The 72,089-nt window shown below is 31.1% G+C and overlaps 2 protein-coding genes and 1 long non-coding RNA gene across 6 annotated transcripts; all 3 read left to right on the top strand.

Moving 5' to 3' along the window:
- Positions 1-6,982: 6,982 nt before the first annotated feature.
- Positions 6,983-9,989, top strand: LOC150032145 (uncharacterized). The gene is made up of 2 exons (XR_016525147.1): positions 6,983-7,082; positions 9,745-9,989. It is a non-coding gene; the product is annotated as an uncharacterized LOC150032145 (long non-coding RNA).
- Positions 9,990-44,813: 34,824 nt separating this feature from the next.
- On the top strand, positions 44,814-52,353 carry LOC120092824 (uncharacterized). Of its 4 annotated transcripts, none has more exons than XM_090308702.1 (7): positions 44,814-44,936; positions 45,193-45,265; positions 49,498-49,566; positions 49,658-49,705; positions 51,175-51,231; positions 51,984-52,046; positions 52,137-52,353. In XM_090308702.1, exons 2-7 carry the CDS (start codon positions 45,203-45,205, stop codon positions 52,155-52,157), a joined length of 321 nt encoding a protein of 106 aa, XP_090164828.1. In that variant the 5' UTR covers positions 44,814-44,936; positions 45,193-45,202; the 3' UTR covers positions 52,158-52,353. The 4 variants fall into 4 exon arrangements, with proteins under 4 accessions (XP_090164828.1, XP_038906959.1, XP_038906957.1 ...); XM_039051031.2 differs by having other exon boundaries at positions 44,817-44,936; positions 45,180-45,265; XM_039051029.2 differs by having other exon boundaries at positions 44,820-44,936; positions 45,180-45,265; positions 51,172-51,231.
- Positions 52,354-65,009: 12,656 nt separating this feature from the next.
- LOC120092583 (uncharacterized) lies at positions 65,010-69,923 on the top strand. Its single transcript, XM_039050708.2, has 4 exons — positions 65,010-65,235; positions 66,324-66,427; positions 67,823-68,048; positions 69,631-69,923. Exons 1-4 carry the CDS (start codon positions 65,100-65,102, stop codon positions 69,747-69,749), a joined length of 585 nt encoding a protein of 194 aa, XP_038906636.2. The 5' UTR covers positions 65,010-65,099; the 3' UTR covers positions 69,750-69,923.
- The last annotated feature ends 2,166 nt before the right edge of the window (positions 69,924-72,089 follow it).

Below are 72,089 nucleotides of genomic sequence, written 5' to 3'. Positions count from 1 at the left end.
CGGTTGCCATTTTAAAAGTTGCTGAAAACAAGAACAAACTTAATAAGTCTATTTACATTACCTTTTTTTAACACCAATTTTAGGTTTTAGCAAAATAGTTCTAAAGTACCCTAAGTGAAAGACATCTACTTTGCAATGATGCCCTAGCGAGGCAGGGCAAAAGTCACTATTGGGGTGATCAAGTACCCCTTCATTGGGATGAGACATTTTCAACCATTAGACAGAAACAACTCTTGTAACTAACCCTAACAATCACCATTTTTTGGTCCACAATTTATTAACAACCTTAACAATTCCGCTTAAGTATAACCCCTCATTTTAGGCCTTAGAGTCTCGCCTCAATGCACCCACCGTAGGAAAAATGCAGATTAGAACAAGAGACTAAAGCAACCTTATCCTTTCCAAGAGACCAAACAAAGAGTTGTGCAATTACTGCCATCCTTTAGGGGGACACTCCTAGGGTGCCTCAACGCGATGTGTAAAACGTTATCCAACCTAATGAGAGAGACCGTGGGATATGTTGTCACACGTCTCGTTCCCACTTACTATGAACATTCTCTCCATTCACCTTGGTATTGACCTACCCAAACACCAACTTTTAGGGGGACACTTCTAGGGTGCCACGAGGCCGATGATAGATCTCACAGTGTGAACTTTTAGGGAGAAACGTGTAGAAGTTTAAGTGAAGTATCATATACCCCAAGTATCTCCCACTGAATGTTCTACCTAGGGTTTCATTAACTTAGAAAATCTATCTACTGATTTTATCTAAGTGCGAATTCAATTTGCTAAAAAACAACTCTTGCTTTTGATAATTAAATGAGTTGAAGCAAGTCTTATTAAACACTTTAATAGATTATCATCAAATTTGCATGCATACAACAAATCTATCTAATTCACCTTTCCAGGTAGGTTTCCAAGTAGGGGTGTTCCGTTTTCGTCAGCTTAAATTCCCTAGCCTAGAAAGAACCCGTCTAAGACAAAAGGTCCCTCATAGATAGACTTGGTATATATTTAATCTTTTATTAGTCAATTTAACCCTACTAAACCGGTTAAAAGGGTAAATTTAGGTTTCTAATCTCATTAGAACCACGATCTTTTAAAACATGATTAAAACTTAAGTGTGCATGCATGTCTTTCTTATTGATTTTAGTTCTAATTTCATTAATTATAACAATTATAAAAAGAAACAACTAAAACCAACAACGTTGCTAAACTAGACTAGATATTTATAACTTTTATAAATTAACCTAAGTGTCATGCTTCATGCAATGTTCATTCATTACTATATATAACTCTTATATAATTTGTAATGAACCAAGCATACTTGCTTTCATACATCCTTATACTTTAACACTTATAATATAAAGATGATGCATGAATATGCTTAATGCATGCATATATTATAACTCTTATATTATATGATGCATGAGCATGCTTTAAGGTAATTTAATCATCCAAACTACTATATTATAACTCTGATAATATAAAGATGATACATGAATAAATGCATAACCTATGGTGGGTTTTAAAACTATATGACATATAATTAAACATACATCACATATACATTTTAAAAAAATTAATGGACTGAGATGATTAGCCTAAAAAACTGGAATTAAAACTAACTATTACATAAGCCATTGAGTCAACTGGTTCAAACAGGCGATCCAAGTCTTGAACCGCTCAGGTGAAACCTCGCTCCTTGGTTATATAGCAGCTTCTAGTGATCGTCGAGTAATGCTGAACGAGTATAAACGATTGTGTAGCATGGATCGAGTGCCTTTGACTATGTGATGAAGCATGAAGGTCATGCGATCGAGCAATGCTCATCATGTAACGCATGTCTAAATGATTGAGTAGAAGACAACTATGCGATGAAGCATGATCGTCGAGCAAGTGTCAAGTATCGCATACCGAGGATCGAGTAGCCAGTGACTATGCAATGAACATGCTGGCCTACTCGATCGTTTAGTGCACACGTCTACCATGCATCGAGTATCATATACCCAACGATCGTTCACCTTGGCATGTAGGCGATCGAGTAACCAACACTACACAACCGAGTAAACTCTTTACTCAATCGCTTAACATCAGCCATGCGATCATTTAGTAAATAGTACACGATTAAGGAGAACTTTTCTACATGATCGAGTAGCCAAATCTAAACGATCGTTTAGCTTGGACTACACGATGCGACCAACCCTTGGGCTTCTTCCTCGATGAGAACGACATCTCCATGCGTTGAAGCTTCATCACGAACAACTCTTGTAGACTCAAACACTTGGAATACAGACTCGATAGCAAAGTAATTATGCCCAAAAACACAGGAGCCTTTACAAATTAGCTTGAAATGTAAAGAAAGCTTTAACAAATTAAGGCAATCATCCCGAAACATCTATCAATTCATATCCACAATTACATCTAACACTTAAATGCTTTGTAGAAACAGAAAACCCACCAAGACTGCAAATGTAATTCAATACATCAATAGAATTTGAAATATCAGAATGACCTAGCGCTGATACCAATTGAAGGATCTCTTAAACAAGAGAACCGTTGAGCGGAAGCAGATCGTTCCAAACCCATTATGAAACAACAACACATTTACAGTAAAACAAAAACAGTTATGCATCATCAAGTAAATTACAACATGTTATTAAGTTAAATACAAAGGAAATTGAGTAACAATATCTTTTGAAGAACTATTCTTCGAGTATTCCCTCGATCCAACAGTCAAGCATCTAAACAAACTCGATCACATGCACGAACACAACGAACAACCAGTGAATAACATGAACTGTCAGATCCTCAAACACAATCGAGTAAAACTTGATCCTCGACCCTCGAACAGCAAACTCGACACCACCAAGAGGCTACCTTGGTATTCTCGGTGTGAGAATCCAGGAGGTGTGGGCTCTGTATGGATTTAATAAAGGGAAGAAGGAACTATACAATCGAGTAAGTAGGAGAATGAGAAAGTCTATCGTATAGACTTGGATACTCGATCGTTGAGTAACAAGGAGTTATCGTCTAGCAAACTCGACGTTTGATCGTTCACTCTCTCAAAGGCTATCGTGTAGCTATTTTCTTTTACCTGGTCGAATGTGTTGCATTTTTGAAAATTTGAAACGATTTTTTCTTTTATCCATCAGTTATTAAAACTGATTAAAACCTCCCACTCAATCAGTTAATAGAGAAAAATAACCAATCACAATTATCTTATAATTGTTTTTGTTATAAATGAATATAATAACTAATTTATCATGTTATATTTATAACCTATTGTTTTAATATCACATCATATATAATATTTAAACCATAGTTCCTTTTCTCCTTTATGACATTTAATATAAATCATATTTATATTAATTCCTCCAATCAAATAATGTATCAAATACATCAAATCAATTATATCATATATAATTGAACTAGTATAATTATATCATATATAATCAAATTCCCTCTTGTTAATTTAAACATTTCAAACTAACCCAAAAACTGATTCTCAACATGAATCCATTAAGCTACCAAGGGGACCTTATGGACCTGTAGCTTGAAGCTCCAACGGTATGTGAATAACTGATTAAACTCTTTAATCACGATATCCACCATCTGTTAATTGTCGGACACTTTACTAAAGACCGACAGCTGCACTATTTGCACTACAGATGTATTTTTGTGTCTTTTAGATATAACCAATCAACAGTACGATGACCCTTCACAAATCGCTTATAAGTATAGTTGGGCCAATTTACCGTTTTTCCCCTGTAGTTACATCTAACTCCTTAAGTACCACTGATTCCTCTAATGAACAATACATCATAGTCCCACTATGAGTGAACTCTTCTCGGGCCATGAGAAGGTGTGATACCACATTGTTCAAACCTCGGAATCAGCCCTTAAGGGAGCAATTTATCTACTTACCCCTGCTTCAAGGAAGGAGTGAATTTCATCTTGTGTAGTTGAGTTCTCAACTCCTCAATCAAACGAATCCTCAAAGTGGTAGGTTTGAGTCGGTGATCTGGCCACTCGCACTCATGCAAATCAAAAGACCGCCCTCATAGGTAGGATTTCTCAACTCACTCAGGATTAAGGTCATGTTACCTATGGTCATCCTAGTGAAATGAAAGTCTCTGTCATGAACGATGTTATATAACGAGATTAAACATTTTGTGGTTCGGTCTTATACAAACTCCTTTGTATAGAGTATCTCTACTAGCATGTCTAATATATGAAAATGGTCAGGATCAGACTATTTGTAGTACTTTACAATACTTGTAACACCTACAAAGTGGGCCATACTCGTAGCGTCACTAGGATAAGATTTCTCTTCTTTATCCATATACTACTGACCATTTAGGTTATCACTTAAAGCAAGATCCACTTATATGTTTCTACATACATGTTTAAGTTACAAAGATAACCATGGATCTTAGTTTATTGGTTTGTGGTTAATGCAACTAAAATATCTCATATTTCATAGACAGTAGTGAATAAAATATCTCATATTATTACATAAAAAATGTTTGTTCATACTTGTGTTTACAAACTACAGAACCCTATGAGATTTAGGGCATCAACCCCGACAAGAGATGACTGGGAGAAAGAGATGTGTGTGTGAGTTGTGTGTTGCAATATCCTATTTCTTTTTTTTTTTTTTTTTTTGCTTCTTTGACTCATGAGAAAATAAGTAAGAACGATAAGGTTACCTAGTTAGCAATGACATCGAAGTCCATGGAGTTGAGTCCCTTGAATGATAGATGATCTCAGACTTTGAAAAAGCTCGAATGGAAAAATAAAGAAGAACAATGACAGGAGAAAAATTTACTTAAAACATTACAAACGGGAAAGAAATGAGAGATGAAGGAGAATAAGGGAAGATGAGGGAGAAGGTCGAGGGAGAGATAAAGGGTGACAGTGGATTGAAAAAGAAGATTTTTATTGGGTCTATTGATAAACTTGTGACCGCGCGCCCAAAAAAATTTCAATTCCTACCTTTTCTTTTCTTTTTTTAATAGCATTTTAAGTGTAAAGCTATGCTTAGATGTTATTAAAAGGCCCCATTTTTTGTAGTGACGACATGCATTATGGACATACAAGATTTAAATTAATTATAACATACATCAAATACATAAATAATTAAACATACACTGATATGGACCTGCTTTGGCATCGTAATCAAACAAACAAGCTAATTATTAGAAGAATAATAAAAAAAGTCTTGAACCGACGCTGGACTTCCAGAACTGACCCGAACCAACTCCAAACCACTCAAATCGGACCCCCAATGCACCAAATGAGGCTGAGCCGGACCTAAATAAGTCAAACCGGTCGAACCAAAACCACCCAAACCGGAATCAACTCGCGCACATGCATTTTGGGCTCGATGAAGAACAACGTGCATCGGTCTATTAGCAATGTTGTGACTCTGCGAGGACAGAAGCCAAAAACTGGTTTTCTACTACTGAGCTTGCTTCAAATCGTCTTCAATTACAATCTAATTGCAACTCTATTGACTCTAATAAATTTACAAACTCTTAATCACACATTAAGACCCATAAACAAAGAGTCAATTACAATAATTACAACATAATTAAATAGAAATCTAATGCCAAAACTGTACTATGTCCATATCAGTACCCATTTCATACAACTTATGAAAAACACTCACCAAGCTAAAATTAATGTAAATTAAGTGCTTAAATCATGTTTTGATACCAACTGATGGAGCTGACTATCAACAAGCGGAAGCAATTAAGATTTTAAATACTCTAACTACATGAATTTTAGATAATAAGCATGCATGTTCATAAGAAAAATAATAGGGTTTCAGAAAACTATACCTTTGAATAACCTCCAATTAGCTCCAAATCCATTTGAATTATCATCTCCAAATCTAGCGGAATTGGATAGGTGTTAAATGGGAATTGTGGGATAATCCCACTATCCCACTTTATTCTTAAAATTTGATTTAAAAAATCAAATTTAAAAGAATTTAATTTCAAATAATTAAATTTATTTAAAAAATCTAAAAATCAATTTCGTATAATTAAATAATTTAATTAATTAATTAGTTTAATTTCAAATATTAAATTAAAATAACACCTTATTCCAAACACAAATCTCTATTCATGTAATTAATATCTAAATTATATTTAAATATTTTTCAACTTTCTAATTTTGTTTAATTCGATAATTGAATGTTTATTTATATCACATATAATTAACAATTCCCAATTCGAATTTGAACGTTTCAAATTCTCTCATCACATTATTCTAAGGTTTAGTCTGTTTATGAGCTAATAGGGGGACCTAATGGACCTACAGATCACGAGCTCCAACAATTCGATATTAATTGGCTAAACTCTTTTAATTGAATTAATCAACATTTGTGAACTACCGAGTCACCCCACTAAAGCCCAATAGCTACACTCTTCTCACTTAGATATATTTCTGTCCATTTGATTAACCATGATCGGTAAGTCAATCCTTCACATGTTGTTCATGTTTACAGCTGGGTTAAAAATATCGTTTTACCACTGTAATACATCTTGCTCCTTAAGTCTCCACTGATCCACTAATGAACAATTGGTTTATGGTCCTACCAATAAACCGAGTCTCTCTCAGTCATAGAGAAGACGAGCCCTTTGTTCAGGACTAGGAGTCAGTACTTAAGGGAACAACTTATCTACTAACCATGAAACGGGTAGAAGTGAATTCCATCTTACAGGACTATGTCATAAGCTATTTACCTGGTCTTATCCCTAAAATGGGAGGCTTATTGCGCGACGATGTTGAACTAGTCTCACCATGGAAAATTAAATAATAATCTTGAATAAATAGAAGTTCATGGTTAGCTTAGGATTGAGATCAAGTTACCTTAGGTCATTGAGTTGAAATAGTCAGTTTTAACATTAAAAGGTGTTATAAAGAAAAATGACTATTTTGTGGTTCAGTCTTATGCAAACATCTTTTTCATCAGATGCCCCCACTCACATGTCTCTACATGAATGATTTTGGGATCACATCGTTTGTATCAAATACAAAGGAGACCGCATCCATAATGTCCCCAGGATAAGGTACCCAACCCTATCCTTATATTTATAGATTTTTTGGCTATATACTCAAACTTGATCCTCTTTTATGTCTCCACATAAAGTTTAAGTATTCATGCTATAGTCAGGGGTTCTTAGTTTATTGGATTTAGGCTTTTCAAATACAATTTACATGTTCAATAATTACTTTATTGAATAAAGCTTAAAAACAACTTTATAGCAAATAGAATATGTTTAAAGATTACAAACTGCGAGTTTTAGGACATATAACCCAACGTTCACTATAAAACAAATTTGTTTGAAGGATAACCTGACCGACTTATATATAAAGGCATTACCTATCGCAACTTTTGAAAAATTAGTACACAAAATTGGAATGTGGTGTTTCAGAGGTTTCAAGCAATGTATCCATGAGAGGGAAAAAAATATATTGTATTCTTTTAAGATTATTAAATTATATGAAATATATGCTATTTTTCCTTCAATAGGATTTTCTTTCCCATTGGGTTTTGTTCCTAGTACGTTCTTAGCGAGACATATTTTATATATAATGGTCATCTAAGGAGGAGTATTATAAATATATTACAAAAATAGATGCCCAATGCTTAGAGTTCTAAAAGTCATTTATCATTCCTCATGTGTCACTCTTCATGTTGTCTAAGTGTCTTAAAATTATTCATGCTTAGTGTCCATGTAAGACTACATACTAGTTACCAAATGGTCTATAAATAGTGACATTTAGTGGAATTTAAAGTACACACTGTTGAATGAGAAATTTCGTCAAATCATGAGTTGCCATGTAACATCCCATACCTTTTTATTTATTTATTAATAATGCAAAACTTTTCCCTTTTCAGTAATTGTCCTTAGTTGAAGGGCATGTTTGAAATTTTGAATTTAAAGTATAAATGCGAGGATTAAGTGTTGTCGTGGAAATTATTAAAAAATTATTCAATTTTCAAATTCAATTTGGAAAGTTATGGCAGGAATTAATTATTTTTTTGAAAAAGGAAAGGAATTAAATAGTATAAAGTGGGTTAAGGAAAGGATCTAATTAGAGTTATACTATTTTCCTTTTATTATTATTATTATTGTCATTTTTATTATTATCATCATCATCATCATGATTAGTATTTTTTTAAAAAATAAAAAGGACACTCACGCGAGCCCCCCCACCCTCCGTTTCTGCTTCCTCGCCGCCGTTCGTGGGTTCCGGCTAGCCAGATCCTGCCGGTCAGACACGCTCTCAGTCCGCCCAGATTCGACCGCCGCTCTCAGTCCGCCCAAATCGGACGCTGAACGTCCACTGCCAGCCACGAATCCCAGCCGCTTGCATCTCTTTCTCTCTCGGCAACCCTCGCCCTTCGCTCCCGTCTCGCCAACCGGTCAAGCCATGCCACCTCCGATCGACATCTCAGACTTAGCTGCGCGCGTGCCGCCCGTTCTCGTGCACCGCTGCGTCTTCCAAAGTCGTCCGTGTCGGATCTAGGGATTTGACCGCACTGCTTCCCTCGCCCTTCGCTCACGACGGTTCTTGGCAACAAGTCAAGTCATGCCACCTCCGATCGACGTCTCGGATCCAACTCCCCCGCATCCGCCACCCTAGCCGCTTCGTTACCGGCTATCGTCGCCTTGCCACGTCGGGTCCGTTTTGGTCTTCGTCAGATCTATTGGGGTAAGGCTGTGTCGGTTCGTTTCGTTATCTTGGCCATTAATATTGTGTTTCAGTGTTATGACTCGTCTTTATTGAATTTTGTTTCAAGCTTAAGTTGTCAGGGAGTTTGGAAGTCAAAGGAGGCACCGTCGTGGAAGGTGGAAGTGTTTTTCTTTCTTTGAATAAGTTCTTGATAGTTTGGACTTGGACCTGAAGTCTTACAATTATGGCTTCAACTGAAATTTGAGAGTTGTTTTGTTGTTAGGACCGCTACTTTGGATTGCCGTCATAGTTTGGTGGTCTAGAATTTTTTATCTGTAGAGTATCGACTCGAAGTAAGTAATCTTATCACTGGAACTGCCCACAGGCCAGGCTCTAGTTGTATGCTAGCATGATAAGTGTATGTTATGGTAAATGTTAGCATGTTGATTGACAGTATGACTTGAATCAAAGTATGTTCTGGCACAAATTCTGATTTATTTACATACACATCTAAGTGCTTGATCGTTAATATGTGATAGTATGTGTTTTCATATGTCGATGTCTGATCTACTGGCGTTGAGGCATACTTGTATATTGTGGATTTATGCTATAAGTTATACATGGATGATGTATAATATGTTGTTAAGAATTATGGGTATGTGATGCAGCCATGGTATTAAGGATTTTTATATATGCTTTATAACCGTACAATGTTGAATCTTAGCACGTTAAGACTGTGTGATTATCCTCATTGATTAGTTAGATGCTCACCAGTTTATGTTTTCTTCGGGATTCACCAGTTTGTGTTTCCTTCGGGATTCACCAGTTTTGTGTTCCCTTCAGGATTCACAAGTTTTGTGTTCCCTTCGGGATTCACCAGTTTTGTGGGCATACTTAACTACAATAGGATAGGACTTAGTCTCTTATATGTTACATGTATTTATGTGCCATTTGTAGATATCTAGAGGACATAGATGCCTAGCCTAACCCCAGTGGTGGGGTTACTTACTGAGTATTTTATACTCATTCTTTCTTATGTCGATGTTTCAGGTAAGGGTAGGGATGCACCGGCGATGGCGCAGTAGAATTCATGATCGAGCCATTGGGACTAGTTTTTTTTTACGCTTCCGCATCATGAGATTTAGAGTTCTTTTCATGTTTCCCTTAATGTTTAGTTTTGATGTTTGAAACTTATTATTAAGAATTGTTTTTCATATGTACTTATTAACCTTTATGATTTATGGGTACCCTATTATTGTTTTTAACAATAGCATTTAATAAACGTGTTTTGAACTTCTCTTGTTTTTAATTAGCATTTACTTCAAATGACTGAGCGTCGTTTTAAATTCTTTGCATGCATTTATTTTAGTAACGGCCTTACCTAGGTCCTAGGGGGTCGGGTCGTTACATACCACATCATCAATGATAGTCCGAGCCTATTGAAAAAATTATAAGTTGGATTGGCCGAGTAATTAAAGTCGCTCGGGCTTAACCCAATTCAAACCCATGGTGAAATTTTGGGTTAAATTAAACATTAAACTCAAGCCTAGAATTTCGGCCCAACAACAAATGGGCCCAAGCCCAACTTTAGCCCAAACCCATTTTGGACCCAATAAAGTAGTTAAACCCAACCCATGTAAGCCCCATGAGAAACCTCTATAAATAGAAGCCTTGTCTCTTCATTTGGGTGGGGGGAGGTTGGAAGAATTAAAGGCCAAAACTCTCTGAAGTTCTGAAGCTCTGAGGATCTGAAGAACACAACTTCTTAAAAGCTTTAAAGATCAGAAGACATACTGAGCTCTGAAGATCAGAAGATATATCAAAATTGTGAAGATCAGAAGACATACTAAAGGTCTGAAGATCAGAAGGCATATTAAAGCTCTGAAGATTTAAGCTCCCAAGATCCAAGTACTGAAGCTCCTAATTCTTGAAAACCAATGCTCTCAAGTGCTGAAGACTGAAGCTTTTCAAAGTTTCAAAGACTAAAACACTCAAATTCTAAAGAACTGAAGATCTAAACTATTTGAAGGTTTGAAGATTAGAAGACTTCAACAAAATGACGGTATCTTCAGAACCTACAAGCTAAAGATTCAATCTCCTCAAACTCAAGGAAAAGCTCACAGGTTGATCTAAAATGATCAACAAGCCCAAAGACTACTCCAAGCGGGTCAGAAATTCTACATTTTAGAGGGCCTAGAGAGAATTCTTCCAACAACTAGAAGACTCTCTGACTCGTGAAAATGACCACACCTAAAGATTGAAGTCATTTGGAGATACAATCATTCTTCCAAAACTTCAACTCTAAGATCATCACGCGCTTCGCTTCCTCAAACCAAGCGTACACATTCGACAAAGAGAGAATTAGAGGATCAAGTACTAAAGATCGAACCACATCGCATCAAATCAACATCAACATCAACACCAACTCAAGTTCAACTTCACGAAACAAGTTTCTCCGAAATCCTCGTGCGAACACTAATCCTCCAAGAAGATCAACAAGCCCAAAAACTGATCATCCAAGAAGATCAGCAAGCTCAAAGGCCGATCATCCAAGAAGATCAACAAGTCCAAAGGCCGATCTTCCAAAAAGATCAACAAGCCCAAAGGTTGATCATCTAAGAAGATCAACCAGCTTAAAGATTATAGTTTATTTTGAAAGCATCAAAATATTATGTATTAGAGATTGTACTCACTTTCCACAAAATTAATACAAATACAAAATTCAAGTTCCACGAAATAAATTTCTTTGGAAACCTTGTGCGAACACACACATTAATGAGAAATTTCCATAAATTTCATATTTTTCTTTTATAATTTTTATAATTATTTATTTTAATATTATATTTTCTCCATATCCATATATTCATTGTGCATTGTTTTGCTCTTCATTTTCACCACATTTTTTTTTAGTATTATATATTTTAATTTTTTTTATTAAAATACTAAGAGACTATATATATCTTTTTGAGAGACAATAATATCAATACACTTCGTTGGCTGAATTAAACGATATTAGTATTATTTTTGTAGACATTAATATTATTTTTGTAGACATCGTTTCTTCAAGAGACGACATGCAAGTCCTTGTTGTGTGGAATAAAAAGTGTGATATTTCAATCATGGGTTTCAAAATCATTAAAACATACGCCCTGAACCAAGATGTTAGGCATCGGTATACTCCAACCTAATATTGTACTCTAAAAAATCTATTATGGGCATATTTTACTCAAGGAATAAGAGTTAGATAGTGGACTTCCTCTTACTAAGAAATCATGCGCTCCACGACTAGAAATATTAAGTCCATAGTTTATTAACCTCTCTTGAATTGTGGATTTTTTAGCTAAATAATTAGGAGTCGTTTGGCCCACAAACTTGTTAAGTTGTTATAAACAATCCAACTTCAATAGTGTACTTGCACATTTATGAGTAATTCAATCTTCTCATTTTTTTTTTTAAATATTTTCCACATTTACCATAGAACTTCATATTCCTTTTATCTCTACTTTTTACATTTACTAAGTAATTCCATCTTATTTTCTCAATGTGCTTTTCACAATCATCAAGAAACTAGTACAACTCTACATTCCAACACTAACTTACTAACTCCAATATATTAACTCCAAATTTATTAATTCCACTTAGTGGGCCAAATGTCCCCTAGAGTTCTTTTTTTTTTTTTTTTTTTTTTTTTTAATATTGCAAATTTTAAAATTTATTATAAGTATAAATATTTCTCAATAGGTTTTGAAACTTATATATTTATAAGTTTTAAAACTTGTAATATTAAAGAAAAATCCCTAAACAACTCCTCTTCTTGTTTCTTGTGTCAAATATACCAATTTTTGCTTTATTAATATTTGGGTGTATTGTTGTGAAATTGAGGAACACAACGGGAATACGAATATGGAGAAAATATAATATAATAATATTAAATATATAAAATATAATATAAAATAAAATAACTAAAAATTATAAAATTGGATAATATGTAAATAGTGAAATTTTGAAGTGGAATTCTTACCAATGTATGTGTAATTTTAAGATCCACCAAATGCCACAAATTTATAGGAAAAGTGGCAAGTAGGATGTGGACTAACATGGACACCAAGCACGAATAATTACAAGGCACATGGACAACATGAATGGTGATACATGGCTTTGGGATACTAAGCAATGAGTATCTATTTATTATTATAATATTCATAATACTCCCACTTTGATGCCCATATATATATATATATATATATATATATATATATATATATTAGATGTGCCCCCTTAAAACCTTACAAGGAAAAACCCAATGGGAAATAAACACTAGTGAAGGAAAAAGAGTACATATTTCATATAATACATACTCCTAAAAGAATACAATATATTTACTCCTCCTCACAAAAACATCACTTAATATCTCTGAGTTGCCGCATTCCAATGTTGTGCACTAATTTTTCAAAAGTTGTGGTTGGTAATGCCTTTGTAAATAAGTCTGCCAGGTTATCCTTCAAACAAATTTGTTATATAGTGATGTCGCCATTTTCTTCAAGATCTTGAGTGTAGAAAAGCTTTAGTGAAATATGCTTTGTTCTATCTTCTTTAGTATATCCTCCTTTGATTTGAGCTATGCAAGCTGTGTTGTCTTCGTATAATATTGTTGGAAATTTTTCATTAGAAGACAAGCCACACGTTTCACAAATGTGCTCAATCATTGACCTTAGCCATACACATTTTCAACTGGTCTCGTGAATTGCAAGAATTTCAACATGATTTAAGGAAGTGACCGTTATAGTTTGTTTCACTGATCGCCATGATATAACAGTTCATCCACATGTGAACAGATAACTTGTTTGAGATCTAGCTTTGTGTAGATCAAATAAATATCCAAAATCTACATAACTAACTAGATTAAAATTTGATTTATTTAAATAAAACAAACCGATATCGATTGTGTTGGGCTTTATGTCCTAAAACTCGTGGTTTGTAAACAATAAACTCATTCTGTAAATCGATAAAATTTTTATCGAATATATGAATTGCTTATTTTGTTTTAGAAATAAATCCAATAAACCAAAAGATCCATGATTATTATATGAGTACTTGAATTTTATGTGGAGATATAAAAGTGGATCAAGTTCGAGTAAATAGCCAAAATAATCTATAGTATACGAATAAGGTTGGGGGCCTTATTTTGGTAACACTATCGGATACAGTCCACTTTGTACTTGTTACAAGGAGTTGTAAAGTGCTACAAACGAAATGATCCTGATTCGTTCATGTGGTGACATGAGGAGTAGGGCATCCTGTGCAATGTGTTTACATAAAATTGGACCAAGAAATAAGTCACTCTTACTTTATAACGATGTTTACGGTTTAAGACTGACTATTTCATAGCAATGACCTAGGTAACTTAACCTTAATCTTGAGTTAACTATAAACTCCTGTTTATTTGGGATTATCCTTAGATTTCCATAGGTAAGGGCTAGCTCAACAACGCTGGCTCAATTAGCCTCCCATTTCAGGAGTAAGACTGGGTAGATAGCTGGAGACATAGGGTGCAAGACGAAATTCACTCCTACTCGCTTTTAAAAATAGTAGACAGGTTGTTTCCTTAAGTACTGAATTCGAGTCACAAACAAGGGGTCCTACCCTCTCCTTGGCTCGATAGGGACTCGATTTGATGAACGGATCACAAACCAATTGTTCATTAGAGGATCAGTGGGACTTAAGGAACAAAAGGTAAGCTCGAGGGTAAAACAACCTTTTGACTTAACCGTTATTACGAACAACCTGTGAAGTGTTAACTTACTGATTATGGTTATATCGAGTGGACACAATATAACTACAGTGAGAGGAGTGCAACTACTTGGCTTTAGTGGAGTGACCCAGTAGTTAACGAATGAGGCTAATTCGGTGTAAAGAGTGTAGTCAATTAATCCTGGATCGTTGGAGCCTATGATCTATAGGTCCATTAGGTCCCCCTGCTAGCTCACAAGCGGAATTAGCTTTAGAATAGCATGATAAGTTGATTTGAAATTCGAATTAAGGGAATTAGCAATTATATGTGATATAATTACACGTTTAATTTTGGAATTAAAAGTAATTGGAGAATCGGTTCACATATAAATATGATTTAAATATTAATTTCATGAATAGAGATTCATGATAATGGAATTGGTGACAAATTAATTTAATATTTGGTATTAAATTAATATAATTAATTAAATTGTTTAATTAATTATTAATTATTAACTTTATTAGAAAAATTGATTATTGAATTAATTTTTGTAGAATTAATAAAATTTCAATTTTAATTAAAGAATTAAAATTGGAAAAAGTTTTTATTTTGAAAATAAAATTTCAAAATCAAAAAGGGAAATTGAAAATGGAGAAAAATCCCAATATATGGGATTTTCCCACTTTCAAGCAAGAATGTTAGTCACCTTCTTACACATAATTCCACCACCAAATTCAAGGAGTAGCTGGAATCACTTCAAGTGATCAGTTTGCATGAGAGTCATGTAAAAGCCATTCTTGATTGAGTGGAAAAGTAGATGCAATTGCTGAATTGCTGAGTTTTTAAAGGCTAAAGAAGTTGTTCTTCAACAAGCTGAAAAACCAGAAAACCTCTCCTCCAATTCCCTAAGTTCAAGCTTGTTTTGAGTCCCATAACTCAATCTAAGACTCCTAGAGAATAGTAGGAAAGCTCTAGCGGTGGTCCACAACAAGAATTGGAGAAGATTCCAGCTGAATTTCGAGTTTGAAGAGAATCCTCAGTGGTATGTAATGAAACCCTCTTGATACCCCCATGAACATGCTTAATTTGATGTCAAAATTAAGGAATTAAAATGCTTAATGATCCTGTTTTCTTCTGTTGTGTGTTTCTATAAACCAACATTTGGTATCGAAGCATCATTTATGCATTCTATTCGAGTTAATTTTGGCTTGTGGATATTTTTCATAAGTTATATGAAAATGGTGAACTGATATAGTTTTTCTGAGTTTTGGCATTGAATTCTCTTCAATTATGCTATAATTCTTGTAATTGGCTCTTGATTGATGGGTCATAATATGTGATTAAGTGTATAATTCAATTGAAGTTATTTGAGTTGAAATTAGATTGTAATTGAAGAAAGAAGTGAAAAAGGTCGAGCAACAGAAACTAGTTTTTTTCAGCCAATGCCGAACAGTCGATGCACGATGCAATATTCAATGCTTGATGGGAAACTCGATGCTCGACTTGATGGAATACTCGATGCTACTCGATGCTCGATGACATACTCGATGCTCGATGTCATACTCGATGCTCGATGGCATGCTCGATGCTCGATGGCATGCCGATGCTTGATGGCATGATCGATGGTACTCGATGGTTTTTTGCCCAATTCAGCCATTTTTTTAGCACTAGAGGTCTGGTTCAAGAGGTTCAGGATCGATTCAGGGCGGTTCGAGTGGTCTAGAAGTGTTTTGGAGCCAGTTTTTGGTTATTATTGAAGGATCTCTGACAGAAGAGTTCCATGAGCACGTTCGGATCGCTTCGATCTCACAGTGACTGAAATACAACAATGTACATTCAAACGCACAGTTATGCAAAAAAATCTTAATTAATGACATGCTTTGAACAAGAAATAAATGAGAGAGAGTGTGTCATACTAGTTGAAGACAATCTTCAATCTTCTAAACTCAACGAAGCGGAACCCTCCACCCGATCAACCAACGCCCAACAACAATGTTGACTACAACAGAACGAACAACCGCACGAACACGAACGCCACGGGGACAATACCACCAGAAAAGAGCCCTGGGTATTCTCGGAGTGAGAACCCAAAGCGTGGTCTTTAGTGAATTTGGTAGAGGAAGGAGGAAACACGGATAGTGTAGGTGATAACTAAGTGGGAGGAAAAGGGCGCTATCGCCTAGCACGATGCTTATCATTTAGAAGACACTACACGATCGTGTAGGTTTTACTGAATGATCGTTTAGAAAATGGTATACGATCGTTTAGCATAATCGACACACATACGATCGTTTAAAGAAGCTATGCGATCGTGTAGGAACTAGTGTGTGATTGTTTAGGCGCGAGTTAGACGATCGTCTAGATGAAGAGCGACTAATGCATAGGCTCTCGATTTACTTAAGCGATCGTCTTGGATTCATCAACGCGCTATCTTCTATATCTTTTTGGACGAAGATTCCATGAAAACTATTTTCATTTTAATTCATCGGTTACAATAACCGACGCGGCCTCATTAACCCACGTCCGAACGTGAAAAAATTTGTTTAATTATCATATAATTAATCAATTAATTAATAATAAATATAATCATATTATATTTTTAACTTATAGTTTGATATCACATATCTACTATAGTATTTTCCCCTCTTCTTGATATAAATCATATTTATATCTAATTTCCTCCAAAATAATGTATCTCATACATTTAGCCAATTATATCATATATAATTAACCAGTCCAATTATATCATATATAATCGAACTTCCTCTTGTCAATTTGAACATTTCAAATTAACCCAAACACTGGTTCTCGACTTTATCCAAGCAACCCAGGGGACCTAATGGACCTGTGGCTCGAAGCTCCAATGGTCAATGAATAGCTAACTAAACTCTTTAGCCACAAGATCCACCATCCGTTAACTGTTAGGTATTCCACTAAAGACCAAAAGTTGAACTCTTCTTACCACAGATATATTTGTATGTCCGATGGATATAACCAATCATGAGTATGATGACCCTTCACAGATGGTCATAAGTACAACTAGGCCAAATTACCGTTTTGCCCTTGTAGTTACATCTCATTCTTTAAGTACAACCGATTCCTCTAATGAATAATACAACATAGCCCAACTATGTGTGAACACCTCTTGGGCCAAGAGAAGGTGTGTGGCGCCACATCGTTTAAGCCCCGAAATCAGCCCTTAAGGGAGCTATCTATCTACTTACCCTTGCCTCGGGGAAGGAGTGAATTCCATCTTGTGTTGCTGAGTTCCCAGCTCCCAAATCAGATGAATCCCCAAAATGGTAGGTTTGAATCGACGACCTGGCCACTCGCACCCATACAAATCAAAGGACTGCCCTCAATGGTAGGAGTTCCCAACTCACTCAGGATTGAGGTTATGTTACCTATGGTCGTCCTAGTGAAGTGAAGTCTTTGTCATAAATGGTGTTATACAACGAGACGTTAACACTTCGTGGTCAGGTCTTATACAAACTCTTTGTATCGGACGCTTCTGCTCGCATGTCTCCAACACGAATGATCAGGATCAGACCATTTGTAACAAGTCACAACACTTGTGACCATTCCACAAAGCGGGCCGCATCCGTAGCATTTCCAGGATAAGGTTTCTCTCCTATATCCATATACTACAGTCCATTTTGGTTATCACTCAAGACATGATCCACTTGTATGTCACCACATACATGCTTGAGTTACATACAGATAACTAAGGATTTTATGTTTATTGGTTTGTGGTAAAGCAAATAAAACAAGCAAATGAGCAAAAATACAAGATGTGAAGTAAATATCATATATTAACAACACAAACGTTTGTACAAACTGTTTACAAACTACAGGACACGAGACTTTAGGGCTTCAACCCCAACAATTATTATAATAATTAGACCTTTATTTGCTTGAGAATGCCAAAACTAAATCATATCAGTTTGTGTTTAATTATTTATGCATATGATGTATGTTATAATTAAATAAATCTTGTATGTGCATATAGTATGCCACATAGATTTAGAATCACACCATAGGAAGCATGTTACATGCATTGAAAGTATGTTAGGTGTTAAAATATATATTATGCATGTTTAGGGTTTTAGATATTTTAATATAAATGTTATGTTAAATAATGTATCTGATGTATGTTAAGGATGTACACTATATCTAAAGTTTTATAAGTTGTTAGAAAATGAGGTTAAACATTTAAAATCCATAACAAAGATAAGTTGCATACTCACATAGGTTAACCACTTATTTTAATAGTTAAAATAGGTCGTTATCTTATAAAACTTTGGTTACAAACTCATTCGGTATATAATCCCGTTTAAGTTTGGGGGTATTTAAGTTGACGGTCTACGAAACACCTCCTACCCTGGGATTATGGCTGAATAATTGAGCGTTGTTAACCAGTTTTATGAACAATACATGAGCGGTGTGAGGTTTTAAAACTGGTTTATCATCTATACATCGTAGGTTAAATCCAAATATAAATATTATACTTGGATAAACACCTAGACTTAGGTTGTTTAATTAGCTGGAACATTCCTAAGTAAAGATATACCCAAACAAATGTTAGGACACTTTAGTGAGAGTTTAATAGCATATATTATATGTTATTAGAACACTTCAGTGGGAATTTAATAAACGCTTCAGTCGGAGATTAATAACATATGTGATATGTTATTTTTAGCTCTCACGTCCCTAAGAGTTCACAATCGAGATTCATGTTTTACTTCGTGTCACCATGCGAGTGACCTCCATTCGGAAAGTATTTACATAAATCGAGATTATTGTGAATAGGGGAAGTTGTTCACAGTAAAATCAAAAGTGATGTTTTGATTTTGATTCTCATATTCTAAGAGGTTCACACCGTGAGATTCATACAAAACTTCATGTCACTCTAGGAGTAACCTCCATTCGAAAAGTATGTGCATCAGTTAATATCAAGGTGAATGAGGGGTAGTTGTTCAATGTATAATCAAATATATGATATATTGATTTCAACTCTCACTTCCCTAGAAAGTTCACACTGTCAGATTCATACGACGCTTCGTGTCACCCTAGGAGTGACCTCCACTTAGAAAGTGTTTGTATGGTTCAAGATCAAGGTGAATGAGGGAAGTAGTTTATAGTAAGTGGGTGAAGGATATGTGTCAATGTGTCCTGTGGTGTCTTCCGTTGGTTTGGACCGTGAGATTCCTATGTTGCTTCTGCTGGTGAGCTTTAGGCGGCCCTTGCTAGTCGTTTAACGATGGCTATCCCCTCAGAGGATTATAACATAGGATTCAGAATAACTCAAACTCCAGAAATGGATAGGATTTCTTAGGTCATTTTCAAACCTTGACATTCTAATTCAGTAGCATCGTTGGGGCTGATCTCTGAGGTCTGAAAATGGAGGGTTACACTTATGGAATTACTAAGTATTTGTAAGCTTTTTACCAAAAGTAGTAGCTAAATGACTATCGAAATATGAGTTATTCTAGAGATAGTATTTAATAAAAAATGTCTTGCTTTAATGAAGGAGTATTTGACTACCCCTCGATAGCTCTTATTCTGACTCACTATAGTATCGTTGCAAAAATAATGAATTTTAGTTACATTATTACTTTGCTAAAACATGATTGGGTTTAAAAGATTTTGTTTATATTTTCAGAATGACTAGTTCACTAGTACAATTCTTGGCTTCGAATAAATTAATTGGGGACAATTATGCTACACGGAAAATAAATTTGAATACAATACTGGTGATAGACGATTTGTGGTTCGTTTCGACAGAGGAGTGTCCTCCCATCCCTAGCTTAAATGCAAACCGACCGGTTCAGTAAGCATACGCCAGATGGACGAAGGCGAATGAGAAAGCCCGTGTCTACATTCTTGCCAGCATATCTGATGTTTTGGCTAAGAAACATGAAAGCATGTATACTGCCAAAAAGATTATGGAATCTCTACGTGGGATGTTTGGATAACTGTCCTTCTAAGAATAAGAGAATTCCTTTGAAGAAGAACAAGAAGAAAGGGAAAGAGAAAACTTCTACTAGTTGCAAAGGCAAGGCCAAAGTTGCAGACAAAGGAAAATGTTTCTACTGCACGAGAACTAGCACTGGAAGAAAAACTGCCCACAATACCTTACAGAGAAAAAAGCGGAGAAAGCAAAACAAGGAAACTAGTTCCTAAGGATTGCTTGCAATGAGATAATGCTCCAGGTTGTGAACATGGGAGAATATCTCAGAAAGACCAGTGGGAGATTTTGGAGTTGCTGACAAAAGATGAATCCGGTTACTTTTATTAATGTTATATAAATGTTGTTTTATCTTTTGTAAAGGACATGTTGCATATAATCTTTTGTTATAAATGAAATGTTCATTAGCAAAAGTTATATTTTATATTTATTCTCCTATAAAGCAACTTCTGTTAAAACCGGTTCAAAGCCATTTCAAATATTTAGATATTTAACAACTGAAAAACAATAAGGCAAATGGTTATGTTTACCTAAGTAATAAGTTTAGAACACTTGAAAGGTTCAAGATGTATAAGACTTGTTAGGTAAAGTATACAGAGAGACTGAGATTTCTAGGGTTATTTGGTTAGAACATGAAATCAAGTGGCAACTCTCTATACCTAGTTGTCTTAATTGTTTTGAACAACATTTCAATTTTAAGGTGCTTCTGAAATTCCATATGATACATGGAGAACTCATAAAATATGTTTATGATAGGTAAAAGAGGTTTACATTGTTCAGAAATCTGGAATAGATCGGCACATGTGTTAGTGTCGAACCCTTAAGTATTGGAATGTCGTTCAGATGGCATGCCTATCTGTAGGCAACCCCAAAGTAGTATACTTTTAAATAAGAGAAAATCAAGTGTTTGTGTTGATAAATGGAAATTTTTCTCGAAAAGCATACGAGATCACCATGTATTATTTAGTTTCCATAAAAAGCAAAGTGTATATCAGTAAGAGTTATTGATTAAAGCTGACACTGTAACAAAATTTGTTTGGACAAGTCAGATGCATCTTACTGAAAAAGCTGAGGGTACCTCGATGTAGTGGGAGGAATGTGTGACAGCCTAGCCATTATTTGGGTTTAGTGGAAACTCAAGTCATCAAGTCTTGGTGACAATATCGAGAAACAAGAAGTTGTGGAAATAAGATGCATTCCCTATATTGTTTTGAATCGAAGTCCGTTGTATACTACTATGTTTACAGGATCCTCTCGACTAAAGTGTTTGAGAACCACCTAGTGAGACTAAGACTACGGGTTGTATAACTTATGGCAAGTGGGAGAAAAATCCATGGGTATATGATACCTAACGGTAAACCATGGGTATGTGATGCCCTAGTTTATTGTATTTCTTTGAAAACTCAAAAACTCAATGTATTCATATGTATGTTACCACTGAAGTTTTAAACTAAGTGGGAGTTTGTTGGGTTTTATGTCCTAAAACTCGTGGTTTGTAAACAATAAACTCATTCTGTAAATAGGTAAAGTTGTTATTGAATATATGAATTGCTTGTTTCGTTTTAGAAATAAATCCAATAAATAAAATATCCATGACTATTATATAAGTATTTAAACTTTATGTGGAGACATAAAAGTAGATCAGGTTCGAGTAAATAGTCAAAATGATCTATAGTATATGAATAATGTTGGGTGCCTTATTTTGGTAACACTATTGAAAACGGCCCACTCTGCAGTTTTTACAAGGAGAAAGTGCTATAAACGAAGTGATCCTGATTCGTTCATGTGGTGACATGAGGAGTGGGGGCGTCCCGTGCAATGAGTTTGCATAAAATCAGACCAAGAAATAAAACACTCTTACTTTATAACGATGTTTACTGTTTAAGACTGACTATTTCATAGTAATGACCTAGGTAACTTAACCTAATCCTGAGCTAACTATGAACTCCTATTTATTCGGGATTATCCATAGATTTTCATAAGTGAGGGTTAGATCAACAGCGCCGGCTCAATAAGCGTCCCATTTCAAGGGTAAGACCGAGTAGATAGCTAGAGACGTAGGGTGCAAGACGGAATTCACACCTACCCGTTTCTAGGGATAGTATAGAGGTTGTTCCCTTAAATGCTGACTCCGGGTCTTCAACAAAAGGTCCCACCTTCTCATTCGTCTAAAAGGGACTTGGTTTGATGATCAGATCACAAACCAATTTTTCATTAAAGGATTAGTAGGACTTAAGGAACGAGAGGTAATCTCGGGGGTAAAATAGCCTTTTGACCCAACCGTTATTACGAACAACCTGTGAAGAGTTAACTTACTGATTATGGTTATATCGAGTGGACACAATATATCTATAGTGAGGGGAGTGCAACTACTGGGTTGTAGTGGAGTGACCCGGTAGTTAACGAATGAGGGTTAATTCGGTGTAAAGAGTTTTGCTAATTTATCTCGGATCGTTGGAGCCCATGATCTGTAAGTCTATTAGGTCCCCATACTAGCTCACAAATGGAACTAGCCTTAAAACAGCTTGATAAGTTGATTTGAAACATTCAAATTCGAATTAAGGAAATTATAATTATATGTTTAATTTTGGAATTAAACGTAATTGGAGAATCAGTTAATATATAAATATGATTTAAATATTAGTTTCATGAATAGGGATTCTTGGTGATAAATTAATTTAATATGATATTAAATTAATAGAATTAATTAAATTTTTAATTATTATTAATTATTAATTTTATTAGAAAAAATGATTATTGAATTAATTTTTGTAAAATTAATAAAATTTCAATTTTAATTAAAGAATTAAAATTGGAAAAAGTTTTGATTTTGAAAATAAAATTTCAAAATAAAAAAGGAAATTGAAAATGGAGAAAAATCTCAATGTGGGATTTTCCCACTTTCAAGCAAGAAGGTTAGTCATCTTCTTACACATAATTCCACTACCAAATTCAAGGAGTAGCTGGAATCACTTCAAGTGATCAGTTTACATGAGAGTCATGTAATAAACTACTCTTGATTGAATGGAAAAGTAGATGCAATTGCTGAATTGCTGAGTTTTTGAAGGTTGAAGAAGTTCTTCAACAAGCTGTAAAACCAGAAAACCTCTCCTCCAATTCCCTATGTTCAAGCTTGTTTTGAGTTCCCAGCTCAATCTAAGGCTCATAGAGAATAGTAGGGAAGCTCTAATGGTGGTCCACACAAGAATTTGAGAAGATTGCAACTGAATTTTGAGTTTGAAGAGAATCTTCCAAGTTATGTAATGAAACCCTCTTGATACCCCATGAAAATGCTTAATTTAATGTCAAAATTGAGGAATTAGAATGCTTAATGATCATGTTTTCTTCCATTGTGTGTTTTTGTAAACTAACATATTGTTCCTCAGAGATAACGTAGTATACGCTTAAATCCGTTCCAATGTCTTTTTGTAGGAGAAGAATTATATCTAGCTAATAAATTTACTGAAAATGCAATATATAGTCTTGTATTATTAGCAAGATACATAAGTGCACTTATTGCACTAAGATATGATACTTCAGGTCCAAGAAGTTCTTCATTATCTTCTCGTGGTTGAAATATATCTTTCTTTATGTCCAATGAATGGACTTCAGTTGGAATATTTAATGGATGTGTTTTGTCCATATAAAATCTTTTTAAAATTTTTCCTGTATAAGTTGACTGATGAATAAATATTTCATCTGCTAAATGCTTAATTTGCAAACTAAGACAAAATTTTCTTTTTCTAAGATCTTTCATCTCATATTTTTTCTTAAGATATCCTATTGCCTTTGAAAGTTTTTCAAGGGTTCCAATTATATTCAAGTCATCAACATATATAGTTATAATCGCAAATCCTGATTGTGATTTCTTTATAAAAACATACGGATGTATTGGATTATTTTGATATCTTTCTTTCAATAAATATTCACTCAGGTGATTGTACTATATCCGTCCTAATTGTTTCAATCCATATATTGATCTCTGTAATTTTATTTAATATCATTCCTGGAAATTTGATGTATATGAGGTACCTTAAATCCTTCTAGGATTCTCATATAAATATCATTATCAAAAGATCTATATAAATATGTTGTGACTACATCCATAAGATACATATCGAGACTTTTATACACAGTCAAGCCAATTAAATATCTTAGTGTAATTGCATCCACTACTGAAGAATATGTCTCCTCATAATTAATACCAGGTTATATGAAAAATCTTGTGCAACTAGTCTTGCTTTATATCTTGTGACCTCATTGTTTTTATTTTCTTCCTCACAAATACCCATTTGTATCCCACAAGTTTAACACATTCTGGTGTTCGGACTACTAGTCTAAAAACATAACGTTTTGAAAGTGAGTTTAATTTTGCCTTTATTGCTTCTTTCCGCCTAAAGCTAATCTTTTCTACGTCGACATTCTTCAAAAGATTTTGGTTCAGGATCCTCATTTTCAGATATAATATTAAGAGCAATATTATACACAAAAATATTGTCAATAATTATATTAGTACAATTCCATCTATATTATGACGTGACATAATTTATTGAAATCTCATTATTATCTTTAGGTATTTCACATTCCTCACTAGTCATGTCAAGGATTTCTTTATGGGTATTTACATTCTCAACCAAGTATTTTTCACTATTAATTATTTTTTGTTTCCAAGGATTTTTATCTTTGGAACCCACTGGTATACCATGCTTTTGGCATGTTCCAGACTCATTAGTGACAACTTGTTGTGTTGAGATATCAATTTTCGATGGAACATTTGCAGCTGGTATATGTGACCTAGTTACTTTCTTTGCATTTATAAATGCATATGGTAATTGATTTGCTATATTTTGTAAATGAATTATTTTCTGAACTTCAAGTTGACATTGATCTGTACGGAGACCTAAATGAGACAATAACGGTGCATTCCATGTAATTTCATTTTCTAACTTCTTAATTCCTCCCCCTAATGTTGTAAAATTTGTCTCATTAAAATGACAATCAATAAATTTTGCAGTAAATACATCACGTCAGGAGTTCAAGATATTTAATAATTGATGGGGGATCATATTCAACATATATTTTTAACCTCCTTTGAGGACTCATCTTAGTGCGTTGTGGGGGAGTAATTGGAACAATACTGCACACCCAAAAAATTCTCAGATGAGAAATATTTGGCCCATGATCATAAGCTAATTGTAATGGTGAGTACTTATGATATGCTACTGGCCTAATGCGTACAAGTGATGCTGCATGGAAAATAACATGTCCCCGTATAGATGAAGGAAGCTTAGCTGTCATAACTAATGGTTTTGCAATTTATTGCAAATGTTTTATAAATGATTCTGCTAAACAATTTTGTGTATGAACATGATCTACAGGATGTTCAACACTTATCCCAATTGACATAAATAATTATCAAAAGCTTAGCATGTAAATTCACCAGCATGATCAAAACGAATGGTCTTAATTGTATAATCAGGAAATTGTGTTCTTAACTTAATTATTTGAGCAAGTAATCTTGCAAATGCAAGATTTCGATTTCATAATAAGCATACATGTGACCATCTACTGGATACACCTATTAATATCATAAAATATCTAAATGGTTCACTTGGTGGGTTAATAGTATTGGTTTGTTGGCCCTTAATCTCAAATTAATTAATCAATGTTTTGATGATAAAAACTCAATTTTTAATTACTAAAAATCTTAATGTTTTAATATGTCCATAGCGTAGAACTCAGAACAACGATTCCAACACCTCTTAAATCACTCAAATCGGAGCTAAAACGAAGACGATATGACCGAAACAAGTCTATTGAGAAAATACGGTGGTGGATGACGTGGCATAACCAGACCATTTGCATGTAAACATGTGGCAACATATTGGTTGAATGGTGGATCATTAAGAGATTAACATATGATGAACTTTTGATTTTTGGATTGATTTAAAATAAAAAAAATTGAAATTAAAAAGAAATTTAAAAAGAAAATAAATTTAATATTATTTTATGTTTGTGTCTAACGGCTAGTTTTTTACACATAGTATGTTTTTTGCTTTTGGATTGACTTTAAAAAGAATGAATTTAAAAAGAAAATGAATTAAAAGGAAAATGAATTTAATATTATTTTATGTTTGTGTCTAACGGCCAGTTTTTGACACATGATATGTTTTTTTTTTGGATTAATTTTAAAAAGAAAATTAATTTCAAAAGAAAAGGAATTTAATATTATATTTTGTTTGTATCAAATGACTAGTTTAATTTAAAATCTCCAACATTGATTTTTCTTTTCCAAAATCCAATGGTCTAAATTAATTGTGGTTTCTAAAAAATTTTCCATCTCTATATAAACCATCTTCCTCTCCAAATTTTAAACCAATAAATTTTACATTTCATAATCCTCAAAAACTCAAAAGTTCCATTGTTGCCCTCTCTAAGTTCCCAATTTTTTTCCATCTTATTCTTGAGAGAGTGTTATTATATTGTGAGAATAAACTTGTTGAGTGTTTAAACTTGTAAATCCACTATAGTGAGAGTTGTATTGTGTTCTTCAAAAATTCCAACATTTGTAACGGTTTGATCCTAAATCGTGGAAAGGATCGGGTTTGCTCTTGAACCCGTAAAAGGAGCGGTGGTGTAACGGTTGAGCTCTAATCCATAAAAAGAGTCAGAAAGATTTTATTCAAATTCCCAAGAGGCGCTTGGGGAGTGGAGTAGGTCGAGTTTGACCAAACCACTATAACAATTACGGTGTCTTTTTCTCTAACTCTTTCCTTTTTATTTTTGCAATTAATTTAAGTAATTTATTGTATGTTTTAGTTTGTTCTTATTTATTTGCTAAAATTTGATATAATTAAATTATCACATTTTTTGTCATCTTATTTGTTGCATAAATTGAATTTTTCTTATTATTTATAAAAAGTATGTTAATTAGTTTAATTGGGTTAATTTAGAAAAAAAAATTAATTAAACCCTATTCACCCACTAGTTGCCGTATCGATCCAACAATTGATATCAGAGTGGGTTGCTCTTCTTGAAATATTTATTTCTCGATAAACTTAATTGTTTTTTAGTTATGGCAACTTTAGGTTTTATCCCTTTTACTGATAGTCAATCTATTACAAAGTCTCCTTTCTTTAATAGTACTAATTATAGTTATTGGAAAAATAGAATGAGATTTTTCTTGCTTTCTATTGATTATGATTTATGGGATATTGTTGAGGAAGGTTTTAAAATTCCAACAAAAGATGTTGATGATGTTAGCACTATAAAACCTAAGGAAGAATGGTCAATAAATGAAAAGAAAATATGCTCTTTAAATGTCAAAACTATTAATTGCTTATTTTGTGCTTTGAATGAAGTTGAGTATAATAGAGTGTCTATTTGCAAAACTGCTAAAGAGATATGGGATAAATTAGAAATTACTCATGAAGGAACTAGTCAAGTAAAAGAAACAAAGATTGACATGTTAGTTCATCAATATGAAATGTTTAAAATTGATGAAAATGAAATTATTTCCGATATGTTTATTAGATTTACTAACATTGTCAATGCTTTAGGGACTTGGGAAAAAGTACTCAAATATTGAGAAGATAAAGAAGCTATTGTGGTCTTTGCCTAAACAATAGGAGCCTAAAGTCACCGCCATTCAAGAGGCAAGGGATCTCAAATCTATCTCCATTGATGAACTCATGGGCTAATTGTTGACGCATGAGATAAAGATCAAGAAAAACATGGAGAATGAGAAGAAAAAGAAAGAAAAGAGTATAACTTTAAAGACCATCTCTTTAGAGGTTGACTCCCAAGATGAAGATGACCTTGATGAAGATGATGTTGCCTATCTTTCACGTAAGTATAAGAACTTCATCAAGAGAAAGAAGCAATTCAAGAAGCATCTCTCCAACTAAAAAGAGTCAAAAGGTGAAAAGAGCAAAAAGGATGAGGTAATATGCTATGAATGCAAGAAGTCAGGTCATATTAGAATCGATTGTCCTTTTCTCAAATAATCCAAGAAATCCAAGAAGAAAGCAATGAAAGCTACTTGGGGTGATAACATGAAAGCGAAAGTGGGAGTGATAATGAAGAAGTGGCTAATTTTTGCTTCATGGCTTATAGTGACAAAGAGGATGAACAAAATGATGAGGTAACTCTAGAACCTATTTCTTATAATGAATTGTTCGAAGCTTTTGAAAATATGAAAAATGATTTAGAAAAACTTAATTCTAAGTATGTTGTGCTTAAAAAGAAATACAATGTTTTATCTAGTAAAAATAAGTTTTTACTTGAAGAAATTGCTTGCTTAAAAGAGAATGAGCATGATGCTATGCTATTGATGAAATGAATATCTCTTGTAACAAGCATGCTTTTGATTGTGATGAGAAAAATGTCTTGCTTGACAAAGTTAAATTTCTTGAGCATAATAGTTGTGAAAAAGATAATTTGATTAAATTATTCAAAGAAAAGGAATTTAATGCTTTGCAAGAACTTGATAAGGCTAAAGAATCTATTAAAAAGTTGACAATAAGTGCTTAAAGATTAGACAAGATAATTGAAATAGGCAAGCCTTTTGGTGATAAAAGAGGTTTAGGCTATATTAATGAATTTTCTACTCCTTCAAGTTTTAACACTATCTTTGTTAAAGCATCTCATAATATGCCTAAGCTTAATATGCCTAAGGTTGTGTCTAAGCATGTTAAATCTAACTTTGTGCCTATATGTCATTATTGTGGTGTTGAAGGCCATATTAGACCTAAGTGTTTTAAATTTAAATATGCTCATACTACTTCTCCAAAAAGAAAGTCTTCTCAAAGGGCAAAGTTTCACAATGCTCCAAGGAATAATTTCTCCAAAAAAAGTAGAGTGCATAAATTTGTTGTAAGAGATAAATCTTTGCATAATGTTGTTTGTTTCTCATGTGGCAAGTTTGGACATACAACTTATTCTTGTTACTTGTCTAAATCCAATGCCTTAAATGTCTATGCAAAAATGAAATGGATTCCCAAGTTGTCAATGCTAACCTTCTAGGACCCAAACAAGTGTGGGTACCAAAGAATCAAACTTGAACATTTGTGTTTGTAGGTTTGTTTGAAAGCCTCTAAAAAAAATAAGTGGTACTTGGATAGTGGTTGCTCGAGGCACATGACGGGAGACCCATCCAAGTTTGTCTCTCTCTCCAAAAAGGATGGAGATCTTGTAACCTTTGGTGACAACAAGAAATATAAAATAATTGGTAAAGGTAGTATAGGTAATGAATCTTCTATTTTAATTGAAAATGTACTTTTGGTTGATGGTTTGAAGCATGATTTACTTAGTATTAGTCAATTGTGTGATAAAGGCTTTAGAGTTGTGTTTGATAAAAAGAATTGCATCATTGAAAATGCTAGTGATAGAAAAGTTTATTTGTTGGAAATAGAGATGAAAATGGAAATATCATTAGAAATAAAGCTAGACTTGTAGCTCAAGGTTATTGTCAAGAGGAAGGAATAGATTATGAAGAAATATTTGCACCCGTTGCTAGATTAGATACTATTAGAATGTTGCTTGCTTTTGCTTCTTATAAGAATTTCATTTTGTATCAAATGGATGTGAAAAGTGTATTTTTAAATGGTTATATCATGGAGGAAGTTTATGTAGAACAACCTCCGGGGTTTAAAAGTTTTGATTTTTCAAATCATGTCTATAAGTTGAAAAAGACTCTTTATGGCTTAAAACAAGCTCCAAGAGATTGGTATGATAGATTTAGTAATTTCTTTCTTGAGAATGGATTTAAAATGGGTAAAATTGATACTACTCTTTTTATTAAGACTAAAGAAAATGATATGCTTTTAATACAAATATATGCAGATGATATTATTTTTTGTTCTAATCCATCTTTGTGTGAAGAATTTTCTAAGTGTATGCATAGTAAATTTGAGATGAGTATGATGGGACTTCTTCCTTGGACTCCAAATCAAACAACTCAAGGATGGTTTTTCATAAATCAAGAAAAATACACAAGGGATTTGCTCAAAAGGTTCAAATTTAATGAAGGTAAAATTGCAAAAACTCCTGTGAGCACATCCACTAAGCTTGACAAGGATGAAAAAGGTAAGTGTGTGGATATAAAAATTTATAGAGGTATGATTGGATCTTTACTTTATTGAATCGCTAGTAGACCCGATATTATGTTTATTGTATGTCTTTGTGCTAGATTTCAATCTTGTCCTAAGGAATTACATTTACATGTCGTTAAAAGAATTTTTAAATATTTGCTTGGTACTATTGATTTAGGCTTATGGTATCCTAGAAATGTTGAATTTAATTTGATAGGATATTCCGATGCGGATTTTGTGGGTAGTTTACTCAAAATTCGTTTGCCTTATCCACTACCGAAGCGGAATATATTGCAGTTGCTAGTTGTTGTGCTCAAATTCTTTGGATGAAACAAACTCTTTGTGATTTTGGATTAAAGTTTGATAATGTGCCAATATTTTGTGATAATAGTAGTGCTATTAATTTCATTAAAAATCCTATACATCATTCTAGGACTAAGCATATTGATATTAGGCATCACTTTATTAGAGAGCATGTGCAAAATGATAATATTACTCTTGAATTTGTAGGCTCTAATAATCAATTAGCGGATATTTTTACCAAGCCTTTGAATGAAGAAAACTTTTGTAAAAATAGGTTTGAGCTCGGTATTATTCGTTGTGATGCTTCTTGATTTTATAATTTTACTTGTTAAATCTTTTAGAAGGAATTTTGATAGGGGGAGATATGGAAAGCATGTGTTAATATTCTTAGGGGGAATTGTGCTAAATTTATGTTCATGTTTTTAAGGGAAACATTTATGTAGTTCTAAATTTTTCTTAATTATTCTTTTTGATGATTCCAAAGGGGAGAAGTTTAAGAAAAATATGCTATAAATTTGTTATGATTTTGATTGTATTAATTAGGGGGAGAATTTATTTTTTTGAGTGAATTTCAAGAATGATCTTTATGGTGATATGTTGAATTTTATTATGTGCTACATATGGTTTATATGTATTTCAAGCTATTTTTCTTGAATGGTTTGTCATCATAAAAAAGGGGAGATTGTTGACTTTTTGGCCCTTAATCTCAAATTAATTAATTTTAATTAATTAATTAATCAATATTTTGATGATAACAAACTCAATTTTTAATTATTAAAAATCTTAGCGTTTTAGTATGTTCATAGCGTAGAGCTCGGAACAACGATTCCAACACTTCTTGAATCATTCAAATCGGAGCTAAAACGCAGACGATATGACCAAAACAAGTCTATAGAGAAAATACCATGGTGGATGACGTGGCATAACCAGACTATTTGCATGTAGACATGTGGCAGCATATTGGTTGAATGGTGGATCATTAAGAGATTAACATATGATGGACTTTTGATTTTTGGATTGATTTAAAATAAAAAAAAAATTGAAATTTAAAAGAAATTTGAAAGGAAAATAAATTTAATATTATTTTATGTTTGTGTCTAATGGCTAACTTTTTACACATGGTATATTTTTTATTTTTTGATTTGACTTTAAAAAGAATGAATTTAAAAAGAAAATGAATTAAAAGGAAAATAAAATAACTAAAATTATAAAATTAGATAATATGTAAATTAGTGGAATTTTGAAGTGGAACTCTCACCAATGTATGTGTAATTTTAAGATCGCTATTTATAGGTAAAGTGGCAAGTAAGACGTGGACTCACATAGACACCAAACATGAATAATTACAAGGCGCATGGACAACATGAACGGTGATACATAGCTTTAGGATACTAAACAATAGGCATCTATTTATTAATACAATATTCATAATATGTATAAATATATTTATTTATTAGGAAAAACTTCCTTTATTATTATTCAATCATGAGTTAATTGATATAATAGTTTATCTTTTGAGCTTCAAATGGTTCTTAATATATAGAGGATGCGGTAATATTATAAATTTTGTGCTTATACTCCGGAAAATAACAACTTAAATCTATCCATGTGAAATTATTAATAGGCAAATATGCAACCACGGGAATATTGAAGAAATAATAATAATAAAAAAAAACTTGTACATTACAATATTTCAAGAACATGAAGTTTTACTTCAATGTTAAGTTGAATAGGCTTTATGGTCTTAGTCAATTTCTTATATTATAGGTATTTGTGTGTCAATTGATACTTATTGGTGTGGTTAGTGGTCTTGATCTCCGGTCCACTTCCATCTAGTCTAGTCTTGATCTCGTTCAAACTGATCTACATAAAAGATCCTTGCACGGGTGTAGTGTCGAGCCTAATTTTTTAAATAAACTATATATATTTTGATACTTGTCTTTAGTGGAAATAGTTATTTGCATATGATTTACCTTTTTTTTTTTTTTTTTTTGTCTTGAATGGATAAATTGGTCAAGTAAGAGTCATTTATATATCTATCTAAAGTACATTTTTACAGGTTTAGGCTGCAAAGAATGTTGAAAATACTTCAGTATAATTATTTTGAAATTAGTATAGTCCAAAAAAATTAAATGAATTAAATTTGTCAAAAAAAAAAAAACACTTTAGTATACGTATTTTTTAACATTTTTATATATTTAATAAATTGAGAATTATCTTTAGATCAGTGAATTTTACCAATAAAACTATTAAACAATATTTTCATTAAATGGATTTTACCGTTTAATGGTAAAGTAAATGCGTTATTAGTTTAAACAGAAGTCATAGTGATTAATGACCTAATTCCACCTAACAATCAAATAAGACGTGTTTATTTTTTTATCATGAATTTCAAAGGGGATTTTTATTCGTCAAAGTTCGGGAGTTTGGTATTTAAATTATTTTTTCTTCCAGAAAAAAGGTTTCCAATATTTCCACAAAAAAATAAAAATAGAAAAAAACAAAAACAAACACCAAGTTCGGAGGATATTGATTTTATAAGCCTTTTGCAGCCCATAGACAAGCACGGGATGGATTCCATTAATACTATTAGGTCACATTTCCTCTACGTGAAACATAATAAATCAATGATTTTTTGAAAAGTAGGTCCCATTTGATTATGTTTGATTGTTTACTTGTGTTTTGTACGGACTGTACATACACTGACATTTGGAGTCCACTTTCAAATTTGTAATAAAGAAATGCAATCCAATTGAAAAGCCGAGGGTGATCAATGTAATTGTGTTTGAAAATTAGGTTACCACTATGGTTATTGTTACTGTTTGACCCAAAGAGGTAACGGTAACAATAACAGTAACGATAATAATAAGGATGCGTTTACCCTAGGGAATGAAAAATGGTGTGATCTTGGTTGATTCCAATTGCACCCATTAATCACAATGGGCCCTGATGGCAAACCAGTATGATTGTAATTGTTGGAGTTTACTCATCTAATTTTTCAAAAGCAATATGATTGTGATTAAGCCTGTTTACTTCAAATCGTTAACTGAAATGTAGAACGAAAATGACTTAAACTACCCTCATAACATGATTCCTCATCGACAACACTGAATACACCCATTCATGACCATTTTAAACAATCTGTTGAAAGTTTGAGATCACTCTTATTCACTTTTTCATGATTCAACTTCCAATTTTCATTTCATGGTTCATCGATAATTTGTTAGTGTGACATATTCCGCCATTACCTTCCACTTTTTACTTCGTTTCGTATTGCAATCGTCTTTGTTTACCTGTTCATACGTATATAGTTAGGCTTTAATGCATACATACATCTCAATGATTTGTTTGAAACTCAAACTTGAATGTTTGCTACCGTTACTATTCAAGTATTAGCGACTTGTCATTAATCTAGCCACATTATTTTATTTGGTATTCCATTTGTTTATCATTGCTAATATCGAAACTATTCAATTTAGTGTATGATATGATAAACCTGTCGACGAAGAAATCAACCTTATTATCGTCTATGAATTTGTGCTTCTTTGAGGTCGTGTCGATCAAGTCAAATAAAAGTAAGTCCGTAGATGGAAGTCGAACATGAAGGAAATCAAACATGAGGATTTCCCTGAGCAGCGGAAGGGATCGTTTCAAATTCCATTCGAATTAAACACAATCAATCACAGTCATAAAACGGAAACTAATAGGTCATGCATAACAAGAAATTGCAGCATGTTCAACGATGATACAAGGGATAGAGGATGCATATCTTTGAAGAACCATTTTTCACGAATCCCTCGATCAATCTACAATGTATCCAAAGAAACATGAACGCAATGAACAGACTGCTATTAACAGCACGAACACAACAAAGGGCCTCCACGAAATCATTCGAGTCTAACTCGATCTATGAAGTGAGTGAGGACACCACCACAATGGTTACCTTGGTATTCTCGGTATGAGAATCTAGGAGTTGTGGGCTCTGTCTGATCTTAGCTTGAGGAAGAGACTAGAGGTCTACGATCGAGTAGACGATCGAACAAGTAGGAGATAAGACATTGTCTATCGTATAGACGATGTGCTCGATCATTGAGTAAACGACGACCTATCGTATAGACTTAGCTACTCGATCGTGTAGCTACAATCAGCTGAATGACTATCGTATAGTCAAAGGTAAGCAATCATTTAGTCTCTGCACAGCTATCGCTTACTGAAACTCTTTCACTTGATAGCTTGTCACCGTGAGAAATTTACGAATGAAGTAACTCTCTAGTTTTAGGAAAACAATTTTCCTTTTATCTCACAGTTATCATAAAACCACCAATAATCTCCAACTCAATTGGTTATTAGAGAAAAAGAAATTAATTATCATATAATTAATATATTATAAATAAATATGATAACCAACTTATCATATTATATTTATAACCTATAGTTTTAATATTTCATCTCATGAAACATACAAACCATAGTTCTTTTTCTATTTTATGTTACTTAATGTAAATTTATTTACATTAATTCCTCCATTTGATGTATCTCATACATCATACCAATTATATTATATATAATTGAATTTTCTCTTGTTAATTTGAACACTTGAAACTAACCCCAAGAACTGATTCTCAACTTGAATCCATTGAACTACCAAGGGGGCCTTATGGACCTGTAGCTTGAAGCTTCAACGATACGTGAATAGTTGACTAAACTCTTTAATCACGAGATCCACCATCCATTAACTACCGAGCACTCCACTAAGGACCGACAACTGTACTCTTCTCATTATAAATATATTTCTGTGTCCATATTAATCAATCAACAGTATGATAACCCTTCACAGATCGCTTGTCAGTATAAATGGGTCAATTTACCGTTTTGCCCCTGTAGTTACATCTAACTCCTTAAGTACCACTGATTCCTCTAATGAACAATAAGTCATAGTCCTATATGACTACATCCTCTCTTCCAAATAGAGGATGTAGCCACTATGTTCAAGACCTGGAATCAACCCTTAAGGGAGCAATCTATCTACTTATCCCTACTTTGGGGAAAGAGTGAATTCCGTCTTGTATAACTGAGTTTCCAGCTCCCTAATTAGACAAATCTCTAAAAAGGTTGGCTTGTTGAGTTGCCAATCTTGCCACTCTCACCCATACTAATCAAAGGACCGCCGCAGAGTTCCCAAAACATTCAGGATTAAGGTCATGTCACCTATGGTCGTTTTAGTGAGAAGTAAGTCTCAATTAACAACGGCGTTATATAAAGAGACGAATCATCTCGTGGTCCGATGTTATACAAACTCTTTGTATAAGATACCCCCTCTCGTATGTCTCCATATGAATGGTCAAGATCAAACCACCTATAATAGTTCACAATACTTGTAACCCTCTGTAAAGCGGGTCGTGTGTAGTATCACAAGGATAAGGTATCCCTCATTTATCCTTATACTACAGACCATTTAGGTTATTACTTAAAGCATAATCCACTTGTATATCTCATATACATGCTTAAATTTACATACAATAACCACAAACTTTGTTTATTGGACATGAGTAGGTGAAAACAAAATAACTCTTATTTTATTAATAACAATGTGTACAAAGTTTACAAACTACGAGACTCCGAGAGAATTAGGACACCAATCCCAACAGAATGTTGATAAATCGATATCGATTTATCGGTAATGGTAAGATGATGTTGTAGTCGAGAGCAGTAAATGATTTAACACTTGTGAACTGCGTTGTTTACTAACATAATTTCCATGAACACCAAAAATTTTAGATAAAAAATGGCACAGTCTCCTTACAAGACTCCTCGAGCTGAATGATTTCTAGCATAGTATACAAGCCTATCCCATATCAAGAATGCAAATGTTATCATTAAGACGAAACTGAGTCACACGCAACTTGATGCTTTCAAAAAAACTGTATTTGGTTGCTATATCGACCTGAATATCATTTTCAGCAGTGGTGTAGTCCATGATGCCTTATTATGGGTGGTCGTTACCGACCGAGAAGATTGCCTTACATTCAACAAGGTTATGGCCAATGGTAGATGCAGTACCACGACCAAGAATTGAGGGTAACCACTTAAAGGATAAGTACTTCTCCGGTCGAAAGATACGTACTGTCTTTAATTTGGAGAAAGAGTACCCGAAATTGGAGTTTGACAACCACGATGATGTTGTTTAGGTCTCACTTGTATATTACACTGAACTTACGATGATGGAAAAATACAAGCATGTTTGTTGATATTACATTATTCACTGATGTCGATAATGTTCGCCATTTCAATAGTGACCATCTTATGGGAAAGAACACTAGGAGGTTTACAGATAGCACTCGTCAAGAAAGCAAGTATGTACTGGGACAATAGTGCAGTTAACCCATCCTATATCATAAACTTTAGTCTTCTTGGATTTCCACTTGCCCTTCTGGTATGTCAATTATTGTTACGATGCATCTCCAATTAACCATATTCATTATTATCATACTCTTGGATACATATTTGCACAAGTTTATCTATATGAAACACTATCAACAATAGGTTGATTGATGAACATACTTCTACTGTTGCATTAGTCGATCTGTTTATCGATATTGATGATCGAAATGTATTGAATAAATTGTGCTAGCACTTATGTCTTTACCGATTTGATTACCGACATCATTACTGCTCATTTAAAACCCCAAATGACATTATGTTACCATTGTAATCATATCGTGCCGCTTACGTGCATTGAGAGCTGTCAGCAGCAACTAGAGCATCCCATCTGAAGGCCGAAGGCAAGAAAGCAAGCCCTAAAGTAAGGAAATGTAGTCCAAAAGGGCGGGATAAGACAAGGCGGCTAGGCTGAAGGCAAGAAAGTCTTGTCCGGCAACTGCTAGGAGGGAAATGCAATGGCATTAATTCCCCTCCAACTTTATCGCAAGTAAAACGCACGAAAATGATATCACATTCGAGAATTTGTCATTGGTAAATATGACGACGTGTCATCCAAACGCAATGAGAACGTATGCATTTATTACTATATATACCGATTTACCGAAATCAATGATTTACCACACCACTCTGGTCCACTGGGATTTCAAACGACACAAACAATCCGACTAGTTGCCTATTTATTGTGCCCATCCTCTTCCTAATTCATCACTAACCCTTCGAATCTGAAATTTTTTCTTTCTTTTTATTTTTACAACTAAATAACATTCAAAATGTGTCCAGACAGTAGCTACGACTCTGATGGGGATGACTGGTTTGAGTACGTGAATGATTATCCCAGTTCTGACCCGCGAAGCAAGAACACACCACTAACAAAAAAGGTGTCATATGGGGAGGATGACGACTCCTCTGAAGCCCTCTTATCGGACTACCATTTCGATGTTTAGACTTGAAGTTCTGAACACTCAAACACCCACACCTGTCTCACTGCGTCCGGAGCCCCAAACGACTGGTGAACACGATGAATTAATGGACAAGGTAGGAGGGAAAGCGACCACCACGGAAGGACTGACGCCACAAAATCCTCCACCAAAAACTCTCGTACCAATAGTGAGAATTGATTTGGTTGGTCCACAACCTAGTGTGAAACAACCTTCCCCTCACGAAGCATCACTGATATCAGTCAACTGCCCACTGGTCTGAAAAGGGAAGGGGAAGGTGAAGGTAGTGGGGAGGAAGCGTCGTGCCGGCAAATGACCAAGTGGCACAAAGGTCCAAAAGAAGAACTCCCAACACACATTGGTGGTCATATCCAATAACTCCGAGTAAGGTTCTTCCTCATGTGGTTGGGCTGGGGTGTTGGGGTTTGTATATATATATATATATATATATATATATATATATATATTGGTTTGGTGAGTATCAAATCCCAACCCTATTTTCTTTTTTATGATCTTATAATCATTTTGTATTTTATTTAATTTGGTAATGAAAATAATATTTTTGTAATCGATCGTCTACTGTTTTTTATTTTATTTTTCTTAATCTATGTCTGCTTTATGGGGTTGCATAGAGCGAACTAGTAATTTTATATGCATGCAATGAACCAAGTGAATGAAGTCTTAATTGACGTAACATGATAGCAGTAGATTGATAAGTGTAACAGGAATGCAGTTATAAGAAAATTTAAAAAATCAACATTTGGACCGATCAAATAAACACAAATTGATAAAACCATCGGTATTGTTATCATTGTCGACTACACAATGAGAATTGGTAGATCAGTAAGACTATCGTATGGGGTTATAAAATTGTTAAAATGTCCTTAACATCTTCCGATGGATGCATCCATCAATCCATATCTCCGAATTTCCAAGGGTAAAAGATGAAAATTCGGCAAAAAATGTTCTTACAAAATGTGTAGATGCCACTATATAATCAATCACAATTAGATTGAGGACCTTCTTAAGCTCAATCAATTTACAAGATTTGATTACGGATGGTATAATGGACCCCACATTTAATTGTGTTACATATGGACATGTAAATAAAAACTAAAGTAATCAGATGGGACCCACTAACTAAATTGAGCTTGATTTATACCCATTCCCCACAGGTAAACATGGCTTAAATGTGACAGATTCATAATTCTAAGTAAACGTGATAAAAAGCAGTCCAATTACGTTTGCAATTTTGGCCTATTACAATTGATCTATCAATGAAATCCCATTACAATTACACCCATTTCCGTTACGAATTGGTAAAATGTGGCCTTAATGCAATATACGTAGAAATGTTCATTTATCTCATAGGGACCCGACCACAAATGTGGTGGAAAATCCTCGATTGAACGAGAAATGAGAGAGGGAGCAGAGAAAATTTTTTCTTCGTTGGCTAACGAGGATGAAGAATACATTTCTCGACCCCAACCCCACTCCAGCTCGATGACTGTAAAATATACACATATATAGATATACTAATAGGAGTTTATATATATATATATATATATATACTCATATTAACAGTTTATATTATGGTGAATGTGAGTTATATATTGGAAATTTTATTTGGTGAAAAATAAATTTAAAAGTGCTTAGAAAATGAATAAATTAAGAAAAATGGACTAAAAACCCCGTAAGGAATCCCACTTTGATCCCCGCAGAGAATTCGCAGGAATGGAGATAGACGTCTCTATATGTAAAATTTATAGTTTATTTAAGTACGCAAAAAAAAAAATCTACAACAGATTATAATTAATATATCAAACCGTTGTTTACCTTATTTGACCAGTTTGTAAATATTTGAGGAGAAAATATGAGATTATCCATTCAAACATACCTCCACTAATAGATCTATATGTTATAAATCACACCCATATCATGAGATATACTATTTCGACCTAATTTATAACGTGATAAGGATGTAACTCTTTATTCAAACATATCTTCAACACTAAATTGTGATTTCTCATATCTATAATCTACTTAACACCCATACACAAAAGATATATATCACTTCAACCCAAATGAATAGGGATTATGTAAACTTATGAGGCCATACTAAGGATATAAAGTTTCTCCCCTTACTTTTTTTTTTCCTTTTCAATTTTATCACTAGGAATATAGTTATAATTATAACTCCAAATTTTCAAATTTGATCTACTATCCCTTTTTAATATAACTACGCGATGAAGGATCGATTCTTCGACAGATGAGGAATCAACTCTTTGATCTTTAGATTATAAGTTCAAATTTGATAGCTCACTGTCGGAGAATCAAAATTTTAATGGTTTACACTATAAGTTCAATTTCTTAAATAAACTATAAACTCAATGTTTATAGGGTTAATATGTAAACGCGACCCAAATTATAATAACTTCAAATAATTTTCAAAGTTGAATAATTATAAATTCAATGCTTATTGTTTAAGGTCATTTTTCAAAATTTTAATTTGAAAAAAATAATTAAAAAAAAAACTCAAATGGGTTGTTACATGGAAATAATTAATAATAATCTTTATCTCTCATCGTTTACTATTTTCCATTAAATTTCATGTAATAACCCATTTGAATTTCTTTTATTTTATTATTATTTTTTTTTACCATTTGTGAAGTTAAAAATTCAACCTTTGATCTTGAAGTCAATGTTAGGTTTTATCATAATAAAATCATGCTTATATTTGTGATCAATTTCAGTTGAAATTTATTATCTTATTTATTTAAGTCTCATTTGATAATTATTTTGATTTTAGTTTTTATTTTTGAAAAATTAAGTTTCACCTCCAAAATTCTTTCTTTATTATCTACCTTTTACTCAAGGTTTAAAAAACCAATCCAAATTTTGATAACAAAAAAAAAATAGCTTTCAAAAAATTGTTTGTTTTTTTTTAATTTGGCTAGAATTTAACCATTATAATTGAGAAGATATAAATTATTGTAAGAAATGTGGATATAATAGACTTAATTTTCAAAAATAAAAATAAAAAACTAAGACCCTATTTAATAATCATTTTGTTTTTTATTTTTATTTTTGAAAATTAAGTCTATGAACACTACTTTCACCTTCAAATTTTTTACTTTATTATCTATCTTTTCACCATTAATTTAAAAAATCAAGTCAAATTTGAGAACTAAAAAAAACTGGCAAATTATTATAAGAAATATGGATGAAATAGATTTAATTTTCAAAAATAAAAATAAAAAATCAAATAATTATCCAATAATATCTAAATGATTATTAGACCGCTCTTAGATTTCTAAATTTTTTTTAAAAAAGAAAAAAAATAATAAACGATAGAACTTTTAAAACTCAACGTGGCGTCTGGTCGTTACAGGCGAGAGAAGATTGGGCGGCTCATTGGCCAAGTATTTCGTTGACAAATTTATATGATTATTCAAATATTAGAGAGTCAAACAACATATATTTATCTTATTGAAGAGAAAAAACAGACAATTCAATCTTAAAATTTGACCCATCATTTTTATTTTGTTTTTAATATATAAAAGTAAAATAAGCTTCAAAATCTTTTTTTCTTGTTTTGATGTATCTTTTTACCTTTTTGCATTTTGTTGTTGTTGTTAATTCCTAAATAGTGTTATGAATGTAATTATAATTTTTTGTGGCAACATATATAAATTTTATTAATATATTATTGTAATTCCCTCCTTAAGTTTTAAAAAGAACATCTCACATACAAAAATAAGAAATAAATTTTTTTTTGTGTAACTTAAGCAAAATTTAGAAATGGAATGGTTATACAATCTGGTTTAAAACGTTTTAAACAATATTTATTTATTTAAAAATAAAAATTGAAACGTATGGATGAAGATGTCTCTATATAAAAAAAAGAAAAGATCAAATCGACTTTGTTATAAGAAAAACGCTACTTGAGAATGATTATATTTGAAATCTTTGAGCTATTGTCAACTTTTTTTTATCAACTTAGTTTAATTTGTTAATACATATGCTTCTAACTACGAAGTAAAATGATTGAATTTGCAAAAAAAATTGAGGGAGAAAAATTGGTTTTAAGCCATGGATGAAAGTATTAAGCTCCTTTTAAATGAAGGTAGAATTATTAATATTATTATTTTTAGATTCTATTATCAAAATGGTAGATATTGCATTATTTTTAATTATAATAAATATGGAATACGAAGATTTGAACCTTCGATCTCAATAGTAATAACAAATACCAATTAAATAGTTTTTTTTTTTTTTTTTTTTTTATAGAAATTCAAGTTTTATTAAGCCTCAAGGGTAGTTGGATGAGCATACATTAGTTTGAGCTGTGGTTGACAACGGGACGAGATAAGGTCGGAGATGTACTTTCCATCTCCGTCCTTGTAGGGATTTGTAATCACCGTCTCTATCTCATTCCTTATTTTGAGAGTCAAGGAATTCCCGTTCGAGGTTCGGGTCTCTACAGAGACAAATTTTTTGTTTATTTTTTATTTTTAATTATTTGTTTAGTTAAAATCAATTAAAATTTAGTATTTATATTGAAATTATAAATATTATAGATAACAAATTAGTATTATTATTGTTTTATTTATTTAAGTTAACCATTAAAAAATATTTTAGAATTTTTTAATTCTAAGTTTAATAAATAAAAAAATTGTGAAATGAAATTTGGAAAATAACAAAAATAATACAAGCCCATTGAGAACAAGTTGTTATTAATTGTTATTAATGCTTATGACGACGTGGTATACTATTTTGACTCATTGAGAACAAGTTTGTGAGAAGATATCAAATACATAACAAATATGTAAGCTAACTTTGCTTGTTTTTTTTTTTTTTTGTATAAAGTTTATTTCATTTTAAATATTATACTATACTTTTTGGCAAATGTAAGGCAATGACGATTTTCAGTCTCAAAAGAATTTGCAAAAGACTCAAAAAACTACATTATGAAGAATAGTAAAGGCAAGTATAAGAGCATTAAAAAAAATTAATAGGATGATGTATATTTAGTGCATCTGTATGATAGGTATTAATTATTGGTTTTGTATTGTAGTGTCATTTACAAGTGGGAACTGTCGAATGTGGATATTATGTTACGAGATATAAGCGAGAAATTGTGACTCAAGAGAAGAATATTATCATAGATGCGGTATGTCTTTAAACTATTTATATATATTATAACATTATAAATAGTGTAAATAGTGTAAATAATGTATATTTGACTTTTTATGTTTTATAGATTGATACGAGAAGGTCGTACTCGCAACTTGAATTGGATGAAGTATGCGTGGAATGTGCTAAATATTTAGGTCGCCATATCTGATGGGCTCCCAATAAATTTTGTGTATGTGGCTACATGGAAATACCAAAAACTTCTTTTTGTGTAAATATTTTATTCATAGCCATTATAGGTTATATACTTCAAAAAAAATATGTGGTGGAGGATATAATTTTAGTCTTGTGATTTTTGGAATATATAGCACATATGGATTAGTCTTGTAATTTTTGAATTATCATATATTAGGGCGGGTTGATAGAGTATATACTATTGTGGAATGGTCTTGTAAATTTTGGAATCGTTCTATATATGAAAGGTAATAGAAGAGTGGAATTGTTAAGTTACATTGGATACATTGGGCTAATATGTAGACTTGAAATATGTGCAACTGTTTATTTTAATTGATGAAATTGTCTTATTGGAACACATGTAATGCAGGAAACGAGAAATAAAAATTAAATTCGAATGTTTAATTTGAAAAAAAAATTATAGATTACATTGGAAATGTGTTAAGAATTAGATTACTTGTCCATTATTTCATGTCAAGATAAAAATATATTTGATAAATAAAATATGTCAAGAGTAATCACATATACGTAATAAATGTCAAGAATTAATCCACTTGACATGTCATCAGTGTCATGTGTATTATCTTTCTTGACACGAAAATTATATAAAGAAATATTTGTCTTGACATTTTTTTCAGAATTAAGTTATCACATTATACTTAATAGTTGAATACTCGACGTTTTTATAAGCGTCAAATATACCCTTTACTTGATATTGGAAAAACATCACGTAATCCAATTTCTGTAGTAGTGTCCGTTTATAGATTATTAAGGATCCGCTTGATATTCATTTGACTTTTGGTCTCTGAATTTGAAAATTAAATTAGAAACATTATTTCTACTTAATATTTTGTTCGTTTTATTTCTATATTTTATTAAAAAAATAATTTTCAATTCTATAATTTAACTAAGAATTCATTTGTTTCTTAAAATATGTAAAAATCAGGGTGAAGAAGTTAGAAAAAATCAAGCATAAATCTCAAAAATAAAAAATAAAAAATAAAAATAAAAATAAAATCATTACTAAATATGACCTAAGCAAACACACTTTCATTACATCTTCCATTTTAAAAAAAAAAACATATTTGTGAATGAACTTTTAAATTCAACTCTGTATTTCCTAAAGGAAAAAAAAACACTATATACTTAATTTTGAAAATTGACAATTTCACCGACAATCTTTTTTTTTTTTAATTGTATATATATTTTTATTAAAAAAAATTGAAAAAGAAAATTGAAAAAGTATATAACCTCAAATTGATCTCGTAGAAATCCTTGTGAGACATCTTCTTTACTCAACCGCCCCTTATATTCTTCCCCTTCCACATTTATCCATTTCTTCTTTTTCTTTTTCTGTTTTTTTCATTTTCAGTTTAACTCTCTTTCTCTCTCTCTCTCAGGTACTTCTCTCTCTAAAATTTCTTCTTCCTTTTCGCCATGGCCGAACTGTTTCTTTTTCTTCACAACTCCAACGAAATCCATTTATCTTTCAAAATTAATTTTGATTTCAGACCTAGTCGTTGCCCTAATACGACTCGGCCGAGTCGAGTTCAATTTCTATTTCTGAATCCCTCGTTTTCTTCTTCTTTTTCCTCAACCATGGCGGCGGCTTATTAATTAATTTATTAATTTTTTTAATTTAGTTAAAAAAATTAGGAAATCAGATATGGCGGATCATCAAAGAGACGGAGGAGAAAACTACTTCCCATTGGCCTTCCATCAAAACAAGGTACATTCAATTCACCTTACTTTTCATTTTTCTTTTATAATTATTTTTATCTCCCCTTAAATTTAGCCAATCGTTTTGGATTTAATATTATAGTTTCCTATTTAATTTTTATTAAAAAATATATATTATAGTAATATTTAAAGTTTAATCATTAAGATTTTTAACCAAATGGTGTAGTTAAATTTCATATATCTAAACTTAATTTAACTTAATTTTATGAACTTATTAGTTACAAATTTGAATATTTAAGATCGTTAATAAATTTGCTATTTAGTTTTGCGAAGAATATTAAAGGTTATGTCAACTACTTTATTTATTTAAAAAGTAATCATATGAAAAAAGTTATTAAATGCAAAATTAAAAAATTATATTTACTTATTATTTTTATTTAGTTATTTAGACAAATTTAAATTTGTAATTTGACCCGAATAAGTGGGTCAAGTTTAAACTATTTAGTATTTAATGACTTTATTAAATTTATTTTAGCATATTAATGAATGACCAATAAAGCAAAATTTTACATAATTTTTAGGGAGGTCTTTGCAACTTGTAAGTAAGAAAAACATAGAATTAAGTCATTTTCTTTTTAAACTTTTTTTTTTCTTTTTTAAAAAGGTAACTTTCTTTTTTATTCAAGGAAAAAAATGCCAAATACATGACCACCAATGAAATTTGCGTGGCTTTGGTTGGTGGCCCCATAAAAAAAATATTCAATGGGCTGTGTCGTTTCTAAATCTTTGGATGCACGGTGAAATTATCATTTATATATATATATATATTCTACATTAGTCGCTTTTTTCTAATAATTTATTCTTTCATAAATCCTAAAACTTTGAGAATCTTAAATCCAAATTATTGTGAAAAAAAGTTTGGTCTGTACTTTAAAATTTATTTTACTTTTTATTTATATGTTTCTTTTTATAAATTTTATATTTAGTTTTTTAAAATTAACTTGTATAGAAATTGATTAAATAATAATAATAATTTTGTGAAAAATAAAATAAAAGGCTCGTAGAATCAACTTTTACTTGTCAAAAGCAATGTTCTCGTTTTTTTTCCCTCGTTTTATTCTGCCACTTGGTATTGTATTTTAATATTTAATAATGTGACGTGGTTTGATTTGATCCAAAAGGGAGTGAAAAAAAAAACTGAAAACTGAATTTGTTTTGTCTTGAAATTACATTATCCCCTTGAGATTTTATATTTTAATTAATTTCAAGATGTTTCATTTATAAAATCAAGCGTATTATAAGAAGACATTGTATAGACTATTTGATTTTTTTTAATATTCTTGAATTCGTGTTAGGATGCTTGGTAAGATTGATATTAACATTTTTTTTGTGTGTTTAGAATTACTATTAATGCAAAGATAAAAGAGAAACATAAATCATAAAAAAAAAAAAAGGAAAATTCTTATAAAGAGAAAAAATCCAAAAAAATTTACACTTTATACAAAAAGTTTTAAAGTTGGAACTTTTTATTATAAAGTTTAAATATTTTTAAATATTTTATATTTAAAAAGACCCCTTCAAAAAACAACCATTTATTTACTAAGATTAACAAAATGAAAAAAAAATTATCTTACAAATGGTTTTTCCAGGTTTTTATTTTCCAAATATAAATTTATCTTAAAATAGATTTAAAATGGTCTAATTTAATGAATCAATAGACATTTTACTAATTTCTTGAATTTTTTAAATTGTTTAACAGTTCATTAAAATTTGAATTTTTTTCATGGGTCATTGATAGTTGGAAATTCTAAAAATTAGTTTATTAGACACAAAATTATTTTTCTTTGTGATGAGACCTAAGGCTTTAACTCTGGATTAAACATATCCATGTATTTTGTTAAAAAAAAAAAGTGAAATAGGTTAAATATCTATTGTACTTGAATTATAAATTCAGAAACTTATTAGACGCAAATGAAAAATGTACGAACTTACTAGACACAAATTAAATTTACTTAATATTTTTTAAATTTAATATTTTATTTAATACAAAATTATAAAAACATACTACAACAAAAAATATTTTTAAATATTTTTTAAATTTAGAGATCTATCCTACACGAATATAAATTAACATATTTATAAATATACTACGGCAACAAATAATGAGGTCCCACATTTTAATAATACAAAGTTGGACTATGGAGGTCAACTATTCATCAAAGGGCGCACACCCACATGCCTTTGGGCGTTGGGATATCTTCTTACTTCCTTTGAATCTGTCGGTAGGGTGAAATGATTCTTACGGTGTCGTTTTTTTTTTAAAAAAAATTATGAAATCAATTAGTTGACATGTATATAAAAATAAAACAGATTAAATTATAAATTTAGTTTATAAAACTATCTAATAAATTTTTAAATTTTTAATTTTATATCTGACAAGTCATTGGACTCTCAATTTTGTATCAAATACGATCCATCATTTTTGATTTTTTTTTTTTAAATAGAGAAAAAAGTTATTCTTTAAATATAATTTGAATTTTATGTATCGTTTCGAAATTATATTTTGTGTTTAGCAGATCTATGATTTTTTCGAGACTAAAAAAGAAAAATAGCAATCTTGACTAAACGGAAAAAAAAAAACCTTTTCCCCTTGAGCAAAAAATGCTGCTTGCGTCCATCTAAAGAGTGAGTTTCTTTACGTTGAAGTCACGGATATATATATATTTCCGAAAATGTTTTTCTTTTTGGAGTAATAAATGGGATACTTCTCCTCCCCACATAAAGTATTTTCCAACACTTTCATTTAGTCATATTTATGTGATCAGCTTATTAAATATTATCACTATACAAAAAAAAAAAAAAAAAAAAAAAAAAAAAAAAAAGAGGCTTAACATATGTATTAGATTAAATTTGTTCCAAAAATATCCTACAGAGTAAAATTGTTCCCAAGAAAACCGTTTGGATCTCAGTTATTATTTCATGGGTATAGATATTAAATATTTGAGATTTGAATGTCTGAATTTTAAAAGTCTGAAATAATTAATGTCTGTGTTTGGATATGCAATTTAACAGTGTGATATTAATTAATTATTTAATCTATTAAAATAAAAAAATACTTTTACCTTAAACGTAATTAAATTATTTAAATTAATTACTAAAACATTTAAACTAATATAAATTATTTATTATATTGATAATTAATAAAAATAATTTATATTAAATAGTTAAGATGACATAATATTATTTGATAAAGTATCCAATGAAATTTATTAAGTTTAAATAATATTATATTTAATAATTAATTAAAATTAGTATGAGTAAATAACTTATATTAATTTATTAATTAATTAGGTTATATTTTTATTGTTCAATCTCTCGGACGTATAAATCAGGTATTAAAAAACTCATGTCAAATGGGTTTTAAAATTTTCCGAATAATAAAATTTTGGATTTGAAAAAGTGAAATGATGTGAAACAAACAAGAATACTAAATGTTTGTCCGAAATCCCATAGAAAAACCTATTAAACAAACGGGGTTTAAGGGTATTTTCCGTTAAAATAGGTAATGAAAATTGGAGTGTGACAACATATAAGTAAAGATTAAAACATAGGACAAATTGCAAAACTTATCCTCAAAGTATGATGGTAGTTGCAGTTATACCCTCAAATTTCTAATTGTAAAAATTGAACTCTCAAACTTATACAATTGTTAAAATTGGACCTACAAATTTACATAATTGTAGAAATTGTGTAACAATTAGAGGGTTCAATTTGTATCACTTGGAAGTCTAATTTCTATCACTATTATAAGTTATTTAACACTTTCATAAGTTTGATGGTTCACTTTTTATAATTGAAAATTTGATGGTATAATTGCAATTATCACCATACTTGTGGGGTAGTTTTTGTAATTTGCCCAAATATATAAGTGATGTTATTTACATTTATATAGAAGATTAAGTCCATTGTTACCAATTATTATATCTCAATATATATGGTTAAAATCTTTTAGGTATCAATTTCTGCACATCAATCATCACATCAATTTACGTGAATTATATTGTAAATGCCATCACATGTCTTTCAATTTTTACACATTAATCTTTACGTCAATTTTCATTTGTTTTTACGGGAAATTTTATGGAACAAGTTTCATAATCCAAAATATAGCCGTTTAATGGCATGAGTAAAACCTACCTTAAGGTTAATTTAGGGATATTTTTTAGAATTGAAGGTAAATAATATTGAGAAATTTATGGTATAAAAATAAATTGAATACAGGAAGCAACAGGAGGAAATGGAAACAAATATGGAGGACTTGCGCCAAAAAAGAAGCCATTGATTTCAAAGGTAATAAATGGAAGTGGTTTCACCAGCTTCAATCATTCCTCTTTGTGAATTTTTTCTAACATTAATTTGGTTTTATATACTTTATACACAGGACCATGAACGTGCCTTCTTTGACTCTGCGGACTGGGCCTTATGCAAGGTACCATTTTTCAACCCACCATTTTTTCCCCTAATAAATTAATAAAATAGTAAAAACCAAATAAGTTTAACTTGGGGTCGGATTGTTCATTAAAGATGTCTACAGGAGGGGACAAGGACGAGAAAACTCTTTCCGTCCTCATTCCCTATTCCATTCTCTGTCCCTATAAATTTCCTCGTGGAGAACGGGATGGAGATTCCCAACAGAAATTTTGTGGGGATCGGATTCCTCATGTGGAAAATTTCCCTGTCATCATCTTTTTCTAACAATTCTTTTTATTTCAATTAAATATATTTTTTTAATAATTCCTTAAACATATCCAACATAATTTTCATTTAAATAAAATATTATCAATTTTAGTAATAAAAACAATAATACACATTCAATTTAAAAAGATATAATTAAAATGCTAAATTCTCATAATTTTTATAAAATCTAAGGAATTAAAGTAATAAAGTCTTAAACTTAAATAATTAAAACCTCCATAATGATCCTAATAAAGTCTACAATATTAATATTAATATATATATATATATATATATTTATAATTTATATACAAAAGTCGGGACGAGGTGGGGACACGGGCTGGGGTCGGGGAATATATTCTTCGTCCCCCGTCCCGAATTGCAAACGAGAAAAAAAAATCCCCACTCCATTCCTCGACATTTCTAGTGTTCATATAACACAAAGAAGAATTGGATTAGGTAAGATTTATATAAATCTCTTTCTCGATTTAGGTTGGGCTAGTGCTTTTATAAACTAAGTGGACGTTTGAGGTACTGAGTTAGTTATTATAATATTTGAGCTATAATAGTCTGTACTTTAAAGTGCAAGTTATTTTAGTCTAAGTAAGAAATAATAAAGTTGGAAACACCAATTATTCTAGTTGGAGTCCCAAGCATAGAGTAAACTAATAGCCCACCCCACCTACTTAAAGTTGGGGTCTAAACATTTTTAAATGGTTTGGTTCAGTTTATGGGTTCAAAAAGTAAATTTTTGGTTCAATGGCTTTTTTCTTCTTCTTTGTAATTCATTAAACCAATAGTTAGCCACTTAGAGCATGTGTTGAAATTGATTCTAGAATAGTTGAAATCACCTCTTCTTTTTTTTTTTTTTTTTTTTTTTTTTTTTTTTTTTTTAATTTTCAAATCACTATAAACATATTTTAAAATTAATTTTGAGTGATGAAAAACGTATTTTAGAATGATTTAAAAAATAACAAAAGTGATTTCAATGATTCTAATCACTTCAAAACATCTATCAGTTTCTATGTAATCTCGCCTTAAAATAAAAAAAGACTTTTCTACCTGGGCTCATTAAGTTTTGTTTTATTTTATTTATTTATTGAGAACCGGCATTAAGTTTTAATTGATGTTTATTTAATTAACTTTTAAAATAAAAATTTATACGTAGGGAGCTTATTAATGATTAAGCTATTAATTTATGTTTGTGTCTGGTCTCCGAAGCAGCAGGGAGCAGGGCTCTGTAACAGTGTGGCCGTTGAAAAACTACAGCCTAAACTTCAGGTAATCAACTTGCCTTTACTTTGGTGGATGTGTGCATGTTTATATATTATATTATATATATATATATATATATATATATATATATATTGGTCCATATGTTTTGAATTTCGTCTGATTTTAATCTTTCTGTATTTTTGAATATTCAATTTTAGTTATCGTATCTTTGATAAATCTTAAAGTTAATTCTTAATATTGGTTTATTGTTAGTTTTTTTTTCCAGAAAATTTGTTATTTAATAGCATTTTCACTATAAATTAGGAAAATATTTCATATATTGTATTTCTTTTACATAAAAATTATTATTATTATTATTATTATCTAGTCAATTTTGATTAAAAAAAATTAAGTTTGTAGTATTAAATTTAAAATTTTATTAAAAATAGAGGGACTAAAATTAGATATTGAAACTACTGACATTAAAATTGAGCAAACCCCAAAATATAAGGACCAAAATGATAATTTGACTTTTCTATATATATAATTAAAATATCATTTTGGCACTTATATTTTATTGTTCGTTTGTTTTTATATTTTTTAAATGTTCAAATAATCTACTACTTCTAATAAATAGTAAATTTAATCATTAATATTAGTTTTTTATTATTTTTTATAGATAAATTTAAAATTTATTAAAAGTACATAGATTTGGACGAAAATGAGTTTTTTTTTTTTTTTTTTTTTTACATTTATATTTTATATATCAAATGTGAGTGTTCCCTTTCGTTTTTTAATTTATTTTTGATAATTACCAGAGGACCCCAAAGCCACAGCTTCCACCAAGGAGGCCGGTGTGCACATCCGAGAAGGGCAATATCGTAAGAAAAGAAAATCTGATTTAAAAACTTTAATAATTGTTTTGCCTTAAGTAAAAGTAAAACTTGACTTTGGGTTTTATGGTAACGCAGGTAGAATTAATAGAGAATTAAAAGCCTATGTGAAGAAATCTCAGAGCAAAAGGTCTATGGAATGGAAGGATTCATTTAATTGTGCAATTTTTAGCAGCAAAATTAATTCCAAACAACCTTTTTCTTTTCTTTTTAAATGAAGATGATTGAAATATTTGTATCATTGAAATCGACTTTTAATTTGGGATATTTTATGGTTTTAATTTTTTTGGATAAATCACATCTGACTAATTGATTTAGGAAATTTAAGTAGTATGGTTCTATTCAAGACAAGTAAAATAACAAGTTTTAAGTTTGAGATTTGAACTTTCAATATGTAAGCAATACTTATGTAGCGAATTGAAATATTAGGTCAAATTCAAGACTAAAAAAAAGAGTTCATCACTAAATTTTGAGAGAACACTCTCAAACCACCATAATTTTATTTCAAAATATGAATCAAGAAGTTTCTCTTTATATTAAAACCCTAAAGTGGTTATTTACCGCTTTAAAAAAAATTAAAACATATAATTAATCATACTTAAATGCTAATGTTGCTGCATATTGTTTAACTTGTTTGACGATGGCTAAGCCTTATTTTGATTCTTTGCTAGTGTATTTTCTTCTTGCTAAATTTCTTCTATTCCTTTTTTTTTAAAAAAAAAAGAAAAAACAACTTATACAATTTTTTTTTAGTCTAACCAATTATACAAATGACCTAACTAATATTTCACATTGTTGAGATATTTAGGCCTTAATTTATGTATTAGGCATATATTTAGACTATAATTAGGAAATTTGGTTATCTTCCTTTCTTTAAATTCCTAAATCTCAAGTTCATACAAAAATTATTCATTCAAATATTGTTTCTACATGGTATCAGAGCTCAATCCCTAAAGTTTTCCATTTTTCAGTTGTCATTGTTGTTCGATCTTTGTCTCTGTTGGTGGCCGATCGATTTAGATCTACGCTTCGATTCACTCCAATTTTGTTGTTCAGATTCTCCATAAGTGAACCTCCAACCGTTCCAGTCACGCGATTGGTCAAATTTTCAGTCCAAAACTCGATCCCCGATTTCCAGTCCAGAACTCGACCCGGTCCAAAATTTGATCCCGATCCAGAACTCAACCCCCGGTCCCCGGTCTGGATCGATTTTCGGTCTAGAACTCGATCCTCAATCAAACTCGATCTCTAATTCCTTGTCCAAAACTCGACCCTCGACCCCTAGTCTAGAATTCAACCCTCGAATCCCCGATTCCCCATCTCCAATTCGATCTAGTACTCGATCCAAGTATTGGCCCGTGATCCACCATCAATAAAGGCACATCTATCTCCAATTAGTAGCCCAAGTTCGTTTCTACTTTGCTTTTGTCAAGCATAGTTTTGGTTTGACTTTGTTAATAGGTTTCAACCCTATTCTATTCCGTTTTCAAATCTGGCATTCATAAATCTCTGTTTCAGCTAAAAAATTCGTGGGTTCTGTTTTAGATCTTTATGAAGGTATCTGTTTCCAACCTAGAAGTTTACAAGTTCCTGTTTCTAGTTTAGAAATTCTCTGTGTGCCAGTTCTTCATAGATTTTCATAGAATTCGTGGGTTTTGATTCAAAATTGCTTCTTTCTATCATCTAGTTATTTCTATGACCTTGAATTTAAGAGAGGGTGTTGATATATTTAGTTAATTTATGTACTATACATATAATTAGACTATAATTAAAAATTTTGGTTATCTTCTTTTCTATAAATGCCCTATATAAATCTCAAGTTAATACCATTCAAATATTTTTTCCACACACATCAAATTCCTTTCCTTATACCATTTGAATTAGCTTAGCGTTAGTACTAAAAACCAAAAAGGGAAGATTGATTGTGAAACGCAGCCTTAAAAGTGAAAAACAGATGGCTTTCTTTTCATCCAGCTGGTTGTTTTCTTTCCAGTTTGGCTTCTAGGTTTCGGTCACTTCAAATCACAAGTGTTTTAATTGTCAATAATATAAATAATCACGAGTGTCCTAGAACGTTGGAATTTGACACGTTGGTGGTTGAATCGTTTTTCTTCTCCTTTTTCTTTTGTAAAATTACAAAGAAAATAATTATATATCTTTTTCAAAGTTAATACGGAAAAGGGGAGAGAAAAAAAACAATGTCTGAGCAGTGACCGACCAATGAAGGGGCACAAGTTTATATAAATATAATTAGATGCATTCAATATAATATTCAAATCATATCATAACATCAAAATGATCCTAACTAACTGACTTACGGAAAATGGCATATTCATAATTTTAACTGTAAAATTTTAGTCCATTTGTGTCATATATATCGTTCTTGAACTTTAAAAAATATAAACTAGATCATTGACAACTTGATTAGTGTGTCTAATATGTAGTACCAACATTTTTTTTTTAAAAAAATGTAATCATGGGCTACAAAATTGAAACATAAGAGATAAACGAATATAAAAACATAAGAGATAAACATAATAGATCGAAGTCTTTTATATTATAAAATAGATAGGAGAAAAGAACAAACATAAAAACATAAAAGATAAATGAAGAGAAGAAATTAGAGAACATATGTATTATGTTCAATTGAGAGTGCCTTACAAAGGCACCATACACTACTATTTATAAGACATGGAATGGAATGGTGTATGTTACAACATAGAATTCAGTGGGAGGTTTTTTATATTTGATAACCTAGTAGGTTATGGATATCTATAATATATTATAATATATTACATTTATAATACCCCTTAGATATTCATATTATAAAAAATAAATGTCTTGTTAAAACCTTATTAGGAAAAAAATCCAATGGAAAAAATCTTAGTGAAGGAAAAATAGTACATTATTTTATATACTTTAGTGACTCCCTCATTAAGAACCTTGCTAGGAAAACCCAGTGGGATAAAATCATAATTAAGGGAAAAAGAACAAATTTACTCCCCTTTATGAAAACATCACTTGATACTCTTGGTTGTCACATACAATGTTGTGTGTTAACTTCTTAAATGTTGTTGCAGGTGACACCTTCATCAATAAGTCTTCCAAGTCATCTTTTAAAGAAATTCGTTAAATAGTGATGTCGGTATTTGATGTTTTATCATCTTCATATAAATAACACTATTGGCTAGCCTTGTACACCATCAATATTTTAACATGATTAAAGTAGTTGTTATGATCTGCTTCGCATAATACAATTCATAAACTACCATAATACAAAAATTCTTCTTGATGTACTATATAACTTGTTTAAGATCTAGTTCTTATGCGTTAGATAAGTAACCTGCATCTTCACAATCAACTAGATCACAATTAGATTTATGAGAATAAAATAAATTCATATAAATTAATTCTCAAATAAAAGCATAACATATTTTTAACTCTACTCTAATATCTTTCTTTGGATGAATATTTTATTTATGCTACGACAGATAGCATATAAACTAGTAAAGATATAAGTGCACTTATTTCCCAAAAACTATGGTTCTTCAGGACTTAAAGTTCTTCATTATCTTTCTGACATCAGATGATAACTTTTGACACCAAGTGAATGAACCATTATAGGAATGTTTAATGGTGGAACTAGTTCATATAAGATTATATATATATGGATACAATTCCATCTGCTTCATGTTTTATTTGCAAGTTAAGGCAAAACGTATCATCTCAATTTATTTCTTAAGAAATTCTATTTGCCTTTGAAATCTCTTCAGGAGTTTATGTTAAAATTATCAACATATATATAAATAATACATATAATAAATCTGAGGTTGTGATTTCTTTATAAAAACATATGAACAAATAGAGGTTGTTTTTATACCATCGTATCAACAAATATTTAATAAAATGATTATATCACATTTTTCAGGAATGTTTTATATATAATTCTTTAATATTTGAATTATATGAATTTGATACCTCTAATCCTTGGGAAAAGAGGGTGGGAATGGGAATGGGTTTACAAAGCCCATGTTTAGTTGGTCGGATTTGTTTATTTACCTTGGAAAAGGCAATTCCTAGATATCTTTTACCCACACAAATGAAGGAATTGCATACCCATTGAGAAGTGTGGGTTTTCATTTCTTCTTCCACTTCCTACCACGATTTTCCTTCCTTCCAGCCGTGAAATCGTATAGCATTTTGTTACTCAGCGATCGTGTAGCATTTGGTAAGCGACCGTATAGTATTGGTAAGCGATCGTATAGCATTTTGTTACTCAGCGATCGTGTAATATTTGGTAAGCAATCGTATAGTATTGGGTAGGCGATTATATAGCATTTTGTTACTCGACGATCGTGTAGCATTTAGTAAGCGATCGTGTAGCATTTGGTAAGCGATCATATAACATTGGGTAGGCGATCGTATAACATTGGGTAGACGATCATATAGCATTTTGTTACTCGGCGATCGTCTAGCAGAGCTCAGCGATCGTGTAGTAGAGCTAAGCGATCGTGTAGCATTTGGTAAGCGGTCGTATAACATTTGGTAGGCGATCGTATAGCATTTTGTTACTCAGCGACCGTGTAGCATTTGGTAAGCGATCGTATAGCATTTGGCAGGCGATCGTATAGCAATGGGTAGGCGATCGTGTAGCATTTTGTTACTCAGCGATCGTGCAGTGGAGCTCAGCAATCGTGTAGATAATTTAAGCGATCGTATAGTATTTTGTAAATGATCGTGTAGCGGAGCTCAGCGATCGTGTAGATAATTTAAGCGATCGTATTGTTACGAAATTGTCAATTAAAGAACACACAAAAAAAGGAACGTAGAGATAAAGAAGATCGACACCATGATATACGTAGTTCACTACAAATTCTGAATAGGTTTCGGGGCGTTGCCCCCGAACCCCCACCAGCGCGTGCCGCCCCTGGACCCTGTACTTGGTTGTTCGAAGCGCCAACAAAAAGATTCAAGGTATTTCAACAAAATGCTTGATAGGGACAATCTCAATTTTTTTTTTTTTTAATTCCCACATACTAGTTCCAGACATTGTTTTCCCATGCACAACCAAACATAGTCATCCTTGATTCACATCCTTAATTCCTGGGCATTGAGAAAACCTCAATCCAAACGGCCCTTTAGGGATATAGTTATTAAGAGATACATATAAATGTATAATGACCACATCCATAAGATGTATGTTAAGTTTTTCATACACAACCACATAAATTTGATATCTCATGGTATTGTATCTACAACAGGAGAATATGTCTCGTTATAATCAATATCATTTCTTTGTGAGAATTATTGTGGAACTTGTCTCACGTTATATAATGTAACCCCATTCTATTTGTTTTTTTTTGTTTGTTTTGTTTTGTTTTTTTTTTGTTTTACAAATATTCACTTGTATTCCATGTGTTTGACATTCTCTAATTTTTGAGCTGCTAGTTCTCATGATTTGAAAATTAAATTTATTTCTATTAGATCGATTCTTTCCAAATAAGTCAATCATTTTTATGCCGCGACATTTTTTTTAATATATCTGAGTATATAATACTCATTTTCATAAATAATATCGTGAACAACATTGTATGCAAAAATATTGTCAACTTATTTAAGTATGATTCAATCTTTTTCTTCTCATAACATATAATTTGTCGAGATCTCTTTATTATTCTCTTTTACTTCAAGATTCTCATGAGTACTCATATTTAGGATTTCTTCTAGAATATCCATATTCTTAACTAGAGTCATTTTGATTAATTACTTTTTTTTCGAATATTTTTATCTTTGAAACCCATTTTTAGTATTGCCAACTTGTTGCATTGGGATATAACTTGGTCGCTTGCTTGGGTTCAAAGTAATTAATTGATGTAAAATCAATTTCAATATAGAATTTAATTGTTCCATCATCTTAATTGTTGTTGTGGAACAATTTAAATATTTACTGCATATCTTGATGAAATATATTTGACTTTTTGCCATAAGCTCATTAGTCATTGGTCGAGCATACACAATAACACGATCTCATATAGATTTAAAAGTTTTGCTATTTGACTATAAGTTACAGGATGTTGAACACTTATCTCAATCAATTATCAAATGTTTGGATGTAAACTCACTAGCATTATCAAAACAAAAGAATAAGTATATATGTGACCATCAACGGGATGCACTAACAAAAGTCATAAAACCATAAATTTGTTTCAAAAGTAGAAAAGACCCAATTTCAATTTTAGCTAGTGAGATTTTGATAATTAAAAACTTAAGAACAAGATTTCTTGACAATTAATTATATGGAAGAATCTACTAGTTCTTTAATGGATGCCAATATATATTTTGAAGAATTATTTTTACTATTGACACAAAATAACTCATCATGTCAAAGAAAAATATAGTTGGATCAATTAATTTCAAGTTTATTGTTGCTTATATTTCAACTACACAAATATGTGTGAATACAGTTTAAAAGGAAAAACATAATTTTTCTATATGCATTTCCCATAGAAGTCAATAGATACTAATCTTCTGTTTGATTTACAAGAGAGTAAAATATATCAATTATCCATTTTGCTTCTCTGGCAAAATGTTATTTTCTTTTCCACAATCTTTAATCAAGCCTACATGACTTAATATCATATTTTATTTTTCGCTTCAAGCATTTTGAATTTTGAAAAACATAAGTATAATACACATAGATATATTATATGCAAAATATAAATATTATTTATTATTATTCTCTACAGAGATTTAAACGAAATCCAAATATCTCATATACAAATAGGTCAAAAACAATAATCATCCCTTCAGAAGATTCTAAGAAACTTGTAATATCCAAATAATATTATATTTAGGGGTTAAAAACATAAGTTATAATCTTTTCAAGAGATTCAAATAAATTCTCAAAATTTGCTTCCACACATCATTTTTTTTCATTAATGAGGATTTTAATTTTTTAAAGAGACTCTTATTGTACAACAGAACAAGATTATTGTCTCTTTTGCATCATATTTAAAAAACGAAAATTTTCTTCCAAACATTATATGTGTGTGGTTTTAATAGGATAATTACTTTTTTCTTTATTAACATAATTCCAACCTCAATGATTAAATATTGAAACATTCACTTCAGGGAATGATATTCACTACAAGAAATCACACTTCTCCCGACGTCACAATTCGCCAGGAAATGGTAGAAAATGCATCTGGAGATCTTCTTCCGATGAAAGATGGATCGTCGGAGTTTGATCGGAAAAAATCCGTCTTGACGCATAAAACAGGGCGTCAAGAGTTATTCGAGGAACTCCCAAAGCATGTATAAGGCGTCGGGAGTTCCTAGAACTTCCGACGCATCATATACGGCGTCGGCAGTTCAAGGAACTCCCGAAGCCTTGTTTTATGTGTCAAGAGTTCTCGAAATCCCAACGATTTGTTTTATTCATCGGGAGTTACGGGAACTCCCTACACGCTAAAATACACGTGGGAGTTCCTTCATTATTTGAATATTGGCTTTTAAATTTTTTTAATTTATAATTTGTAATTTTAATAAATTTGATCTAAATAACTTGTAAAACATCATTAACCAACTCAAACAGATTCACATAATAAATAAAACAAAGAAAACGAAGTCCATACTATAACAAATAAATGAAAAGTTACAATATCCTACCATAAAACAAAGTCGATATTAAATAAAAGAATTTTTTTTCAGAAATACATGAAAGAAATAAAATGAAAACGTCAATAAATACAGAAAAGAAAACAACGTCTGGAACACATCATCTTGAACAATCGCCCAACCTCATCTTCGAACAATATTCTACAATAAAAAAAAACATTCAAATGTCGTAATCTTTAAACATCCACAACACGTTCAAACTTCATAAACAAAAACATCCACAAATGTCATAATCGTCCAACCAAACGTCATAAATAAACAATCTAAATCAAACTCATAAACAAGAACATAAAACTCAATCTTTCTCCCCAAACAATCTAAACCAATTTCGACCCACCTTCCACAACACATTCAAATTTCATAAACATTCACAAATACACAAAAACTCTAAGTTCAATGACAAAACGAGCAAAACAAGTATAATCAAACTCTACGTACCCCTCACGACAAAGATGAAACCTCTCAAACATAAAAAAACATACAAAAATCTACAAATTCAACTCCAAAACGATTACAACCGAACTCTACGCACCCCCACAATATATTCAAACTCCATAAATCAACGAACACACATAAAACTCAAACTTTCTCCCTAAAAAAATCTAAACCAATCTCGACCCACCCCCCACAACACATTTGAACTTCATAAACATTCATAAACACACAAAAACTCCAATTCAACGACAAAACGAGTATGATCAAACTCTACCCACCCCCCACGAAAAATATGAAACCTCTTAAACATAAAAAAAACACACAAAAACCTACAAATTCAACTCCAAAACGATTACAACCGAACTCTACGCACCCCAACAACATATTCAAACTTCATAAACAAGAACGAACACATATAAAACTCAAACTTTCTCCCCAAAACAATCTAAACCAATCTCGACCCCCCCATTCTCCCCCCCCCCCCCCCCCCCCCCCCCCCCCCCCACACACACACACACACACACCATATTCGAACTTCATAAACATTCATAAACACACAAAAACTTCAAGTTCAACGACAAAATGAGTAAAACGAGTATAATCAAACTCTACCCACCCCCCACGACAAACATGAAACTTCTCATAAACATCAAAAAACACACAAAAACCTAAAAATTCAACTCCAAAACAATTATAAACGAATTCTATCCACCCTCACAACATATTCAAACTTCATAAACATTCATAAACACATAAAAACGACAAAATGACATTGGTTTTTAGTTTGAGTTAAATGAACGGCGACGATAAGGAAATTAATGGCGAAGGAAATAGAGAAGAGATGCGAAGACAAGGAGTTTTTAGTTTGGGTTAAATGAAAGGGTTAATGAGGAAGAAGTGGCTGGCGGTGGGTGGCGATGCGAAGGGGGAAGGGGAAGGGGAAGGAAATAGGCGGCGGCGCAAGGGGGAAGGGGCAGCGGCGGCGCAAGGGTGAAGGGGAAGAGGAAGGGGCGGCTAGGATTCTAAACTTGAGTAATGGAGAAGAAGGGGAAAATGGGGAAGGAGATCTGGTTTTTACCAGATAAGATCGGGGCATCGGGAGATCCGTCGGGAGTTCAGATGAGATCATTCGACAATTAAAAGAGGCGTATGGAACTCTGACGAACTTCTTTATGCATCGGGAGTTCCTCGACGGGCAAGAACTCCCGACGGGCCTTTATGTCATCGAGAGTTTCTACAGTCTATTACGTCATTGAGAGAGACTCTATCTCCCGAAAATCGATTTAGGTGTCGGGGGAGCTTTTTTTTCTTGTAGTGATTATATTATTTGGTCAAAATTTATATTTTTCATAGAAACATCTACTCGTATGTTTTATTCAACCTTAAAAGATATTAAATAAATATTCATCACAATGTTTCAAACTTTCTTTTTCAAACTGCTAATACAAGAGCATAGCATGTTTGATTTATGCTTATTAGTTTATAAGCATTTATTAATTTAGAATATGTGCAAATACAAGTGCAAGACAAAAACAATGAGCACTAATTGATTTAAGCAACTTCAGGTGTATTGAATCAAAATTAGCTTTAGAATGAGTAATTAGCTATGCCACTTTCAAACTTTGTCATAAAGGAATTCAGTCAATTATATATATAATCACTATATATAAATTTCAAAAGCTTACAAATATATTCACATGAGAATAATTTAAATAATCAACAATCAAATAAATTTCAATTCTAGTATAACAAATAAAAATTGACTATTCAATTCCAGGTTAATTCTCAGGTAAAGGTGTTCCTTTACAGTCAACTTAAATACCTCAGCCTAGCCAGAACAATCCTTAGACAGAGTTTTCTTAGTCAATTTTTAATTCTAATTCATTAATCTTTTACTAGGAGTTAATTTCTAAGCGAATTATTAATCTTATTAAAAAAAACCACTTTAAGAAATAATCTTTAATATCTTAAATCTTAAACCTTAAACTTTAAATCTTTCAAATTAAAATTAAAGATAAACATGCATATATATTCTCATATTTGAAAAATAAAAGACAATATTATCATAAGGTAGTTTTAACCTATAAAAGTAAATATTAATATGAGAGAATCTTATCTTCATTTAAAGGAAACTCAATCTTATTAATATATATATATATATATATATATGCAATCCAATTAAGGAAACAAATATCTTAACTTAATTTTTCATAAATAACAATTATATTCCAAGATATAGAAAATATAAACTAATTTGAAAAATATCTCACACAAATCTTTCAAATATAAGAAAATTAAGATGCATGATTTGCAATCTATGATAGATTTTACATACATTATACAAAAAAATTGATGCATGCATGATTTATAACCTAGTTGCGGCATCCATGATATCATAAACACGATAAGGAAAAAAAAAAAATCTACCTTCTAGCAAAGGAATAAAGCTCTAACAAATTACACATGTTGAATGTTACCCCAACAAAAGCATTGAGAAAATATTGATATACACTTCATCAACAAAACTATGACATCAAATGCCTAACAAAAGCCCTACAAATGCCTCCTGGAGTATTTATTAAAAATCAAATTGAATTTGAAAAGAGACGGAGATTGAAAATACAATGAGAACGTCTACAATTATATGTATATAAACAATTTGCAAAATAACAAATTGAATTGAGGATAGAATTCAGTGTACTTCGGAATGCATTGTGTGCATGTGATAGAGACTAAAGAGAGGTTTGCATAATAACTCAAGTTTTGTTTAAATCTCTTATCCACAAGATCACATCTTCTTTAATTTCCTAACTCAATTGCATAACAAGCAACCAAAGATTAATTATAATCTCAAAGTGGAAATAAGGCCGAAAAACTCACAAGTACTTTAAGACACAAGTTGGACTCATGTCGAAAGATTTTAATTTCAATGCTCACATAATACTTATATCAAGCTTACAATTTTATCTAATTAAATGTAAAATCTAATATCAAATATATCTTAACAATCAATTCACAAATACATAAATCACATATATGATTTAAATAGAGTACTCACTTTCTTTGAATTTTAGTTTTAAATACCTCAATAATACGTAGGGCCTTTATTGTTCTTGATATTCCAATTAATCAACCTTAATCTCAATAAAATCTCCCAAATATTAAAGACTCGTGCTGATAACGTATAATAAAACAGAGAGGAGAGAAGAACATACGTAAGAAAATAAGAGAGAAACAAAGAGAAGAATGTAGAGAACATGTGTATTATGCTCAATTGATGTGTGCCTTACAAAGGTTCCCGAAGATTCACACCGCTGGAGCAAAGTTTGTTTTATGTCTTAGGAGGGGCACACTTCATTATATATGTTGTTTATAAACAAATACGTTTTTATATTTAATAAAAGAAATCACACACACATACGCACATAGCGCCTTCATAGATCTGCCGTTGTGTGTGAGAGTAAGTTAAATTAAGAAAAATACTTTGGTGTCCTTGAATTTTGGTTTGTAACAATTTAGTCCATATTAGTCCATGAAATTTAATATGTACCAATTTGGTTGTTGAACTTTAAAATTTTTAACAATTTACTCCCTATTATAGAAATTAATATTAAGGTTTAATGAGATTTCAAATTAGAAACTTAATATTTTTACAAAATACAAAATTTACATCATAAAGTATTAAAAATTGACATCTAATTTTGATAAATTTTGTTACATTAGGGATTAAATTGTTACAATTTTGAAAGCACGAGGACTAAATTGTTAGATACTAAAGTTCGGGGATTAAATTATTACAAAATTCAAAGTATTGAAACTATTTGTTATAAATTAAACTTCAGATACTAAATTGTTGCTTTTATGAAAATTCAGAGATCAAAAGTCTTTTGATCACTTTTTTTTTTTTGTAAGGAGATGCAAGGTGGAAGTATCACTCTTGGCTAAATAAGAAATATTAGATATTTAATAATACCTATATAATCACATTTCATTAAATTTTTATTGTGAGAAACATAAAATTATGTTGATAACAATTTCATAATTTAAAAAATGCAAAAAAAAAAAAAAAAAATGGTTGGCGTTCAGATCTCGCATGCGTTCGTTGTTGTCACAAGTCCCTCATGGGCTTGACTTTTGACTCACTTCTCCTTTTTTGGTCTCCTTTCTGAACTGACATGTGTGAAAGATCATTGCATCAGTATGGGGTCAAGTCTACCACACTCTAATTCCTAAGTTAGTACATGGAGTGTATTGTTTAACTATGCTCACAAGAAGACCATGACCTTACTTTGGAGATTACTTACTCTCCCTTTTGGAGTCGTCAAATGGAGGCTATTTATAATGTTGTTCCTCATATAACTCTGGCAATGCTAGGGTTGTTTCTAACACTCAAAGGTGCAAAGTGTAGAGTGCCAGACTGAGCACAGCTTGATTATTCTTCAACTGGTATATATTAAACAGCGGTTTAGTTGATCAGCCCAAACCCCAATGCTTTAAGTTTCTCTCTGAGGACATGCATTCCCCTATATCTTCTCTCGATTTTCTTTGTATTTGAACTCACCCATAAGCTTTGGACCTTACCTTAAATAACACTCAACAAAAATGGTTATTAAACTATGCTTAATGTTAAAAACATTTTATAAAAGGGAAAAAAAAAACCCTCAATAAAGCAATTCCTTGAAGTTCAAGCCTAACACACACTTGTGCTTCATTAGATTTCATTGGAATGAAGGGAGAGTAATTCTTGAAGTGGCAAATAAGAGTTTGGTGAATTGTAGTTCAACTTCTATCTCCTTTTTTCTTTAAATTCTAACCACTTCTCAATGTTTTCTTTTCTGTAATTCCTTTCCCTCACCAAACCATTTGCTTTTTCTTACCTCAATTTCCTTGTTAATCTCTTCAAGCTAATGATCCAATCAAACTATATAGATGAAAGAACCTTGGATTTGCATCTTTGTTCCTTCACATATTACATCAACTATGGCTATAGTATTCTTGCATTTTGCAAGAATTCCCATTTCTGCTATTCTCATCCTCTACCTCCTCACTTGTGGCTGTTTTTATGGTAATGTATAGCATTAAACATTTACTAGCATATATAATATCTATCTCATTTTATAATAATTTTCTTTGATTTTTTAATAAATCTGTGAATGAGGATAACTCAATTGGCATAAAACATGTTTATTTAATTTGGAGAGAACTTCGAATCTCACACCTATATATTTAGGTACATATTCACCGAAAATAATCTAAAATTTAGATTCTTTATGTCTTATTAGGTAACCATTTGATTTTTTATTTTTGAAAATGAAGCTTACATAAGAACAAGATTTTTGAAAACTACTTTTTTTTTTTAGTTATTGAAATTTGGCTTAGTTTTTGAAAACTTTGTAGGGTATATAAGAAAAAGAAATTTAGAGGTGGAAGATGTGTCTAGGCTTAATTTTGAAAATTTAAAAATAAAAACTAAAAAATCAAATAGTTACCAAACAAGACCTTGGTTTTTGGTTTTTGAAAATTAAGAATTTTCATATTTTGTTGTCCACTCTAAAAAACCAAACTAAACATTTTTTTTTTATATATAATATGTGGGAGTGGGAGAGTGGAATCTTTAATCTCGAGGTTAATAATACATGTTGGCAAAATTATGCCAAATTTTGAAAACTAAAAAACTAATATTCAAACCCCATTTGTTAATCATTTGATTTTTTGTTTTTTTTTTAAAATCAAGTTTTTTTTCATCTACATTTCTTATAATGATTTACATGTTTCTTTAAGTACAATGACTGAATTCTTAGCAATTCAAAAAACAAAAACAACTCTTTGAAAACTACTTTTTTTGTTCTCAAACTTTGACTTGGTTTTTTAAATCATTGGTGAAAAGTAGATAACAAATGAAGAAATTTGGAAGCAGAAGTAGTGTCCATAAGCTTAATTTTCAAAAACAAAATGGTTACCAAACGGGCCTTAATTGTTTCTGTTTTTAGATTTTGATTAAAATTTTAATTTTTTTAATTAAAAAAGTGAAAATCATGATAAGAAAATGGTGGAAAATGAAACCTCGATTTAAAAATCAAATTTATTAGGATGATGAGCTAAACATCCCTTATGTTTTCATATTATCTATTAAAATAAAGCTTTTTTTTTCAGGAAAATGTGATGATTTTGAGAGCGGCTCAACAGGAAGTTCAGTTGGTTTTGTGGACCCACCTGAGATTGTTGCCAAAGCATTGCTTTGCTTTAATGACAGATATGTATGTTTTTTTTTATTTCTAATTCTTCATATTCATTGTGTTTCCATCTCTTATTTTCTCAGTTTTATTGCAATTTTAGGCCATTAGTTTTGATTTTTCTATTTATTTGGTCTTTCAATTTTTAAAATTATAAATTTTGTCTATGAATTATTGATTTTTTTTAATTTATATATTTACTGAGCATAAATGGAAAGTTGGATTCTAGTAAACATAAATTTCAAAATTTTATTTATTAAAATAATTAATGACTTTGTCTATCTATTAGACATAATCAAAAGTTTAAAGACTCATTAGATAATTTTGAAAGTTGATACTAAACAAATACGAGTCCCAAAGTTAAAATTTTATAATACTCGGATTTTTTTGTGTAAGATATTTTTTTTCCTTGAAATTATAGGGTTAAATTACAAGTTAAATTTAGTTCCAAACTAAACTATCAAGTTTGTGTCCATTTAGTTCTTAAACTTTCAAAGGTTTGAAATAAACTCTTGAAATTTTCAATTTTAAGGGACCACAATATTTTTTTTTTAATAAGTACACTAAACGAAATAGATACTTTGAAAGTTTAAGGTTTAAAAATAAATCAAAATTAAAAGTACAGATACCAAAATGAAGATTTTGGAAATATAAAAACTATGGGCTTATTTGGTAACTATTTTGTTTTCTAATATTAAGCATATAGACATACTTCCACCTCCAAATCTATTCTTTTGTTATCTACCTTACACCAATGGTTTAAAAATCAAGTCAAATTTTGAGCAAAAAAAAAAAAAAAAAAGTAGCTTTCAAAAGGTTGTTTTTATTTTTTAAATTTGGGTAAGAAGTCAACTATTGTATTTAAGAAATGTGCAAATCATTATAAAAATGTAGATGAAATAGACTTAATTTTTAAAAAACAAAAACTAAATGATTATCAAAAGGGACCTAAAAGGTAATATTATATTTTTAGTGCTTGAGTTTTGAAGAATAGGTTCATTTAGTCTTTGGGTTTTTAAAATACATATTATACAACATTTTCAATATGAAAAATAATTTAAAAAATTATCTATTCTCTCTACAATTATATCTTAGAAATACTTTAATTTTAAATATCATACAATTATTTTTTAAAAAAATTAAAATTCCTCCAAATATCTAATAAACATATCTTTTAGAAATGCACATATGGATAAAATCACAAGGACTAAAATTTTAAAAACTCAAGACGAAACAAACTAAAAGAAAAAAAAAGTAATATTTTGAAAGTAAAATAAATCTAAAGCAAAAATACGAAAACTAGTGTAGTATTTAAAAAAAAAACTTGGTGGGGGTTATGCATGTAAAATATAGTTATTGTTGGCATTAAATTTGGTGAGAAAAAAGAAATAGGAATCTAAAAAGAAATAATGAATACAGATTTACAGCGCGTGTGAAGAATCGTGTAGATTAAAGGAGAGTGGGAATCTGGAGGTCCCACAAGAGAAAACGGAAGAATATTGCAACGGACCGTGTTTGAGTGAAACGCATTTGGTGCTGGATTGCATTAATGGCATTTTTAGCAACTTCTTGTTTTACAATAGGGCCACCTTGCAAGATGTTAGGGATACCATCCAGGCTGGATGTGGCTATGGCCCACAAAGAGGTACTTTTTTTTTTTTTTTTCCTCTCTTCCTTATCTTATTTGTTGTTGGAAAATTTATCTTTAGTTAATTATTTATTTACTTTTTTAATTAGAGCTTAGAAATCCTCCTTTCACTCCTTAATTTCTTGTTTTGTTATTTACTTCTTACTTAGATTTAAAAAGTAAGTAAAAATTTTTAAAATTTTATTAAGAATTGAACTCTTTTACTTAAGTAATGTCCAAACCATTTTAAGAAAATGTGATGGAAAAGGCATGATTTTTAAAAACTAAAAACCAAAAATAAAATGTTTACCAAATGGTGTCTTATTTTTGGAAATAATACATTTTAGTCTATATTTATGGTATATTTTTTACTTTGTTTCTAGACTTCAAAATGTTACATATTTGGTCAAATTTTGAGTGTGGTTTTAATTTAATTTAGGTTTCTAAAAGGTTACAATTTCGTTTTGAGTTTGGATTCAATTTTGTTCATGGATTTTAAAAATGTTATGATTTTATCCTTAATATTTGAGTTTGTTTCAATCTGATTCCTATTTTCTAGGTTTTAAAATTCACACTTTTTACTTCGATTTTTCACTAAATACTCAATACTCATTTTTGTATTTTTAGTGATAATGTTTGTTAATTAATTAAAAATAGTTATAATAATTAAAATAATTAAGTTTCATTGTTTTCATCATTGTCAGAATTAAATTTAAAATTTAATTTCATAATTATTTTATATTAATTAATCAACATTGACGTCAATTACTAATATGTAAAATTAAAGTTAAAAATATAAAATCTTGAAACCTATAGTTCAAATTAAGACAAAAACTTAAATTCAAAGGATAAAATTGTTATATCTTGGTACTTAGAAACTAAAATGAAGCTTATAAACTTAAAATTTAAGAACTAAATGTGTAACATTTTGAAATCTAAAGACCAAATGGAAACTAGACCAAATTTTTTTCTAATCTTTTGCTTTTGGTTTTTGAAAATTAAGCCTATAAACATCAATTTCACCTTTACATATTTTGTTTTTATATACATATATATATATAGACACACTTCTTACCGATATTTTAAAAAATCAACCTAAGTTTTGAAGTTTTGAAAACTAAATTAGTTTTCAAAAACTTCTTTTTGTTTTTGGAATTTATCTAAAAATTAAATTCTTTTTCCTTAACAAAGATGAAAACTATTGTAAGAAGTTGAGAGAAAATAGACTTAATTTATAAAAAAAAACAAAAAAAAAACTAAATAATTACCAAACGAGACCTCCATTTTTAGCCCACAAATTTACAGCAATAGTTGTGTGTGGTCCTTAAGAATGTGTTTGACATAAGGAGTTGAGTTGGGAGAGTGAAGTTAACTCCACTCCTTGGTTGGTCCAAGGAGTATATAAGCCCACGACTATATAATTCTCCATAACTTCACAACTTTTCTCGTGGCTCAAACACTTTCTCGATTTCTAAAATGTTATTGATAATTATTTTATAAGTTTGTGGTCTAAATTGATATGATATTAGTTTGAATTTTAGTTAATGATGTTTTAATTTTAAATAAAACTATATGAAAATGGAATATATTGTTATTGCAGGAAACTTTGATGTGCTAGAGCATATAAAGGCAGAAAGAGGCAATGCTTGCAGGGCTTCCAACAAGGCAGTTCTTGGATTTTGCCTTTTCATTTGGGGCCTTTTTAGCTTATTGCTTTGAAAACCCTCATTATCTCATTGTGGATTGTATTACATTGGCTTGTATTAATTATTAAAACATGATGTATGAAAAAATATTTAGTTTAGTGCTTTATTTGTTATGATTCTCTATTATATAAAGTATAAATTCAAAACTTTTTTTTTTTAAAAAAAAAAATTGTTTTGTTTGAGAGTGATTTTGAAATGGTTAAAATTGTTTACTGGGTTTAAAATCACTATAAAATATGTTTTCAATCATGTATCGTCGATTAATTTTGATAGTATAAAAATTATGTTTAAAAATAAAGATAAAAATTATTAAATTAACTTTTAATGATTACATATATACATGTGAATCATTTTGAATATGACAGAAAAAAAAAAAAAAAATAGCCATTACAAAATTACTCTCAAACCTGTTCTACTAACCATTAATCATTGTGTTTATAGAAAAAATGACGTGGGAATAAGTTTAGTATTATGCCATAGTATTGACTCCACTATTTTTCCAATTAAAAATATATGTTATGCCAACTTGAGTATCTGCAAGTCAAATGTTTATGTATGTTTCATAACATTGTTGTTTAAATTTTTTAGTTTTAGTTTTTTATTTTTATTTTTTTTTTTTTTTTTTTTTTTTCCAATTTTGAGAAACTAAAGCATCATGTTTTTGTTGCACTTTTTTGTAAATAAAATGGGAGTATTATTTCGTTATTTTTCCTTCTGAAATGTATGATAAATAGTAAAAATTAAATACGGTATTCATATTTAAAATTGAAAAAAAAAATATTTTCATGTAAATTTCATACATATTAGGGCATGTTTGGACCTAAGGTTAGATTGAGGTGGAGTGGGCTTTAATAGCCCACTCCTTGTTTGAGGATCCAACAATTTTTAGTTGGAGCTTCAATTATACTTCATACTTTTAATTTTAAGGGAACTGTTCCCAACCCCACGATACACTGTTTCCATCTCCTCTGTTCTCCATCGCATTCCTATCTGGTCGTTCTCCTCAATTTTTCTCCTTTCTTATCCGATCGAATGGTATGCTCAGGTTTTGTTCTTCCTTCTCTTTACTTCTCCGATTTTAGATCTGGTTTCGTTCTTCCTTCTCTTTACTTCTTTGGCTTCAAATCTAGTTTCGTTATTCCTTCTTTTTACTTCTCCGGCTTCATATCTGGTTTTGTTCTTCCTTCTCTTTACTTCTCCGGCTTCAGATCTAGTTTCGTTCTTCCTTCTCTTTACTTCTTTGGCTTCATATATCATTTTGGTGCCGTCTTCAGATCTGGTTTCGCATTTGTTGCATGTTTTTCTTCAAATCTGGTCCTTCTTTCCCTTGTCGCTACAAACAACCTCTCTCGCCGCTCCAAAACTTTGATTCCCTTTTCTGCTTTATTCGATCTTCTCACTCTATCAAAATAGGCTTTGGAACTTGATAGGGGGAGGTCAAGATTTGGAGCTTGGTAGGGGGGACGTCCAGATTTGGAGCTTGGAAAGGGGGGACGTCGAAAGTAGTCTTCTTTTTCCCTTTTCTAGCCGATGATGAAATTTTGACTTTTTTTTTTTAATTTTAGCTCAAAATTTTATTTAATCAGTGGACAAATTATTTGATGTTCCTTATTCTGCTTTCAAATATTTTGCTTCCAAATTATGCTATTCATTCTACTGAATTCATTCTTTTGCTTTGAATTACTACTGTCTCTAAGAATATCATGATTTGTTTGTCCATTGATTGTCCAAATTGCTTTGAATTACTACTGTCTCTGAAAAATTTTGTAAATCAATGGACAAATTTGGAAAATTTTAGTCTCTGTTTGTCCATTGGTTGTCCAATTTGTAACTTTTGACCTCCGTTTGACCATTGTTTATTGTATATTGATTGACAATGGTTGTTAGGTACTGTTTACTACATTCATCATTAGCATATCCCCTATTTTAGGAGATTTATTGTATATTGATGGACAATAGTTGTTAGGTACTGTTTATGGTATTCATCATTATCATATCCCTTTTATTGAATGGTCTATTCTATATTTACTGACTGTGGTTGTTAGTTTACTGCTTATTGTATTCACACAACTATATATTTGTATCTCAATTCACTTCAACTTAGGCCAAACCCATTCCATCTACTTGCTTAATGCAATTGGTATGTTATTTCTCTTGTCTCCAATATTTTCTTATTCTGTGTTATTTCTCTTGTTGGTTTACTGCATTCATTTTGTTGGTTTCTCATTTTGTTGGTACTGTTTATTGCATTCATCTTGTTGGTTTCTCATTTATCATATTCATGATATTATCTGAAATTCAAGTTTCAATGAATGAATTTCATAACTCTGAGGCTGGACCCTATTCCATTTTT

Source organism: Benincasa hispida, chromosome 12 (genome assembly GCF_027475165.1).
Source record: "Benincasa hispida cultivar pf3 chromosome 12, pf3_genome.v1.1, whole genome shotgun sequence".
Lineage (NCBI taxonomy): Eukaryota > Viridiplantae > Streptophyta > Magnoliopsida > Cucurbitales > Cucurbitaceae > Benincasa > Benincasa hispida.
This window is presented reverse-complemented; position numbering and strand designations above follow the sequence as displayed.

Excerpts from the sequence above, each read along its gene's own strand:
- LOC120092824 (XM_039051029.2), top strand. The coding sequence starts at position 45,203 with ATGGCGGATCATCAAAGAGACGGAGGAGAAAACTACTTCCCATTGGCC. Across the intron at positions 49,706-51,171 it reads CGGACTGGGCCTTATGCAAG|CAGCAGGGAGCAGGGCTCTG; the intron begins GTACCATTTTTC and ends TGGTCTCCGAAG. Across the intron at positions 51,232-51,983 it reads AACTACAGCCTAAACTTCAG|AGGACCCCAAAGCCACAGCT; the intron begins GTAATCAACTTG and ends GATAATTACCAG.
- LOC120092583 (XM_039050708.2), top strand. The coding sequence starts at position 65,100 with ATGAAAGAACCTTGGATTTGCATCTTTGTTCCTTCACATATTACATCA. Across the intron at positions 65,236-66,323 it reads CACTTGTGGCTGTTTTTATG|GAAAATGTGATGATTTTGAG; the intron begins GTAATGTATAGC and ends TTTTTTTTTCAG. Across the intron at positions 68,049-69,630 it reads TGGCTATGGCCCACAAAGAG|GAAACTTTGATGTGCTAGAG; the intron begins GTACTTTTTTTT and ends TTGTTATTGCAG.